Below are 72,089 nucleotides of genomic sequence, written 5' to 3'. Positions count from 1 at the left end.
AACCTAATATATTATGAACAATGGTTTGGAAATTACGTTGCTCTTGTCGAAGAGATGCGCTGCACAGAGTGCCCCACTAGTTGAAACATTATACAGTTCTCTCGGTCACGTTCCTTTGTCCATCTGTCTGTCTGTGTATGAATGCATGTGTGCTTGTAGGTACACCAGTCTATCAATCTGTCTATGGCATGGCTCTATATTTTGGTAGCCGAACACTGAGACGCAGTTAGTGTAGCAAAAGCTATTACCGTTTTAAAATACGAGCATATAACGAATGATACGAGTATTTACGCAGAAATATAATGATAAGGAGGAGATATCAATTCCTCAAGGTATTAACGTATCACATGCAAAATTATACCATATTCTTCACATTAATATGACTGACATTACATCTCTCCTTCATGACTCTTGTGCTGTACCAATATATCACCAGTAGAATATGATGCAAAATACAGAGTCCTGTGCTACTGTTCATCAGAATATGCTAAAATACGGCTTTAGGTTAACCTTTATTTCACCCGAATGACGCACTTATTCGGTTATTCTTTGCTATCCGGAAACGAATTAAGCTTAGGAGACACTTTCTCAGCGGGAGGGGTGGGATATAGCCTTCAGTACTACTTTCACTGCTGAACGTCATAGAAAAAAATAATCTGAAGGAAGAATAAATAAAATGTATAATACATCAGCGGCATGAAATAGTTAACGGCAGTTTTCATTAGTAGGGTACAGAAGAAAGTTTTATCAAGTTTCCCGTCAATCTCATTGTGCGACATAAAAAAACAATCCAAGTCATGCCATTCTTACACACTCGGAGGTCATCACTAATTTAAAACAAGCGGTGCCAAGCACAACAAACCTCGCCCGACCACTCAGGGTCAAAGATCACGGTGCCAAATGAAAGGCCATATGAGACATCCTATATCTTCATAATAGTAAATATCTCTCTCTTCAGCCAGTTTAGAGTTATAGTCCCCAGATTATCTGTGACCTCGAGTTTGACCTTTCAAGCTTACTTAAGGTCAAATGTAATGGTAGCAATTAAAAACCCATATGGGACTTCCTATATTTTGATGATATTAAATATCTATCTTCAACCAGTTTTGATTTACGGCCCTCTGCATATCCGTGACCTTGAGTTTGACCTTTCACGGTTACTTAAGGTCAAAGGTCTTGGTGCCAGATGAAAGCCCTTATGGGAGGTCATGTATGTTTGTATTAGTAAGTATCTCTATCTTCAACCAGTTTCAGGTTATAGTCCTCTGAAAATCTGTGACCTCGATTTTGAATTTTCAGGGTTACTCGATTACCTCCAAAATTTAATCACTTTCTTTTGAGACCAGTGCCCACATACCCTGAAAGTTTCATGTAACTTCATTCGTCCGTTTTTCCATAATGTTGCTAACAAAGAGAAAAAGAATGACACAAACAAACGAACAAAGAAACTCGACCAAAAACAATACCTTGCCGGACTCCGTTCCGGGCTGGGTAAAAACGGCGCCCCTTTGATTTGCCTACGGAAGAGAAAATATCCTGTCCCTTTTCATATAGTTAACTGGAATGGTAAATATGTGTGGGGTTGGGGGGTGGCGGCAGAGAAAACGTGGCAAAAATGATTACACCGTGCATGTGCCCAGTAATGACATATAAACATGACTACCCGTCATCTGGAATTTTGATTTATGTATCCATCCTAGATAACTTTCTAAAGCAGGTTGAGTGACATGTGAACTGGAGATGTGATTCTAAACAACTTTTATTAATAACATTTCCTTCAACAATCAATACTTTCTGAGATTCGACACAGACAGACACACACAGATACATTTCGTACAATAATAACGACTTCGTCTACCTGGCTCAAAAAAAGATAGGCGAAATGTAAGACGGTGCGAACGGGAGAGGGGCCGGGGCAATTTACTTTTCACAGCAACTGAGAGAAGCAGCTGCAAGAAGAAGGTTATCAGTCAACTTCAGTTGCGATAATAATATTTGTCTTGCAATACGAGATGGTGAAATATTCGTATAAAGATACTAGCAGGGGTACCCGGCGTTCCCCTTCCTCCTCCTTATTTATCTTCTCCTCCTGCCCCTTCCCCCATCTCTCTCTCTCTCTCTCTCTCTCTTTCTCTCTCTCTCTCTCTCTCTCTCTCTCTCTCTCTCTCTCTCTCCGTCCTTATTCATCTGACTCTTACTACTCTGCCCCCTCCCTCAAACCATCGGTCTTTTTGGTCTTAAAACCTTCCTTGAGTCATAAGACCAAAAAGACGGACACTCCAATCCTCTTTGTTCTAGTTCAGTCTTTCTTTCTGCTGCAGAAAAACCATGTACTTCTCATGCTTTTGAAGAGGGATTGTAAGGGGTCCAGGAACTTTCTATTTCAGCTTTCACAGACTAACGCACAGTATTTGTGCGTACTTGCTTACTATCACGGGTGACTTAAAATGACCTCCGACCGGTGACCTCAAATGACCTCGGAGTCAACCTCACATAGCCTGTGCCCGAACTGGAGGTCATGTGAGTCTCCATTCCAAAAATTGGGCTGCAGGGGTACCCAGCGTTGCCCGGGCCAAAAAGGCGAACACTCATCTGTTGACCTCAAATGAACCAGATCTGAAATTTTTTAACTCCCCTTAAACCTTCCTTGGGTCATAAGGATTCCAAATATGTAGGTTAAGGCCAGTTAAATGAAAATTGAGGGAGTAGTTCGTGTACAAACAGACAGAAAGTGCCGTTTATACAGTAGATTAGCATGTTGTAATAACTAAGGATATATGAACCATTAAGTTATATAACTTTTCATTTTAGTTTTTTATGTGTTTTTCTATTACTTGTTTAGTAATTGCGAAAGACTAGTCCCGTAGCTCGTCCAGAGTAAGCGTGATGAAAACCATAATCAAACGGCCCCTTCGTATTTCCTCGTTTTTTTGTAATACAAAGTATAACATGTACTGGGTACTTCAAAATGTGTTAATTCTTTCAAGAGAAAAAATTATGTCGTATTTTTGTTTGTAACTGATAGAAATAGCAGCAAGACTGACTGAAACACATAAAAGTGCAAACTGTTTGGCTCGGTGATATACACAAACATGTGTTGTCATCAGTGGTTGTCCTCTCAGTTCTGTTCCATTACCAGCGTTCCTTCCATGTATGTTAAAATTTTTCTGAGGTATCTGGCATAGATGTATGTGATTAATTAAACTGAACTCAAACGACTATATCCATAACCCATATTGCTTGCTAACTTGCTAGAAAGTAGCACTTCTCCATTACATCACTATCATATTTCAAATGCTAACTCCAATTCATCCCACATAAAACTCACGCTGTCCCTCCTAACTTGCTACACTCAGACAGACTACGAGTCACCCAACTCATTAATTGCCAATGACACCATTTCACTTAACTGATGATGATTCACATTTCACACCACGAACTATACTTAGCTTGAAATTACCATCAGTCCATCCTGAGTGCTGAGGTATGACAACAAATTAACATACGAATATATTATCACTGTCCATAATTTACTGGGGCGCTCCATGGAGGAAGTCCGAAGACATCAAAATGCAAAACCAAATAAACTGGAGACAAACTTTTGCAGTGTTATGGTTGTTGTAATGTGGCCAAATATTTCTCTAACAAAACATTTGGTGTCATTTTGAAGATGTTTGGTTGCAGATGATAGAGGATGTCCTAAACAAAGTTTACCTTGATCAAAATACAAACTCTGAATGCAACTTTCCCCCCTCCTCCTCCAGTTTACGACAGCATAAGGTGTCACTGACATATAAATTATACACATAGATCAGGTCACAACTGTACGAGTGTATATGTAAAAATAATGCAAGCAAAGATGAAAATGTTGTATATTTTATTAGAAATGAGTCAGAAATACATGATGAATGTAAAGAGAATTATTAATGGTTCCACAGTGTGTGTGTGTGTGTGTGTGTGTGTGTGTGTGTGTGTGTGTGTGTGTGTGTGTGTGTGTGTGTGTGTGTGTGTGTGTGTGTGTGTGTGTGTGTGTGTGTGTGTGTGTGTGTGTGTGTGTGTGTGTGTGTGTGTGTGTGTGTGTGTGTGTGAGGAAGAAGGAACCAAGGTCCGCGAGCCCGTAAAACTGCTCCTTCCAAGAGAAAAACAAAATACAAGAGAGAGCCAAATTCAAGATCTGATCATTTCGAGTTGCTTGGACACACTGCATTTGAAATATTGGAGATCATAGGAAGCAGGAAATACAGACAGGGGGAGACAGTTCCAGAGTAGACCTGTTGCATAAATGAAGGACTGGGAGTCACGGTTAACTCTTGCATTAGAGAGATGGACAGAAAAGGGATGAGAGTTTGCTGCTAGACGAGTGCTACGTGCCCGTCGTAGAGGTGGAGGAATGCATGCAGACAGTTCAGAGCAGCAGTGACCATTGATGTAGCAAAAGAAAGAGATAAAGATGCAAAAACTGTGCTTCTGTGCTTACACCCTGCCTAGGCAAACTATTTCGCCTTTGTCTGTCAACTTGTACCTTTCCTTCTGGCTGGAAGTTTGCTCTCATTCAGCCAGTCCCAAAGAAGGGTGACCACTCCCAACCCTCCAACTATCGTCCAATTGCTTTAACGTCCTGTATTTCAAAAGTTTTCGAGTCAATTCTTAATAAAAAAATTTTAAGGCCTCTTTCCTATCACAACCTTCTTTCCGATCGTCAGTATGGGTTCCGTCAGGGACGCTCCACTGGCGATCTTCTCACCTACCTTTCAGACTCCTGGTCATCCTCCTTTCGGGACTTTGGCGAAAGCTTTGCCATTGCACTTGACATCTCAAAGGCTTTCGATCGAGTCTGGCATAAATCTTTAATTTCCAAACTGCCCTCCTACGGTTTCTATCCTTCTATCTGTACCTTCATCGCTAGCTTCCTTTCTGGTCGTTCTATAGCTGCTGTCGTAGACGGCCATCGTTCTTCTCCTAGATCTATCAACAGTGGTGTTCCTCAGGGCTCTGTCCTATCACCAACTCTCTTCCTTTTATTCATCAATGATCTTCTAAGCTGTACATCTAACCCTATCCACTCATACGCTGATGACTCCACCCTTCACCTTTCCATTCGGTTCCCGCAACGCCCATCTCAACAGTTACTTCAAGAAACAAGGGATGAGGCTATGGCACACCTAATGTCTGACTTGGCTCATATCTCTGACTGGGGTAAAAATAATATGGTTGTCTTTAATGCTTCTAAGACTCAGTTCTTACACCTATCAACCCGACAAAATCTTCCACGGGTATACCCACTAATGTTTAATAATATTCAGATTAATCCTGCATCATCCTTGAACATGCTTGGGGCTTCATTTACTCGGGACTTATCTTGGAAAGATCATATTACATCTCTTGTAAAATCTGCTTCCAAGAGATTGGGTGTGCTAAGCCGACACCGCTCTTTCTTTACCCCTGCACAATTGTTGACTCTATACAGGGGTTTTATCCGCCCCTGTGTGGAGTACAACTCTCATGTATGGGGAGGCTCCCCACATACAGCTCTTATCAATAGGGTGGAGTCAAAGGCTTTTCGTCTCATTAACTCTCCTCCTCTTACTGACTCCCTTCAACCTCTGTCTCTTCGCCGCACTGTTGCATCTTTATCTCTTTTCTATCGCTACTTTAATGGTCACTGCTCCTCTGAACTGTCTGCTTGCATTCCTCCACCTCTACGACGGGCGCGTAGCACCCGTCTGGCAGCAAACTCTCATCCCTTTTCTGTCCAACTCTCTAATGCAAGAGTTAACCGTTACTCCCAGTCTTTCATTCATGCAACAGGTCAGCTCTGGAACTGTCTCCCTCTGTCTGTATTTCCTCCTGCCTATGATCTCCAGTCTTTCAAACGCAGTGTGTCCAGGCATCTCAAAATGATCGGATCTTGAATTTGGCTCTCTATTGTATTTTGTTTTTCTCTTGGATGGAACTGTTACTGCGGGCTCATGGCCTTTGGTTCCTTCTTCCTCGCATAAAAAAAAAAAAAAAAAAAAAAAAAAAAACAGCGTGGCGAAAGAGACAGAGGTTGAAGGGAGTCGGTAAGAGGAGGAGAGTTAATGAGACGAAAAGCCTTTGATTCCACCCTATTGAGAAGAGCTGTATGTGGGGAGCCTCCCCACACATAAGAGTTGTACTCCACATAGGGGCGGATAAAACCCCTGTATAGAGTCAACAATTGCGCAGGGGTAAAGAAGGAACGGAGTCGGCTTAGCACACCTGATCTCTTGGAAGCAGATTTTACAAGAGATGTAATATGATCTTTCCAAGATAAGTCCCGAGTAAATGAAACACCAAGCATGTTCAAGGATGATGCAGGATTAAGCTGAATATTATTAAACATTAGTGGGTATAACTGTGGAAGATTTTGTCGAGTTGATAGGTATAAAAACTGAGTCTTTGATTCATTAAAAACAACCAGATTATTGTCACCCCAGTCAGAGATACGATCCAAGTCAGACATTAGGTGTGCCATAGCCTCATCCCTTGTTTCTTGAAGTAACTGCTGAGATGGACGTTGCGGGAACCGAATGGAAAGGTGAAGGGTGGAGTCATCAGCGTATGAGTGGATAGGGTTAGATGTACAGCTTAGAAGGTCATTGATGAATAAAAGGAAGAGAGTTGGTGATAGGACAGAGCCCTGAGGAACACCACTGTCAACAGATCTAGAAGAACGATGGCCCTCTGCAACAGCAGCTATAGAACGAACAGAAAGGAAGCTAGAGATGAAGGCACAGATAGAAGGATAGCAACCGTAAGAGGGCAGTTTGGAAATGAAAGATTTATGCCAGACGCGATCGAAAGCCTTTGAGATGTCAAGTGCAATAGCAAAGCCTTCGCCAAAGTCCCGAAAGGAGGATGACCAGGAGTCTGAAAAGTAGGCGAGAAGATCGCCAGTGGAGCGTCCCTGACAGAACCAATCCTGACAATCAGAAAGAAGGTTATGATACGAAAGATGCTTTTAAATTTTCTATTAAGAGTTGACTCGAAAACTTTTGAGATACAGGATGTTAAAGCAATTGGACGATAGTTAGAGGGTTGGGAATGGTCACCCTTCTTTGGGACTGGCTGAATGACACCAAACTTCCAGCAAGAAGGAGAGGTACAAGTTGATAGATAAAGGCAAAAGAGTTTGCCTAGGCAGGGTGTAAGCACAGACGCACAGTTCTTGAGAACAACAGGAGGGACTCCATCAGGCCCACATGCCTTATTGGTACTGAGGCCTGTGATGGCAGAAAATACATCAGCTGAAGAAATTTTAATGTCATCCATGAGGATGTCAGAGGGGGGAAGTGATGGAGGAACAGCACCGGAATCGTCTAAGGTGGAATTGGAGGAGAAAGTCTGAGCGAAGAGATCTGCTTCATCGGTAGAAGAAATAGCTACAGAGCCATCAGAGTAGAAAAGAGAAGGGAAGGATGATGAGGTGAAGTTGTTAGAATGGTTTTTGGCAAGGTGCCAGAAGGAGCGGGAAGAATTCGAGTTAGAGAGTTGAGAGCATTTAGTACAGTTGAAATTAATTTTATCAGAGCGAAGAACAGACTTTTGCACAATTCCAGGCAGAAACGTATAAAAGATGTGATTCAGGGGTGGGTTGGCTCCGGTATCTTTTATAGGCCCTCTCCTTGTTGCGGACTGCATTAGAACAAGCGTGATTAAACCAAGGCTTTCTTGCATTAGTCAAATATATATATGAGAAAGGAATGTATGCTTCCATGCCCGAGAGAATAACCTCCGTAATGCGCAAGGCACACCCAGATGGCTCCCAGCCATGGAAGCAATAATCATTCCAGGGAAAATCAAAGAAGTACCGGTACTGCCTGAGGGCCTCCCAATCCGCAGCTCCAAAATGCCACAGACGACGTTTCTCTGGAGGGTCTGCAGGCTGTACCGGAGCGACAGGACAGTTTAAGGCGATAAGGTTGTGATCAGAGGAGTCCAAAGGAGAGAAAAGATTAACAGTGTAAGCAGAAGGATTAGTAGTAAGGAAGAGGTCAATTATGTTGGAGCTCTCCCCAAGGCAGTCAGGGATACAGGTAGGGTGTTGTACAAGCTGCTTTAGGTCATTAAGGATAGAAAAGGTGTAGGCTTGTTCACCAGGTGGATCAGTGAAAGGAGAGGAGAGCCAAAGGCGGTGGTGAACACTGAAATTTACTAAAATGGAGATTTCAGAGAAAGGAGAAGTGGATAGAATGCGTTCCATCGTAGAAGTATGATAGTCAAAGAATTTTTGATAGTCAGGAGAATTAGGAGATAAGTAAACAGTGCAGATATATTTAGTCAGAGAAAGACAGGATAGCTGAAGCCAGAATGTAGAGAATTCAGAAGAATCGAGTTCAGGAACACGAGAGCGAGATAAGTTGTTGCGTATATAATTATACACAACAGCCACCTTTGGCTTTGAAATGAGTATAGAGAAAGTAGGAGGATACAGAAAAGGGTCTGCTGTCAGTTGCCTCAGGCAGCTGAGTCTCAGTTAGAAAAAGGTGAGGTTTAGAGAAGGAGAGGTGGTGCTCAACAGAGTGAAAGGTAGAGGAAAGGCCGCGAATGCTGCGGAAATGACGAAGACGAGAGTCAGACAGTGGTTCCAGGTATCTCGAGTCGTCACCGGGAAAGGGGCAGAAGATGGGGGCAGTTACGGTTCCCCCCCCTCCTGGAGACTCCGAGGCCACGTGTTTTGCTGCCATGATTTTTTTTTAAATTTTGGAAAAGGAAGTGTGATGTGTACTGTGCATGTAGTTTGGTGTAAGAGAAACTTGTATTGGAGAGCATGTTGGCCTCCTCTCTGTGTTACTGAGACACTGAAAAAGATCAGCAAAGGGGGATGGTCGGGACCTAGTCCCGAGGGCTGATGATATGATAGCTCCAGCTCTCCCTGTCATCAGCTTTCCATCCATCTTGGGAGTACTGCCCTGCTCGACTGGTGCTACGGTCTACTCCTATAGCAAACTGCACACATGAATCCACTTCTGTTATTGCTGGTAAGTTGATTATAGTTACTTATGATCCAGCACTCCATTGAAATCTTTACCCTGATTAGGTACGACATCGATTTTTTTTTTTTACAAAAGTACTTAAAAGATGGGTCGGTGGTGAAGATAGATGTAGATTACAAAGTTTTTATGGTCTGCAAATTCTGCAGGATTTATTTGGGGAGGATCTGCATTTTGGTTCTGTTGGCTGCTCACGGCCAAGCTGAATAATTGTTAATTGTAGCTCTTGGATCATTCTTCCTAGAGGATAATATCCACTGGGGCAAAGGAGACGTATGACGGATTGATTTTGTTGCTTTGCTTGGACCTGTTGGTGGACATAAACAAGCCTTGAAGGTGGCACCAAGAATCTTGTGTTTAGAAATTACCTTCTGTATAATGTTAAAGTTCACAACCTTGAAGGGCTTAGATTTTCGTGTATTCACAATAGGGCCACGTAATTGGTGGTTACTGTTGACTGGCTGCCTAGATATGTCAGGAATTGTGCGTTTTCATTGAATGCCTGGAAATAACAATTAGACTACTTCCAGGAAGCCAGACTTGGAGCATATACACAAAACCGCGTGGTCATACCCTTGTAAAGAGAAGTGAAATTCAGCGGGATGACTTAAAAAAAAAAAGCCACTTTGGCAAGACTTTTCACTGCACATAATCTCCTATCGTAAACCACTCACAGAAAAAACAAAGGAGGGTGGAGGATTGTACTGACGGTGCCTTCGTCGTTCCTCCACACAGTGCTCAAATGGTATGAAAAGGATGTAGAACGGTAGCAATGTCCAAAAATTACCTTCGAGGTAGGTAAAATAAACAGGGATGGGATGAAAATTTGGGCCAAACTAAAGCTGAAAGAGTATTATATTTAACTAGCTACAAAGCACAGTCGCTTGTAACTCCAGTACCGCCAGCCACGTGACCAGCATATTTTCCTGACCTTGTTTCACCACTAACTGCAACTGACACCATCGCATTTAAACTTTACTCGTGGTGGTTCAAAGCGGTACAGTCAGCAAGAAAGAGTTGGCGGTATCTGTTCAGTCGACTGGCTTGACTTAGGCCAGCTAAGAGGGGAAGATTGTTGCTTGAGTTCCCATAGAGGAGTTAGGTTTACTGAAGTTTTGTGGCTCAGTTAAGTTTGTCGTGGTGTTTCAGGATCAGATTTAATTAACAGGAAAATCTTCAACTGACAGGCATGAAGTTGGCCTAGTTGAGTGGAATTGAGCTTCTTGAGTTCAGATAGACAGTAGTACAGTTGTGTGACGCATTGTTTTTAGGTGTTTGTTATAATGCTTCAGAATTTGGGTTAGTGATATAATGTTGAGCAGGGCTGTTCAACAAATTTAGGAATAGGGCCGGATTATGAAACCTAGATTGACAGTAGGACCATAAACTTATTCTACCTGCATTTGTCTAAACATTTATCCATAAGAAGAAACGAAAAACTAATATATTATTTGCTTTTACATTTTCGGTTAAGCTCACAAATAAAAGACGAAAGTAAAACTTTCTGTTTTATGTTTATTTTCATTCTCCTGAGTCTGTCAAAGGGCCAATGAAAAACGACTCAAGAGCCGGATGTGGCCCGCGGACCACTAGTTAAATAGCCTTGGGGTACAGGGAAGATAAATAGCCTTCGGTACAGTAAGACTGACTCGATAGATAGAAGTTACAGGTATGGATAAGTGGATAAATACAAACTTGGTGTATGGTTCAGTCGATTAGTAGAAACAATGGATATGGTTTTGTCGACAGGCAGGCAGAAGAAATGGGTATGGTTCAGTATACACGAATTTATATGTGTGATTCAGTCTACAGGCGCGAGTTATGAGTCGTGATTCATTAATTAGGTAAACGTTATGGTTAGGGATTATGTTAACAGGCAGGGGTTATATATGTACTGGGTTAGCCAACGAGCAAAAACTGGTCAGTTAGAGGGAATTAGGTTACCGATGTGTGACATTATGTCGATCGTAGATTAATTATTATGATCAGCAATGGTAGTAGGTGGTTAAGCAACAAGTTGGAGACAGGATTGTGTGTGTGTGTGTGTGTGTGTGTGTGTGTGTGTGTGTGTGTGTGTGTGTGTGTGTGTAAGGAAGGGGGGTTACATATTGAGCAAAACAAAGTGAGGAGACAACTCATGTCAACTTTTAAAGATTTATATGTTTGTGCACCCTTATCCTGAGCTTCAGATACACCTAACAAACTCTAAAACAGAACACGGGCAAGGCCTTCTAACCAAAGAACAAAGAGCATCATGATCTGTATATTTACGAGCATCATTCACGTCCACTGATCTAGGTCTGTTATGGGTATGTTATGCTATTTACAGGTAACACAATACACATCACACATGGATGTACCAGCAGGTATATAAATTATCTGTAGATGACATATAGTAATTACTAAGGCAGCTGTATAATATCACCGTGTATCATTAGAAAGTATCCAAACCTCCTCAACATAATAAAAATAAGCAAACAAGTACTGAGATCAGGCCAAATCATAACACCGAAATCTACTGAACGCAAACCCAAACCAATACAGTACTGGAATGAATAGACTCAGCAGAACTCCTTCTTATACCAACCATGAGAATGGAAGCATGGCCCGCTGTTACACCAGCCCAGTACCCATACTACAACACAGCAATCCAGTGGAGGTATTCACAAAAGTTACGGTCGATTCCTTGGCATAAGGTTGATTTGCCTCTGCAGATAAACAGAAGACATAAAGAGAAGTATCCTGCACTCTCCTTATTCTTGCAATAATGAAATATTACTTACAACAGGGAACTGATCGCAAGTTCGTTTCTGAATTTGTCGCCAGCCCACCTTCCCATCCACCAGAATTACCGGTCAATAGATAATATCGGAGATGTAGAAGACATAGGCGTCGGACTATCTCCCACTGGCATTTCAGGTCTCCGCATCTTGTATAATTTAGTCTTCAACCTTTCCCTGCCATATTGACAATGTCTCTACTGTGACGTTTTAATCTCTCTCTCTCTCTCTCTCTCTCTCTCTCTCTCTCTCTCTCTATATATATATATATATATATATATATATATATATGTACATCTGTGTGTGTGTGTGTGTGTGTGTGTGTGTGTTTTGTGCTGTCAGGCTATTGTATGTAGCATCAGAGGGAGTTAAATACGGTCTTATTTGCCATCTTCACTATTACAATGATTTATTGCTTAGAAAAAATAATGATAGTAGAAATATAAAGGAAAATAAAAGTTACTCTGCTGAAGTAAAAACAGCCTATCGCGGTGATGTGGATGAGGTAAATGGCGGACCCATCAGTTAACTCACTGGCATTTCAGTTCGCCGCATCCTACTTAATTTAGTCCTCCTACCCCAACACCCCAAAAGTTAATCTCAGGTTTCTGTGTTCGCACTCAGCTGAATAAAATCGTCTGATGGTAGCCTAGTTGCAACAGAATATTAGAGATGTACCGACCATGATACGGCTAATGGTAGCAGGACCTGGACTGTTTGGCTCCTATATCTTCCCTACTAAATAAAATCGTCTGGCCTTAGTTGGAACTCAATGCCAAAGTTGTTCCGACCGTAGGAGTGTCCACATGTTTACAACGAAGACAGCTTTTACATAGTACTGTGTCCTTGCTGCCGGAATACGATAATTTTCAGACTTAAGAGTTACATAAATCCACCATTAATCCCTTCAGTCTGGCGTCTTAATTTATTATGTTCTTGCTACATCATTTTTTTTTTATCACAGGATAGATATACCGCTCAAGAGTGGGTGAATAATTCTTTAATCCCATCACCTGTGGAGATCCTAATAGTAGTAGTAGTAGTTGTTGTTGTTGTTGTTGCTGCTGTTGTTGTTTTTGTAGTTTTTGTTGTAGTAATTGTTGTTGCAGTTGTTGTTGTTCTTGTTGTTGCTGTTGCTGTTATTGTACTCACAGGTTCATTTAAAGTGTGAACCCAGTGGACTACAGGATAAAGTTGTATTTCACCCGCAGTCAACAATCCTCCTTTAGAGGAGAGGGAGGGAGTTGAGGGAGCTTTACATACCCGGGGAGTAAACCTTCCCAGTCATATCAGTTCAGTTACATGAAAGCGTCCCTGTCCATCACCAGAGGTCATTCCTAAGTTGAACAAAACCGTCTGCTGGTAGCTTAACAAAGAAAGATGTCCTCTTCAAGGAGTTTACTCCTTCAGGGCTATGACTTGCAGTTATTCTTGGTGACATCTTTAACCGAGGCAACTTAGAATAATTTCACTAGGTTAGGTCTCGGTCTAAGCATGATTTTGGTCTGAGGATATCAACTGGTTTAAGTGGCGTGTGGCTTTGGCTATAGGCTTGCCGTCTCTCTCTCTCTCTCTCTCTCTCTCTCTCTCTCTCTCTCTCTCATACACACAAGCGCACTCATTTATAACTCCAAACTATACAAGCCTAAGCAATCAAGAAACCTGGGACCAGCTTAGTAAAGGGCATAAAGTATGAAATTGATTAAGGATTCAACTCAGCTTCAATAAACTCGCTAAAATGTCTTATGCTGCTAATGGAATAGCTAATAAAACTGCGAAGATTACACGACACCACGTGGGAGGAGAAAACTGAATAAAGCCGTCTGGCGGCACCACAGCGACGTCACACCTGAATTTTGACCTTGACTTATACCTGAACCAAAATCGAGCCATTCCATCCCATTCCCAAACATGATGAAAGTGAGTATTGGACATTTTTAAAAAATCAAAACTAGAATAAGTATTTATGAGATAATGATGCACCTGGATGAGCGACCTGTGACCTCTGGCAAATTTCCACCAAAATTAAAACACTTCTTCCCAAAGATGCACGTATTATGAATGTCAAGTTTATTTGCCATGATACCAAGCACTGAGTCTGTTAGTGCTGGTACATACATACCTTTATAGGTCCAAACGTAGAAACATAAGCCATCAAACTATCTGGGCTTGCGGCATTGCTAAAAATATTAACTACTAATTGATTTCTTTGAAGACGAGCTGGGTATTGGAGAAATGTTAACTCGTTACCTAAATAAAACAATCTGGCGTCACCCCTAAGATAAATATAATTGCCCGGCGTCAACAAGACTTTAATTATGTGTTCCTGGAAATGCTGACAACACTCTGATCAAACCAAGTCATTGACCTGAGCAAAGTTGTTTGTTGGCAGTATAAATAAACAAAAAGATCATACCCAAGGAGATCCTCCTCAAGGCTGTGTACAATCGCCTGACAGTAACCCCAATACAAGAAGCGGTGGCAAGGTGCAGCAAACCCGTTCCCGGCAATCATTTTTCTGCTGACGTATATACACAACAGGATATATAGTCAAAGATGTCACATCAATTTTGGAGTAAATTGGGTGAAAATAGACGATTTTATGCCCATCTGAAATTTTAGGCCCGAACCACCTGACATTGACTCCCCCACCGCTAACTGGAAAGTGACCCCCCGATCTAATGATTCATGTTATATGATGCCAATCTGAACGATGCATCTTTAGGTATTGGTTCCATGTCGATATGACGATTTGGAAAGAAGTTATGACGAAAGAACGATTTTTTTTACATTATTTTTATTATTATTATTATTATTATTATTATTATTATTATTTTTTGTCCTACAGTCAAGGCCTTGGCTCAGTTTGGTCCAAAATTTAATCAGGTAATGAGAAGGTCATAGTTCATCATCCCTGTTATTGTAGTCAGAATCGCACCAGTAGTGTTTGCGTAAAGTGGGTAACAGACAAACAAACAAATAAACAAACAAACAAACAGACAGACAGAGAGACAAACCGAGTGAAAACAATACCCGATCCCGAGTCCCTCCGGTGCGGGGACGGTTATTATACAAACATCGTTACAATGGCTGGCTTTTTATTCCTGCACTGCAAGGGGTCTCCACTAAACTAAACAAAACTGCTTGGCAGATGAAAGAAAATGGCATCCAATGAACGGGTGAAAATTATATTACGCTGGAGGAAAAGAAGTGTGTTGATGTTCGTGATTCCTACGCTCAGTATTAAACGTTGGCCTGGGGAAGAATAAATTTAGTTACTATTGGAGCTACCAATGACACACACACACACACACACACACACACCTCTGCTACAGCGACAGTCCTCTCTCTCTGTCTGTCTGTCTGTCTGTCTGTCTGTCTGTCTCTCTCTCTCTCTCTCTCTCTCTCTCTCACACACACACACACACACACACACACACACACACACACACACACACACACACGATTATCAATTATTTCAAGAATTAATGGAACCGTAATGAAAAAGAATCTTACTTGTCTAGACATTTGTGACTGAAAGGGGAATTGCCATAATATACTGGGGTTTGTGGCCAAATTGCAAGGTCAAAGGGAATATAATGTTGACAATTAGTCCAATATATACCACTCCAGTGCTAGTGAAAATATGGTAGCACAGAATAAGATGATGTAGTGTTTTGGTTCTGTGTCCAAAGCACCCTCGTTCATTTATAGCCGCAAATATTCCTTCTTTTACACTGTCTTGAGGTGATGCAGAAGGACTCCGACATGGAGCTACCGATATAACTGAGCTGCTTCGTTGCCCAGATATGCAAACGTCCCTCGACGCCTCCCGCCCCTCTTCCCAGCACAGAAAGGAGAATAATGGAGTGCAGAAGGAGAGCACTCTTAGCCTGTATTCCAGCTGTTTTACGTTCAGGTTAGCCTGGGGCAGCCATTGCCACAAATACTAAGTGCCAAATTAGAGGTCTTGCTAAACTGTTCATTTGTTCTAACCTGAGAAAAGCCGCTAAGCTGTATTAACTGAGTTTATTTTTAAGTGTAGTCAGACTGAAGGTTTAATTTTACTAGTAACCATGGAGATTCATTCATATTTAATACGTACGGCTCACCGAATTTCGTACAACGATGGGTCTCTGTTCAAGTTGTGGGAATAACCCAATTCTATCAGGTGAAAAAGTAAACAGACTACCTTAACGTCTTAACTGTGCCCAATGAGTTATAACCCTCATTCATGACTTCAGAACCCCAGATGTGACAAAGGGTTACTAATCGTAAATGCACTTCTCCAGTGCAGGTGGAAATAGAGTATAAGAAAAAGCAATACACCCCCCTCCCCCTTCGTTACAAATCCAATCTAGAACAGCAGGTGAAAAAAAAAATACTAACCGTCTTGCTGCAGATATATACAGAAACAATTTACTGTAACTGTACATGCAACAGTCCAAAACAAACTGGCATGAAATAGTCATTTACCCTTTTGCCAGCAAGATGTCTGACGGTGCATGGTAGTCTGCCGGTCTGCCCGACGAAAGTGGTCACGTTCAGCTCACTGGCCTGCTCTCCAAACTCCGGACGCACCACTGGACACACCGAGGAATAGAATTAATAACAATTTATGGCATGAACAAAGATAATAATAATAATAATAATAATAATAATAATAATAATAATAATAATAATAATAATAATTAAAAATAACGTGGAATGTAAAGGAAGCAAATGATGAGGTGAAAGAGAGAGAGATTGTCCAGGTGCTTGAGGATGCGAAAGTGGATGTATGTGGAATAACTGAAACAAAATGGACAGGAGAAAGTGTGAGAGAATGGGAGTATGGATGGGGTATATGTGCAGGAGTAGGTGAGAATGAGAGGGCAAAGGAAGGAGTATGTATAGTTGTGAGTAAAAGATGGAAGAGGAGCATAAGACAGTATGGATCAGTTGGATCAAGGATTGTGTGGGTAAAGTTGAAAGTTGGAATACAAATGTGGGCGATTGTGTGTGTATGCGCCAACGCAAGATCGTGCTAGAAGAGTGAGAGAAGAGTTCTGGACAAATGTAGAAGTGTGCATGGAAAAGTTTGGAAGGAATGATAGAGTGTTTTTGATTGGTGATATGAATGGTAAAGTTGGGAATGTGAAGGTGGATGGAATAGTTGGTGAGTGGGGTGTGCCTGCTGAGATAGATGAGAATGGGAGTGCGTTAGTGGACATTTGTGCTGGGAGGGTTGGTGATAGCCAATACCTTCTTCAGGCATAAAATGATCCACAGGTATACATGGCGAGTGATGAGAAGGGTGGGTGGTGAATTGAGTGAAAGGAAGGCAATGATTGATTATGTGTGTGTGGATGAAAGGATGCGAAGATGTATATTGGATGCAAGAGTTTATAGAGGTTGGGGAGTGGACTTTCTGACCACTACTTGGTGGTGGCCAGAGTTAAAGTTCAAGTATGATGGAGGAATAGAAGAAGGGAAAGACGAAAGAGGAAGGAGTAGTTGCAAGGAGAGTGAAAAGGTTACAAGAGGATGAGAACAAGGCAGAGTATAAGAGAAGTGGAGGAACGATTGGGCAAATATGAGTTGGAGCAGATGGGGGACGTGGAAGGTGTGTGTAGAATATTTACAGAAGAAATATGTGCAGCATGTGATGTGGTGTGTGGAAGGAAGAGAAGACGGAGGGGGTGCAAGGAACAGCGTGGTGGACTGAAGAAGGTGAAACGGGCTGTGGCACAAAAAGAAGAAGGCATACAATGAATGGATGAGAAATAGGGGCGTGGAAGAAGTTGAGAGGCAGAAGAAGAGAGTTATATGTAGAAAGAAAGAGAGGTGAAAAGATTAGTAAGAGAGAGTAAGAAGAGAGTGGATGATGAATTTGGAAGGAATTTGAGTGTAAAGTGGAGGGACTGTAAGAAAATGTTCTGGAAAGAGGTGAAAAGAGTAAGACAGGGTGGAAGTGTAGTTAGCAGGGGAGTGAAAGATAAAAATGGTAGATTACTAGTGGAGAAGGGAGAAAAGTGAGCAGACGGAGAGAACACTTTAAGGAATTGCTGAACGTGGAGGATGGAAGTAATGCGAGTATAAGTGGCTGGGGGAATGGCTGGAAGAAGGAGGGAGATGAGAAGACAGGAAGAAATCAGTAGGATAGAAGTTGTGGAAGCAATGAAGAAAGTTAAATCAGGGAAAGCCCCAGGAATTGATGGAGTGTGTGGTGAAATGCTGAAGCATGGGGGAGAGATAGTAGTAGAATGGATGTGGAAGATGTGCAGATTGGCCTGGGAGGAAGGTAGAGTCCCGGAGGATTGGAAGTCAGGTATAATTATTCCCTTGTACAAAGGAAAAGGGGAAAAAGAAGTGTGTGATAATCATAGGGGCATTTGTCTTCTTAGTATAATAGGAAAAGTATATGGTAGGATACTTACTGACAGAGTTAGAGAAAGAACAGAGAAATTAGTTGGAGAAGAACAGGGAGGCTTTAGGAAGGGAAGAGGTTGTGTAGATCAGATATTCATTCTCAGATCTTTAGTGGAAAAGTTTCTAGAGAAGGGAGAAGTTGTATGCGGCTTTCATGGATTTGGAGAAAGCATATGACAGGGTGGATAGACTAGGATTGTGGAAAGTGTTAAGAATATATGGAATAGATGGGAAGTTGTTGAATGCTGTGAAGAGTATGTACGATGGTGCGAAGGCTGCTGTGCGTGTGGATGGGGAACTAAGTGAATTTTTCTCTTTGAAAGTTGGGTTGAAACAGGGATGTGTCATGTCTCCATGGTTGTTCAATCTGTACATGGATGGGGTAATAAAAGAGGTACAAGGTAGGGTAGTGGATGTTGGAGTGGCCCTGGTGAGACAGGATAGTGTTTGGAAACTCCCTGTACTGTTGTTTGCAGATGATACCGTGTTGTTGAGTGAAGACGAAGGGGAGCTGCAAGGCTTGGTGGATGAGTTTGAGAGAGTGTGTAAGAAACGGAATCTAAAGGTGAATGTAGGGAAGAGTAAAGTGATGGTCTTTGAGAGAGGTGGAGTCAGTGAATGTACAGCGAGGCTGGATGGTGAGGAATTGGAAAATGTGAGTACGTTTAAGTACTTGGGTAGTGTGATGAGTAAGGATGGAGGTTTGGAGGGTGAAGTGCTTGAAAGGGTACAGCAGGGAAGAAAGATTGCTGGTTCTTTGAAAGCAGTGATAAGAAACAGGGAAGTGAGCATGGAAGTGAAAAAGTTACTACATGACAGTATTGTGATACCAACTCTAACGTACGGAAGTGAAGCTTGGACGTTGTTGGAAGGACACAAGTCAAGAGTGAGAGCCGTGGAAATGAGTTATTTAAGAGGAGCCTGTGGAGTCACATGGAGAGACAGGCTGACGAATGAGGATATAAAGGAGCGTTGTGGTGTTGATGTGGATGTGATAGGAAGCGTTATGAGGAACACACTGAGGTGGTTTGGCCATGTGGAGAGGATGGAGGGTCAAAGACTGACGAAGAGAGTGTATGTGAGTGAGGTGGAGGGGGAAAGAGGGAGGGGGAGGCCGAGGATGAGATGGAGAGATGGGGTGGAGAGGTATATGAGAGAGGGGGGTGTGAGTTGGGAGCAGGGGAGTGAAATGGCGGGGGACAGGGCGACTTGGAGGCGATTTGTTTGTGGCCACCCCAAACGGGATTGAGGCGTCTGGCAAATAGAAAAGAAAGAAGAGCAATGGCTTAGCCTAATCATACCTACTGAAAAAAAAAAAAAAAAATTCCTTATATATACGACATCGCCTATATTTTATTCCTGCACCACAAATTCCGACTGCATCACTAACCATACAGGAACAGAGCCACAAACACTCACGTATGGAGTGCCTGCTAAGTAAAAACTTCAGCTACCATCTATCTAGTTCTAGCTTCATGTGTGTAACAGAGGTAGAACAGTCTTGATCTACGGATACCGTAAAAATACTGGAATCTAAAAATTGCTGTCAAGATATCGGCAACGAAGCTTCTGCAGTGTAATTCCAATATCGTTTAAGTAAATTTGAGAAAAGTTAGAGAACCCATATTCGGTTTCATTGTTATAATATTTGCTCATGCAAAGCATTGAATAAGGCATAATGTGAAGAAACTCTCAGAAAAATTTGGCTTGAATTTTTTTTTAGGCATTCACTAATACAGTGCAAATAAGGAGCACAGGTTACAGCACGAAATCTTTATTTTCTGTAACGTTTCGGATTACACAGAACCCATCTTCAGAGAGTTTGAACAAAAAGTGACAGGGACGAAACATGTGTACCCCTGAAAATTCCATACTGCTCGTGTCGGAGCCTGATATCGGTCGTTCAATTTCACCCCTGATTGCGACATCAGTGTTATCCTCGCTGTATACCTAAATAGGACCGAAAATACTTCCCTATGGTTAGTTACCGGTACATTTTTCACACAAATGTGAGCTGTTTTAAACTTTTATTTTGTTTCATTAATTTTTTTTTCAGATCTTTCTCAATTACTGTAGTTTCTTCCCACTTGGGCAAATGATTGTGCTGATCTATGTGCAACACGAGAGAATTAAACACTCTATGACACTGTATATCTGCTTTCTGTTCTGGTATCCTTGTATTCATTCCACCTCCTGTTTCCCCCACGTATTATTTTCCCGCGTCCACTGCACGCTATGCTGTGCACTACATTGTTCTCATTTTTACTTCCATTCACTTTTGTTTTGACTATTTCTCCTATTATGCGTCCTGAGGGTGCTGCGATCCTGTGGCCTGCTTTCTGTAAGTACTTGTTGATAGCCAAAGCTTTGGGTGAGTTGGGAACAGATACATATACTGTACTCTCATCGTATGATTGAACATTAGCATTATCTCACTTCTTTCTGATGATATCAGTTTTCTTCCTTTTTAGTTTTAACGACATCCTGCATATAGGATAGCACAGCTTCTTAAAGGCTTCTATTATATATCTAAACTCATCTCCTATGAACTTATTAGTGTGAATTCTGTGTACTCTTAGGGAAAATTCTATAGCTACTAAAGACTTGGTCTTTTCACTGTGTGCAGAGAGAGAGAGAGAGAGAGAGAGAGAGAGAGAGAGAGAGAAGTTAAAGTCGTCTTTATTGGTTTGTTTATGGTACACAGAGTATTTCGCTTCACTGTCTCTTCTCCATATTATAGTATCCAGGTAAAGTTTCTCTCTCTCTCTCTCTCTCTCTCTCCTACTGTGAACTGAATGTTATCATTCACATTGTTAAATATATTCATTTTATTTAACATGTTGGTGTCTTTAGGCACGGTTTCTAAGACATCGTCCACATATCTGTAGGTTACCAGGTTACACCGCTACATATGATTCTCATAGTCAGTCTCTAATGCTTCTAAATCTGGGCAAGCCATGACGACAGAAAGAAACGAGCTCATGGCTAGACCCTTGTCTAGCCTATAATACTTGAAAGTATATGATCTGAATTTAACGCACAGTAATATCAATTTGATGTAGTCAGATCTTGATAATGGTAGCTTCTCATCTTCAGCGACTTCCACTGCTGTTTGCACTGTCTGCATGACCCCCCCCCCCCCCTCTATCGGTGCATTCTTGAAGAGTGATTTTGCGTTGAAGCTTTACACTTTCTAAATGCAGATGTCCACGTCTTTGAGCTTTTCGATTATCTCTGTCAAATTTCTTAGATGCGCACCACTTATGGTACCCAGAGAGTTAGAGTGGGGCTCAGCTAGCTGTCACGGGGGGATGTGAAATTATGAATTAAGAAAGCTAGATGTTACTTAAAAACAGAGACAAGGAACTGACTTGTGAAAATGAAGCAGTAAATTTTACTTTATGCCGGCTTACTTCGCCGATTCTCTAAAAACTAGAATTTTTGAACTTTCTCAACATTACACAGCAGAGACTAATTACTCACGAGTGCTGTTTGTAGTACTGTTAGCCTCTCGAGAAAGTGAATCCACCCCTGACAATCAATAACTAATGCTAATAATAATAAACAGGTTCTTGCCAGTGCTTAACTCCTGGCTGGCACTCCTGGCTGGCACCACGGATTTAAGTTTGATACAAAAGAGCTGGCCTAAGTACCATTTATGAATAATGTAAAGAGTTTGTGCAAACTAGGAGCGGCAACTAAAATAAGCTTAATGCGGAGAAATAAAACACGTGTCTAATTACATTAAGCTCAAAGAAAAGAACTGTAAATATATTGATTACAATGAAATAATTTTACGTTATATGAATCTCAAAAATGAATTCAAAATAACAAGGAGAATACAATCACTCGCTCATTCAAAAGCTAATTAAACTTAAACCTAGAAAAACGAACAGAAATACTGGTCAGTGGAGAGGAGCTGAACGAATACTCTGGGCACCTGTGATGAACATCAAAACGCTGCTATTTGCTGTAAGCCCGCTTCGCCGATTCACCGCCTAGGTGGATTTCAGGAACTTGCTGTACAATGGAGGCGCTGCTCTACGCTGGGCACAAACGGTCCTACCCTCGAGGCGACTCAAAGCTGACTAACTTCAAACTCGGAAGGGAGGTACGAGCTGGCCGTATTCGCAGGAAGTAGGCGTGGCCTAAGTTCAACGGTCAACGGAAAGAAGGTGAACGATAGAGGCTCACAATAAATCACTCAGTGAAAGCACTAATGTCGTGGATAAGAATGGTCACTTGTGAAACAGTGACAAATGTTCTGAAAACCATCCCGATCGAAGTGAATACGAGGACGGTTGAACTGAGTGATGCCAGTGGGAATTCCACTAGAGTTCGTGGTTTTCTCATCACAGTACAATGTCACGAATTTATTTAAATACGCTCACGCGAATTCGTGACACTAGCCTCTTAGCCAGCTTGTGGGGGGCGCTTCCAATCCCTCATTGGAATGCCCTCTTTGTGTACTTTGCGTAGACCTTCCATTCTTTGGGGATGAGGTTTTACTTCAACGAAGTTGAATATCCTTTTCCTCTTTTGCGATAGCTTAAGCATTTTTCTCGATCTTTAAATTGTGAAAATAATGTAACTAACCGCAGAGAGCGATTTTGGTGGGTCTATGTATGTACTGTATACGAGTACAGCAAGCATAGCACCAATATCGCAGTTAGGAATGGGGTATATAGACGGAATTTTCCAAGAGGCAGTCAACCAGGCTTCGACAAGAGGGGGAGAGAATTTTCAGGGGAATAAGTGTCTCGTTTCTGTCGTTTCTTGTTCAGACTCTCTGAAGATGGGTTCTGTGTAGCGTGAAAAGTTTGAGAAAATAGAGAATTCAAGCACTAACCTGTGTCTCTCTTCCATCCAACATTTCCACTTGCCACAGTGGGTCATCTCAGTGCAAGTAACCTGCAACTGTCATTCTACTCCATTACCCTCGTGTGTTGATCTGTTGTTAAAACTCACCATTCAAGATACATGAAAAGCAATGTTAGGCAAGATTTAAGTGACAATAGTATAATTAATAAAAAGTATACAACGGTGTCTAGTAAAACTGGGTTTTGGACTGTAATCCTACACAGTCCAATAATAAGGTACCGTATTCTGTTTTGTTTTTGCAACTTACATGATTTAACTTAACACACTGCTTTGGCTGAGATACAAATTTAAATCAGGAATACTGTATATATATATATATATATATATATATATATATATATATATATATATATATATATATATATATATATATCTATATCTATATATATATATATATATATATATATATATATATATATATATATATCTATATCCATATCTATATCTATCTATCTATCTCTATATATATATATATATATATATATATATATATATATATATATATATATATATATATATATATATATATATATGGATGAAATGGTACTATGACATAACTTCTAAGTGCGTAATACCAATTTGCAGTGAATGCCCCCATGTACCCCACCTTTCCTCCCTCCAACCCTTCTCTCTCTCTCTCTCTCTCTCTCTCACCAAACTGACTATATGAAACTTTTAACTCCCTAGGCATGCAGAAGTATAATGCCATGAGGTGCACTTCCGGTGGAATGTACGATGTTATGGTTTTTCACCATTACCTTTAGGGTTTTTGAAACTGATTTAGTTAATATTTTTCTACTTATCTGGCCAAGGGAGGTACAGTAAAACAATAATTTGCCACCTTAACCAACATGGGGCTAACTAAGAAAAGAACTCTCATATTAAAGGACAAAAATTTTCTGATCTTTTTGTTAGAGCTGTCTCTCCCAAACTTAGTAAAACTACAGGAGATAACAATACTTATCCCTATGAGGCATTATCATAATTGAATTATTTAACATGTACAGTCACGCGTACTAATTTCTGCTCAGGGGTTACCCCTTCCTTCCCCCCTCTACCCTGGACAGAGGGAAGGGGGGAATCGCGAACAAGTCTACCCCGCCTTCTGCCCCCAACTCCCCCACCCTCCACCTCCAGCTGCCAGTTACTGATTAGACGCAAATTTTCTCATGTCCTGTAAACATGACTAAACTGTCGTCGCACACGCTTTCAACGGCCAAGAGTTGGACTATATTTTTAGAATAAATTATTACCGTATTGAACTGCATTCTCAAATTGAAAATATTCACCATCATTGTAATCCAGTGTCGTCCGCTGCACAATTCTGGGTTCCAGTGCTTTCCTTTTCACTTCCCCCAGCTCTCTCTCTCTCTCTCTCTCTCTCTCTCTGAATTTACTTTTCCCACTCACTTTCTTTTTAAATTTATATAACTTTCTCTTTGCTTCTCTCCCCCTCTCCCCCTTCTCTCTCGTTCTTTGTCTTAAGTCTTCCCCGCCTCTCACCCCACCCCACCCCCCACCTTAGACCTGATCAGCAGTCAGTTATACCGTCACCGCTCCTTCGTATATCGTGTGCAGGCAACATTTATCACACACACTTAGGTCAGATGTATGGAAAGGTCACAGCCTTGCCCTTAGATCGGACTATATGAGCTCTCAGCTCCCTTCCGGGAGGGTAAAAGCTGACGATCACGACCATCAAGTGATCCTGACCGACCCGGTGAATTACACACACACACGACTTAAATTTTGCACTGACAGCGTGGCGACTACAAATATAGTCATTCTAACAACTGGATCTGTTGGCTCCAAACCTTCCCTGTCCCAGTCAAACTCCTCATTCAATAACCGGTTATTGAATGAGGAGTTTGACTGGGACTACAAATATAGTCATTCTAACAACTGGATCTGTTGGCTCCAAACCTTCCCTGTCCCAGTCAAACTCCTCATTCAATAACCGGTTATTGAATGAGGAGTTTGACTGGGACTACAAATATAGTCATTCTAACAACTGGATCTGTTGGCTCCAAACCTTCTCTGTCCCAGTCAAACTCCTCATTCAATAACCGGTTATTGAATGAGGAGTTTGACTGGGACTACAAATATAGTCATTCTAACAACTGGATCTGTTGGCTCCAAACCTTCTCTGTCCCAGTCAAACTCCTCATTCAATAACCGGTTATTGAATGAGGAGTTTGACTGGGACAGGGAAGGTTTGGAGCCAGCAGATCCAGTTGTTAGAATGACTATATTTGTAGTCGCCACGCTGTCAGTGCAAAATTTAAGTCGTGTGTGTGTGTGTAATTCACCGGGTCGGTCAGGATCACTTGATGGTCGTGATCGTCAGCTTTTTACCCTCCCGGAGGGGAGCTGAGAGCTCATATAGTCCGATCTAAGGGCAAGGCTGTGACCTTCACAAACGCACACACCCGTCCCCTTGCTCAAGGGGGACAGTAACCACCCACTTCGTCAGTGAAACTTTTCGCAAGCTGAGCGAGGCTCGAACTCCCGTCTACCAGATGGCAAGCGAGAACGTTACCACTGCGCCAGCGGTGTGTGTGTGTGTGTGTGTGAGTGTGTGTGTGTGTGTGTGTGTGTGTGTGTGTGCGCGCAGTTTATAAGCCCAGCTACCCAGCTATGTGAAGTGGAACGGTCACTCTAATAAAAATTACGAATATTGGTCTGGTGTTCTCTATTTGAACTTGGCACATAATGAGAAATACATATAAAAATTAGCTTTCCATACATCTAACCTAAGTGTGTGTGATAAATGTTGCCTGCACACGATATACGAAGGAGCGGTGACGGTATAACTGACTGCTGATCAGGTCTAAGGTGGGGGGAGGGGAGGGGTGAGAGGCGGGGAAGACTTAAGACAAAGAACGAGAGAGAAGGGGGAGAGGGGGAGAGAAGCAAAGAGAAAGTTATATAAATTTAAAAAGAAAGTGAGTGGGAAAAGTAAATTCAGAGAGAGAGAGAGAGAGAGAGAGAGAGCTGGGGGAAGTGAAAAGGAATGCACTGGAACCCAGAATTGTGCAACGGACGACACTGGATTACAATGATGGTGAATATTTTCAATTTGAGAATGCAGTTCAATACGGTAATAATTTATTCTAAAAATATAGTCCAACTCTTGGCCGTTGAAAGCGTGTGCGACGACAGTTTAGTCATGTTTACAGGACATGAGAAAATTTGCGTCTAATCAGTAACTGGCAGCTGGAGGTGGAGGGTGGGGGAGTTGGGGGCAGAAGGCGGGGTAGACTTGTTCGCGATTCCCCCCTTCCCTCTGTCCAGGGTAGAGGGGGGAAGGAAGGGGTAACCCCTGAGCAGAAATTAGTACGCGTGACTGTACCATATGCATGTCAGGGCACTAAAATATCATGACACACTACATAACAGCTAGCAACATATATATTGTTAACATGTAACACAGAGGTTAGAAGAAAGCTCGAGAGATCTAGAGGAAACAGCAGTGCACATTCTGCAGATAGAGAATTTCCTCTGTGAATTCGTTGTCATAGTGTATCCCTTCCATGTGTGGGAGCAATACGATATGCTCTTTCCTCATGGTTCTGAAATCCAATAACATATTAGCACTTATTGCTAAGTTCTTTGCTATTTAGAAATTACTAGGGATTGTTCTCGTAGTCTCTGTAAAATTGATGTCTAACTGTATCATGCCCTTTACGGTAAATTTGTTTGCCAACTACAGCATATAAGTCTAAATCAGATTGCTCCACAAAGGTTACTTTCTTTCTATTTCTAAAAATCCTCTCTAATTCCTCTTGTGTTATTATATTCACTGGAGACCCTGAATCCATGAACAATGAAATCTCTTGATCTTCACAGGAAGAGGACATCAAGATACAGTCATTTACGTGTATGCTTCCTATATGCACTCTAGGATTGTTTTGCTTTATTTACGGTCGTTTTTTGTCGTGGCATGCCCTTCCCCCTGCTTAAAAAGAGATACTAACCTTTCAACTGTTTTGCAATGTGATGTCCAGTGTCCTTCTGCAATATGGCTGCATCTCTTTCTCTTTATCTCTATCTTAACATTCAGATTGCATGTGACCAGATTTCACACAGTAATAACATAGAGTAGACCTATCTCCCGAATGTGACCCGCGAGATGACTCCATATTTTGGTTTGTCTGTGGCATGATTTCTGCTTGGACTACGTGCAGATTTTTGAGGCTGCCTGAGGCCTGGTGTTTGCGATCGCTTCCTTGAAGTCAGCTGTTGTTTTGTTTGTTCTCAGGTAGCGATTGTTTTTGTACTGTACTTGTGCAAAATGTATTCGTGGCTGCCATTGTGCCTAATTCTCATTCTTGTTGTATTGGATTGTTATATTTCACTCATCCCTGCTTTGCTGCTCTTCATCTCTACCTCGTTCATAAAAATCTAATAAATACACTCGTGGGATGTAAGCAACTATTTTCTGCTATCTTTAGCATCCTATCAGGTAATTTACACAATGCAGCTACATAACCAAGGATGTCTATGACATGCATTGGTGACATCGATTCCATTGCTGCCACCAAATAATAACATCGTAGCCGTCGCCCAGCGTTTCCAAAAATGTGTTAGATTGTAGGGAGTTTTAAGAAGGAATGTTTAAGTTCTTTTGTCGTGTATGGTAGGAGAAAGATAAAGATGAGTCTGGGGATTGCAGATTCATTCTCCAAAGGAAGTATCCCACAAGAGCAGTACAGAGGCGAAAGCAGTTTTATGCTTGCTAACTCCGTGTGCTCTGGTCCTGCCTTTCCCACTGTGCCTCGTCTCACTCCTAACCCCTTCTGCCCTGTCTCTCCCATTTCCCCTGAATATGAGTGGTTGTCATGCGCGCGCGCGCGTGCGTGTGTGTGTGTGTGTGTGTGTGTGTGTGTGTGTGTGTGTGTGTGTGTGTGTGGAACTTTCCATGACTGTGGAATTTTCCATCAGATGTCATGCTGTGCTGTGTGCAAAATTCTCTAGCTGCAGAATGTGCACCGCTGTTTCCTCTAGATCTCTCGAGCTCTCTTCCAACCTCTGTATTACATGTTTACAATTTATACATTACTAGCTATTATGTAGAGTGTTATGATATTTTAGTGTCCTGACATGCGTTAGAGAACTATTTTCATATAAGAAATTAACTGTTGTTTATCAACGTTGGCTCAGGGAGTAGCTTGTCGGTTTCCTATGGGTACTGACAGATAATTCTACCCACCTCAGAAAGATGTCTTATGATTGGATCATTACAAATTTATTATCTAAATAAAATACAACAACTGACACGTAAAGCTCACCAAAGTCGAAAGATGCGCTGACAACAGCCATGACGAAGGCAAGGCAGAATGAGATAGCAGCCAAGGGTGTTGGTGTACCCCGAGCTACACCTACCACCCACATCCTTCCTGCTGGACCTGCTTACTGCACACCGTAAGGTTTGAGTAGACCGTCGCACTGAATACCTGTATGGTAAGATGGTGGACTAGCGCTAAGGTCCTTGTTTTCTCCATTTTCTTCCCACTTCATACTGGATGACTTAATAAAATATTATTCTGGAATTTGAGATTACTTTGTAGAGTTTGTATGCGATGTGCAGATTTTATTTTTATTTTTTTAATTGTATTGCACTGTCGTGAGTTTTTGTTGAATGTTACAGGAATATCTCGGCATTGTTTTGTGGCATACTCTGCAATATCTCACGTTAATTTTGATGAGTATGGCAGCAGTATATAGATATCATCTGCGGTACTGTAGTTCTAAACTGTACATTGTACTCATAGTTATCAGTAGTCACAAATTAGTACACATCGTTTATTTTCTAAACAATAACTTTTGTATAACAGATTTTCTTGTCTTTCGTCATGATTGTGATCTCGACTTGTTCCTTTAGCTTCATTTTGAGTATTTTATGAGCTTTGTAACAGACTTTTTGTTTCTGAAGTTATTTCTGAATTTTCCTTTTCTTTACAGGAATCTTAGGCCTACGCTTCACGTTTCTTAACTGTCTACATTCACTTCTTCCAGTTCATCTGTCTACACTGTGGGTATTTCTGTATTTCTGTCAGTTTGTAACATTGTATCCATTTTTTACATATCACTTTAGAATATATAATTTCCTGTTACTGTCTGCAACTATATGTTCGATAAAATTTTTATAAAGGTTGCGAACCTGACAATTTCTATACTGAAGCAATTCAGTAAGCATAAATGTTGACACAGTATTATTATTTCAATTATACGGTACACGTATGCTAGTACAAAATATACAGTTGGTTACACTAGCCTTCCCGGGTCTGCCATGAAGCTATATGAACAGTTTCTTTTTTACTGCTGTCTGTCCACATTTCGAATTGAAGTAGGGACTCGGATCGTAAACTCGATGGTTGTGTACTATGTCTTGTTGCGTCTCTTGCCTGTCAGACACTATCCTCCAAACACGTCCAAATATTCACTGAATGTTAGTGCTCCGTGAGTAAATGCTATATAATGAATATCTCTTTGGAAAAATTCTTGTTCAGCGTAGATCCTTGTTTGTGTCTGAGACCGAATGTACATTTGAGTTAGTTCACTTCTTCATCTATTGTTTATATCATCAATCAACGATTTGTACTGTTCTTGCATATTTCTTCATCTAACAAATTCGGTCTGGGCAACTGGGAGTTACGAAAGTAATGCACCCATTCAGAGTTCTACTCTACATTGTGTTCATTTACAAACACCCAATGTTTCTGTCTCTCGTTTTGTTATTTACATTGAATTACAGAAAAAAAAAAAATACTTCCTGAAAAACAAAGAACATTTCCATATTATTAGTCTCAGATGCTCATGATTAGTCCGTGATATCAAATACGTGGTTCACTGAGTAGCCTATGATGTACATTGTATCGTTTTCCACAACGGCTTTACTCATTACTAGATGCTCAAGTGCTGGGTACTACTGTGCGTACTTAGGTTACCAGTCATAATGAAGTTTTTAGTTCTATCTAATCATTCTGTGAACAAAATTGTTTTGTGTACTGGTTTTGTTTTCTTTCCTATTTTCCTCGCTTCCTGTCTCTTAATTTTTCTATCAAGGATGCAGTTGCATTTCTATTACCAAGCTAGCGTCGGGTGCTGAAGTGGATGTTGGCAGTAGCTGGACGTTTAATATCAGTATCTGAAACAAAAAAAAGAATAAATTACCCTTATGCACAAAAATATCATCATCATCATCATTAAAACCCTTGTTGCCAATAATAAAAGACTGGAGGAGGCAAAATATAAAAAGGAAATCTATAACAAGTTGACCTACGCATTACTTAATGTTGCATAATACACGGTTATAGTTATTGATTCTCATCAAAACTGTTGCAATATGTGGTACCTTGAAGAGTAATAATGATAGCAGTATTATTTTGTTCACAATATTAAGCACCTTGCCATTATTCACATTCCTAGTCTTTACAATACAAAGGTATAAATCTTTCTTTGGTTTGCACAGAACCCCATAGGAGGCTTCGTGGCACATTTTCTTTTGCGACTTATTTGCAATTTACTCTTAAATTTCTCATCCATGTTATATATATATATATATATATATATATATATATATATATATATATATATATATATATATATATATATATATGAGATGGTATTGACATAGGCTGCATCTCAAATATACAAGAGGACGATGATGTGCAATACGAAGAGTAAATGCTAAGGAAGAGAGTTTATGAAATCGCAAAACTTACAGAACAGGACCTCAGCATATTCTTAGAGAATAATGAAGTGTGATATGCAAAATAAATCGCCGAGAGATGTTTGAAAATCTCCAAAGCCACTTAGAATACTCATACTGCCCTAAAATACTCTACACTAACGAGCCTCTTTACGACTACTGAAGATGATTATAAATAAGGAAAATGAAAATCGTGAAAGTTTCCTATATCCTTGGAAGGTACATCTATGGCTAAAACTGGTGTCTTGTAAAGTGTAGGTGCAGTGTTGAGTGGCACGATGAAAGACGGTAGGAATTTAAGGCATGGGCACACGCATCACAGAAAGGGTAGTGGTGTTCGTGGCTTTGGATTGTTCGTAGCACCTCTTCGTCTGTGATTTATTTTGCCTATTACTCTTCAGTATCTTTCTGCAAGTTATCAGTGGAAACTGGGTCACACTAAAGCGCCAGATATTAGATACAAAAAATATTGAGAGACATAGGCAAAACAAATCGCTAGAAGATGATGCTACGGAGCCGCCTGTGTGTGCCACCGAGAAAACAGCCATACTATCTTCAGTCCTTGCTACATTAGACGATTTTTCTCAGTTCGAGAGAGCTTCCTAACGGTATGTGATAAATGAAGGTATGCCTAATTCCTCCAACTCGTAAAATCTATCCCAGTATGTAGGAAGTTGTCTGAAAATCGCCAAATTTAAATAGAAAAAGACGTCATTGCATTCAAAGGGTTAACACACACACACACACACACAACACGAGATTCTTACCACTTAAAACATGCATACAAACATACTACACCCAGCATCATCACGTCCACCACATCAATACTACAGCAAAACATTCACACCATATGCAAACCACTATAATGCACACTGAAGTCACACCACTGATCCAGCAGCAGTACCATCACACAAACACACCACACCCATCCACAATATACCATACCACCACACGATCATCTTTATGCACCACCGCCATCTCTCCACGACCACATCCGCACCAGCATTGCACCCCCCCACCTCTCCCCCCCCCCACACACATCAGACTTACACTATCCTTCCACACACCACCATTCCATTACCCAAGCCTGCCCCCCCCCCCACCACACACACCCGTAGTTTACCACATCAATATACTACCACGGTACACCATTTCACTACCACACTTACGAGTATACTATAACCGTACTCTTGCATTAGCCAACCCCCTTGCCCCAGCACACACGCACACGCATCAAAGTAGTCGGGCAGTGTCACGCAACAAGTACTATGAAAAAAAAAAAAAAAAAAACGGCTCACCTTGATGAGTACACACAACTCCACAAACTCGGTGACTAAGGAGAGGTACTGCAACGGCGCACTATCAGGTAACCAAACAGCAACACAGTAAAAATGTATTCTCGTTGATATGGAGTCGTATTCTCGTTGTGAGACACGAAAGTAAAGTAATCTTTACGATGACTTAGGAGACTTTGAAGTAAATTTTCCTTAGCGATATATTCTTGCATAATACACCAAGTGTTGAGGGCACCCACCACTCGATGTAATGGTGCTTTCAGGTGACTACATTGGTTGCAAAGCCAAACGGATTCCGTAACGAAGGAAGCCATTTGCCATGCCCGGTAGTAACAGTACAACCATATAATTCATGGTGCTCTAGTTGGTTACGACGCTTCCAATGGATGGGGACCGATAGAGTTTATATTCAAGGATGTTTGGAGTTTTTGCTATAATAAGGCCACTCAGTGACGAGTGAGGCTGGTCAACATAGCCATAAATGTTGGAACTGTGTGACTTAGCCCTGGGCCCTCATACTTTTGGTGAGGCAAAAAAGGATAAGATACAGATAGATAGACAGAAAGACAGAAGGATAGGTAAATAAAGCATGAACCCTTACCTATATACTATGTATTTTTTATTTTATTTCTGTTATTAGAAAGGGGCATTTCTCCTCTTACTGTAATAAGAAAAGTATATGGTAGGATACTTATTGACAAAGTTAAGGAAATCAGAGGAATTAGTTGGAGAAGAACAGGTAGGTTTTACGAAGGGAAGAGGATTTGTAGATCAGATATTCAGTCTTAGATCTTTAGTGGAAAAGTTTCTAGAGAAGCGAAAGAAGTTGTATGCGGCCTTCAAGGACTTGGAGAAAGCATATGACAGGGTGGATACACAAGGATTGTGGAAAGTATTAAGAATATATGGAGTAGATGGGAAGTTGTTGAAGTCCGTGAAGGGTATGTATGAGGGTGCTAAAGCTGCAGTGCGTATGGATAGTGAACTGAGCAAATTGTTCTATTTGAAGGTCGAATTGAAACAAGGATGTGTCATGTCTCCGTGGTTATTTAATCTGTATATGGATGGGGTAATAAAAGAGATACAAGGTAGGGGAGTAGATGTAGGTGCGGCCCTAGTGAGAGAGGGCAGTGTTTGGAAACTCCCTGTACTGTTGTAGTAGTAGTAGTAGTTATTCCCTAGGCAGTCTGGCCGAACAGCCCCGAGTCCCTTAGGAAGGCCATGGCTGAGACCGGGCTTTCCCACAGAGCTCTCAAAGAGTGTATGCTGTGTTGTTGGCGTTATTGATTGTGTGCAATGCAGTCTTCCATAATGTGCTTAATAGTATGGGGTGCTGTGTTACAGCCTGGACAGGCATCAGCGACGGAGTCATCCAGTCTCTTCTGGTAGCTTAAGAGGGCTGGATGGTGCTCACATCTCAGCCTGGCCAGGTGGACCCTGTCCTCACGAGGAAGATATGATTCAGAAGGGTATCATGTCAGGAGGCCGTGCATGCAGCTGTGTGTTGTCTTTAAGTGACTGAATGGAGCAGCGAGTGATCTGAGTGTGGATATGCTTCTGGAAGCTGGTTTGAGGTGGGCGAGGGGGGAGAGATGACAGTATTTGTGTATTGTATCGTGTGCTGGTGTTGTTTTGATGTTCCTTGGTGTGGGTGAATTTGCTGCCATGTACTGTTGTGGATGTTGTGGGTTTGTGGAGGCTGCAGCAAGAAACTGGGTGCCTTTCATGTCTAGGTGATCCTTGACTTTGAGGACTTTGGTTTCTTGATGTAGGTGGTCTGTGGGTGAAGGAGCTGTGCACTGTGCAGCCTGTGATTATTTTTAGGGCCTTGTTCTGTATGGTCTATAGAGTGTTGTAGTGTGTTTTTGTGAGATTAGAAGCCCAGCCAGGGCTTGCATAATTCATCACTGAACGTATGCATTGTTTGTATACTTTGGTGGTGGTTTCTTTGTCGTGTCCGAATGTTGTATGGGCAAGTGACCTCAAAGGATTGAGTCTTGGTGTTATTTTATTTTTAATGTTTGTGTTGTGTTGTTTAAATGACACTGATGTATGTTATACCAAGGATTCTGTGTGTGTGTGGTAGGGGAGTGTTGTTTATGGTGAGGTGTGGGATGTGACTGTGTTCTGCTGTCCAGTTTGTGAGAAGGGTCACTGTAGATTTGGCTGGGGCTATTTTGAGCCTGTTTGTGGTGAACCATTCGTGTAGTGTGTTGAGGTAAGGTTGAATGATTTGTGCAGCTGTGTTTGCGTTTTGGTGCGTACATGTAAGTGTTATATCATCTGCATAGGAAGCTATGTGTATCTGTGGTGTGTGGGGTGTGGGTACGTCGTGCGTGTATAGGTTAAAGAGTGTAGGGGACAAAACAGATCCTTGGGGGACGACGTTTGTGAAGTTTCTGATGTTAGAAGACTGACAGACAAATGTTACGTGTGCACATCTGCCTGCTAAGTAGTTTGCCAGCCATCTTTTTGTGTTATTGTGCATGTTTGTGTTGAGTATTTTGTTTGTGAGGTTGTGACGGGGGATGGCATCAAAAGCTTTGCTAATGTCTAGTGTGATTAGTAGTGTTCTGTGTGGTGGCCTAGCTGAATTCATGCCATCGAAAACACTCTGTGTGAGGTCTGTAAGAAGGGTGTTTGTGGAGTGTAGTGGCCTAAAGCCATGTTGTGACTGGGCTAGGGGAATGTGAGGTGTGACTAGTTGTAGTACCAGTCGTTCAGTGACTTTAGAGGGGGTGCAGAGGAGAGCGATGGGGCGATGTGAGGAGGGTAACGTGGGGTCTTTGTTGGGTTTAGGGAGTGTGATGATACTGCCATGTTTCCAGATGTTGGGTATTATGTTGTTTGAGTAGCTGTAGTTTGATATGTTGGTGAGTGCTTGTATGCCTTGTGGTCGTAGGTGTTTAAGGTGAATGTTGCTTATGTTGACTGGTCCGCAGGCAGATGAGTGCTTAAGGTTGTTAATGATGTGCTTCGTCTGGTTGTAAGTGAAAGATGCGTAGTCTGAGTCTGTGGGGAACTGTCTCTTACGTTGGATGATACGTCGGTCTTCGGGATGAGGGTTTAGATGGCTGACTTGTGAAAAGTGATTGATGAGAGTGTTTGCTTGTTGTTTGTTTGGGGGTATGGTGTCTGTTGTTGTGATGGCAGTGTGTGATTGTGTGGTGTTGCTGTTGGAAAGTGTGATGCTGTTTAGTGTTTTGTAGAGTTTGCTGATGTTTGTTTTGTGGTCAAGTGTTTGGAGGTAATTTTTCCAGTTTAATGTTTGCTGTTCTGACATTTTATTGTTTATTTGAGCGTTCAGTTCTTGTATTTGTTGTACGGTGTCTTGTGTATGGGGTGTTGGGGAGTGTCGCAGTGTGTCCCGTTGTCTAATAAGGCCTTGAATTTCTGGTGTGAAGTTGGGGTTGTGACTCTTTTTGTTACCTCTAGGGATGTGTCTTTTGTCTGCATTTTGTATAATTGTACTGAAAGTATGCACAACAGTGTTGATGTTTGTGATGGGTGTACTGTTTAGTGTTTCGAAATGTTGTTCTGTTTCAGTTACAAAGGCCTCCCAGTGGGCTCTCTTATAATTAGTGTATGTGTGTTTGTGCCAGCTGGGGTGATTCTGGTTTTGGTAGTGATGATGATTGGGAGATGATCAGAACCTAGGGTTTTGACCACTCTCCATGATGTAGTGGGGGCGAGGTTTGGGGAGCAGAAGGTGATGTAATGTTGTTTGCAGATAATACTGTGTTGTTAAGTGAAGACGTAGGGGAGCTGCAAGGCATGGTGGATGAGTTTGGGAGAGAGTGTAAGAAACGGAATCTAAAGATGAATGTAGGGAAGAGTAAACTTATGGTCTTCAAGAAAAGTGATGTCAGTGAATGTACAGTGAGGTTGGATGAGGAGGAAATGGAAGATGTGAGTGCATTTAAGTACTTGGGTAGTGTCATGAGTAAGGAGGAAAGTTTAGAGGGTGAAGTGCTTGAAAGGGTACAACAAAGAGGAAAAGTTGCTGGTTCCTTGAAAGCAGTGATTAGAAACAGAGAAGTGAGCATAGAAGTGAAGAAAGCTACTACATGACAGTATTGTGATACCAACTCTAACGTATGGAAGTGAAGCTTGGACCTTGTTAGAGGGACAAAAGTAAAGAGCGAGAGCAGTGGAAATGAGTTATTTGACAGGAACATGTGGAGTCATATGGAGAGACAGACTGACATATGAGGAAGTGAAGAAGCATTGTGGTGTGGATGTGGATGTGATGGGAAGTGTTAGGAGTATTCCCGGGTTGTCCACCACATCAAAGGGGAAAGGAATGTTTTGGCGGACCATTTGTCTAGGATGGAATATTGTGAGACACACAGAAATCTCGCTTATGAATTTCTTTCTTCAGGAAGGGAGATGTTTCTGTCGTTGCCCACCACTAATCTTGGCATGGATTTCTGAAGCCTACTTCTGACTGTGCAAAGTCTATTTTGGGCAAATGCGACTGGCCGGACTACTAATCTGGGTTTACACCTGTGGACTGACAGTGCAATATCCTCTTATCTCGGCAACCCTAGGCTGGCATTTCCATCATTCTTGACTCCACTGGGACCCACTTTGAAACACGGCGTATTATCGGTGATGTGCATTAACGCACATCGAATCACAGGGAGAGAAAGGAGGTGGACCTGAACCCAAGTGATGAACACTGCCCCATGGACAGCTCCAACCAATCCCAGATGAATAATCTCGTGTGACCACTCTCTAAAACAGATTATTGGAGAACTAGAGGGACACTCAGTGGAGTGCATCTCTCCGACAAGGGCAACATAATTTCCAAAGGACTTTTCATAATGGGTTAGGTTTTCTCATCACTGATTACGGTTTTGCAAAAAGTGTATATCGGATCCAGAATCTGTAATACGGTCCCAATCGGTCCCCAAGGTTAACTGATTGTTCCTTTGGGGCATGGGCTATCTGCCCACCTAATTTGGTTCAAATCTCTCTTTTAGTTTTGGAGTAGTCCTATACTAACAATCAAACAACTAACAAACATAGGTCCATAAGTTAATCGATTTTTCCCTGGGATATGTGCTATTAACACTCCAAATTTCGTTCCGATCTCTCTTTTCATTTTTGAGTAATCCTGCTAACAGACAAACAAACTAACAAACAAACAGGGGTGAAAACATACTCTCCATGTTGGAGAGAAAGGTATTTTTCTGATGTTCGATAGGCCAGTGGGGGGAAAAAGAGGCGTGGCTGCTAGGATATAAGTAGAGTGGCTAGAGGTGGAGCACTTAATTTCTGTTTCATCTCCTGCATCCTCTAAGCCACTCTCTTAGTTTTCTGGTATAGTGTAGGAAGCTATTCCGTGCCATCGAATCGTAAACTAACAATTTGTATATAACTTGTACATAGCACCCTAGTAATGTACCTGTTCTCATTTAGTAACTCTGTTAGCTAAAGTGTCTGACTGATCATATCTGAGTAGGTTTGAAAGTGACTAATTAGGTTAGAAATGTCCCACTACACACCTGTTTGTTATATCAAAGAAGTTTTCCCTGTAGATAATTTGTAAGAAAAGCAAAGTTTATTTGTTTAACTGTCATTACTATCTATTTAACCTTCAGAGTCAGAAATCTCCCTGCACGGTTCGTATCAGTGTGCATCTAGTTGATTGCAGACAGGAATCGCCATGTTAATTCAGACTATAACATTGGTCAACAGACAAAATGGCTCTTATCTGTTTCTAATTTGTTACCCCCAATATTCTACACTGACCCAAAAATTTTGCTGTCATGTAACCTTGATGTAACTACATCATAAGTGAGGGAAAATGCCATGAAACATGCAGATTCGTCAAGTGTCAATAAGTCTATATATTGTTACAAAAATATATACTGTTTAGTTTATATCATATACTAAGCACAAACCGATATATGTACATACAAAACATTATTATACGACCTTTGCACATTAGAAATGCCTCTGCATTTTGTGTTTGTAGGAGCAATTCTCTGATGCTGTTAACTCCAAGAACAGTCGCTTATCATGCTTGGATTGAATAGGCCTTGATATCAGCTCTCCATTATGACAATTATCGTGGAGAAACCTTTCGCCAGGTTCATCACTGACATTGCCAAGAATAAACAGAAAGAAGCCCAGACGAGAATGGAAGAAATTTATCTTGAGCGTCATTCGAGCACCGAGTGCATAGTAAATCTTCAACATCTTGTCCACAAACTCCTCATAGTTCGATGCTCAAAAATTTCCTAGATTATTTTTGGTATGACTCATGAAGCTTTCCCAAGCAGCCTTTTTCAGATTATATAAGCTCTTTACAAAATCCTGATCGCTGGGTTTAAAATGAATTTGAGGGACTATTGAACAAAAACTGCCTTTACTTTGGCCTCAGATACACTGCCTTAGAACTTCGTTAGCAAGCGGTGGAAGCCAGCATCATCTTGATCCATGGCCTTTTTCTTCATCACAGTTTCATATGAAGTGGAGGCAGGAATACCTTCTCAGGGTCAACAAGAGGTTTGGTAAGACAGCTGAACCTTCCAGTCATATCTTTCAGTCACACTGGGCAATCCTTTTGTGTGTAATGCTTAGTGTCTGCTCTGCTGTCCCATGAACAGAGAAAACACATGTGCTTTGTGTAACCTTGCTAATGTCCTAGAAGCTAGCAGATCACTTTCAGGTCCCCACAGATGCTCCATTGATGTATTTTGTAGCCAGTAGCGGTCAACAGAGTACTCATACTCTCATTACTTTCATTCATTCCATGGGCATGCACAACTGGAACAGAAGGAAGCCCATTTCCAATATGGAGAAAGAGCGTCTTCAGTGCATTCTGCCGAGAATCTATGAACAATCGCCATTTTCCTTTTTGATAAGGACGAGACTTACAAAGGTGTTGCTTAAGTGATGCAACATCATAACAGTAAAAAGGCATGTCATCCATTTTGAAGTACATTGAGAGTTTTTCATGTCTATGATGGAAGATGGTGGTACAAACTCCACCTTGTAGAATTTCCCATTGCTTGAGTCGAGATCCAAGGAAATCATTTTTCTCCTTGGGGTTGTTAATGTCTCTTATTTGGTCATGCAGCACTACCTGACTTATGAGGTGTGGCTCCTTACTGTCTAAATCATCATGAAAGTCGGCATCCATGCAACACTCCTCCTCACTGATTCAGATTCACTTGTAGTATTTGATGGAAGATCTGGAACAGGAAGCTCAGAGCCATAGGGTGCTTGCCTAAGAGGAGAAGGTTCGTTAGGATCTCAGATTTTGGACCGAGTTTTCACTGAATTCCCTTTGGTGCTGGTGAGGCAAAAGTAGCAGTCAGGAGAGTGATCATTTGGTTCAGGCCAAACAATTGGTACAGCGAAAGGCATATCTGATGGCCGTTTCATGTGGTTTACACCGAGCTTGTATGCAATATGGGGTGCCCACCTCTTGTCTTCATTGCCATCAGAACATTTGAAATAATGTTTGTAAGTACTTTTAACATTCATTGTAAATGGTCTCTTCAGGCTTTCAGGTGTAAAGAACCCGCAGATGTACCAGAAAGTCTGTTGCGTTCATACAGTTGTGGTGCTTCATTGCTTGGTAACTGTTATGCGGGGCGTTTTTGGTTCGACTTCTTGGTCCAAAAACGCTCGCAACTGAGCGGGGTCCTCTTTCCGGACTGGAAATAAAACACTCACAAAGGAACAGGGCATAAAAACTAGGCAGTACACCTTAACACATCAATTGCTTATTTCAATACACTGTGACAATACAAACAAAGTTACAAGATATGATGGGGACAGGTCTACAGAGCTAGCTTCACAATAATATATAGCATACACAGTACAGGCAGAGAGTAGAGTTCTGTAATTGTATCTCGATGGTGGGTTATAAGTTCTAGATACTCGTATTGTGTCTATAGGCAAAATGAGTATTTTATAGTCTCAACCTGATGCACTATAGGTGGAGTGGGCCAGGGGTCGAGAAGGTAAGTATTACTATAAATGATTAGATCGCGAGTCGCGACACTCGAGGAAGTTACTTAGTCGCGGGGACACTGTTCACTGTCTTTTGGCTTTTCCTCGCACTCAGGTTCTATGTTCGGGTTCACTAGTCTTTTCTGTTCTGCCTGGTTATTTAATTCACAATGTGTTACTAATATTATTCCGGCTTCACTCTTTCACTGTCACTGTTCACTCCCGTCTCTGTGGTTTTCTCTGACACAGGAGATACACTTAAGTCACTACTGGCCCTTGTTTCCTGGGCTTAGCACAAGAGGCGCCCAGACGTGGGAGGGGGCTCTCCTGGGGAGCCCTCCTGCAGGAGACAGTGTACTACCCGTAGGGGTGTTGCTGGCCGGGGTTCCTTCATCGGGGGGGTGCAGGGAGGCTCTCCCATTTGGGGGCCTCGACTTGACAGGCCCTTGTGTTGAAGCCTTGTCGGTGGGTGCAGGGAGGCCCTCTGGACTGGGGGCCTTGACCTGAAGGGTGGCCCTCGGGACTGTGGCGGAACAGCTGCAGGAGGCGGGCCTGTCGCCTCTTCTTCCGGGCAGAGAATCGTGGGGGAGTAGAGCCCAAGTGGCTCAACTCTGTGGCCTGCCGGCCCTTTCTGGAAGCCTGGGTGCCCCCCGCATAACACTGGTGGCCAGCGGTGATTCTGGATCCGAATAAAGCATGGAGGAACACAAAAGGGAAACCTGCACAATGGCAGCCAAACCTCACATCCAATAGGAGTCTTCACGAATTCTAGTTCACGGCCTAGTCCGCCAGGCGTCCATAGTGTAGCTTCCGGACAGAAATTTGAAAATGTGGACAACTCGAAATATCCATATATACGTATATATTTCTACATATTTCTGACGAACGTATTTTTCTCATTTATTTTCTGTATAACATGTAATATACATGCAGTACTGTACGATAACTGCAAGTGCTTCTTTGTCCTTGTGTTCGTTATTGAGCGCGTTCGTCTTGGGATATATTCGGTACATACTTCACTCATTTTTCTTTAAATCCAGCAGCAGCATTCAGTGAATTCGTCCAAGTACTTCGTTGCAGTACATTCCATTACATTGTAGTCATTTCCTGATCATAGTAACACCGTATGTAGTATCTCGCACTTATACCAAAATATGTTTCCCGGCTTTGAACAATAACAAGGCCAGCCCAGCTGACTGACCCCGGGTGTCGTCTGCATGGAGAGAGAGGCTGGAAGTTACCATTCCGCTCATTGCGCACGCGCTGAGTGTTTTTTTTAGCTTTTATGCTTAAGGTATCCGCATGTTATCTCAAGTATTGTGCCATTTTCAACAACATTTTATGAACTACATGTGTCAGGAAGATGGTTGGATGTCTTACTGACATAGAGATAATTATAGGTCGATATATAGACATATATAGCTATGTATGTTACAGGCAGATTGTGAAATCGGTCATTTCGTGAATTAATTTTAGTTAAGTTAGTTAAGTTAAGAGGGGGAAAACAACTGAAGGGCGTACAGTGGCCAAACCCTCCCCGGTACATACTGAGGCCGTACTGAGGTGTTGCTTGGGACTGACTCTGGATCAGTCCCACCCCGAACCTGGTGAGTGCTGTCCCGCCCGCACGGTCGTGTCTTCCGCCGGCGTAGTTTCCGTCGGGGCGGTTGAGGAGTAGAGGGACTCAGGACAGGGGGGCACCGATGTCCTTCTTGCCCCGGGTTGACCTCTCAGTGAACCGGCCCTCCGTGGTGTCCTCCTGGGGTGGTGGTGAGGCGGTGGCTTGGTGGTAGGGTGGGGGGTGGTGGGGTGGCCGGTCAGGCGGCGGCAGGTATTTCAGCAACACAGATCAAGGTTCAGTAACAGAAAAAAAAAAAAGCTGAAATGGAATAATACCAAATATAAGATTACCATTGCATACATTGGTGTCAAGAAAAAAAAAAAGTCATGTGCTTGATGGTAGAAAATCTTACCCGACTTTCGGCTGTGGCTGATCGACTTTGATCTTGTTGTTCAGGTACTTAAATGAAAGTGATATAACCGCCACAATTACTGGCTGAATGCAACTTTACAAGGTATATCTGTCACTATGACTGGAGTCAAATCAGGCTGTCCAACACACGAGCAGATTTTCATATAGTATAATGGTTCTCGAAAACTGGACGTGCTAGTGAAAAGTGGATATCATATTCGAAATTTACAGCAATATGTTGCTTAGAATCAACTAAAAATATACCAGAACCATAACACTTTAAATTTTTTCGACCAGCGTAATCCACTATACAGGGAACAGTGGTGAGGAGGGAAGGGAAAGGTGACAGAAATTTACAGAACTGAGCAGTTGAGACGCCCTGTCGTACAGTTTCCACCACGTGAAGGCAACCATCTCCAAAACTTTTCCATAATGGAACAGATAAGCTTATCCTAACGTTCACGGCATACTATCGACTCATTCATGGTTCATATTAATTAGACAAAAACTCTCCTTCTCTCTCACTCCTGAAGCAGTAACAAAAGACTATGATTAGTTTATAGTGCTAGTCATAAAACTGTAGAATCGTTATATTCCATCATTAAGTTACAGCCGATATGCCGCAAAAAGATAATATTTCCGCCATATTGGAATTAAATAATTACAGTTTGCATCGACAACGCATAAAACGATATTTTGGGGATAATATATATATATATATATATATATATATATATATATATATATATATATATTAGCGATACTTTCGTGCTGTGGGAAGCGGAATCTAATGATGGCCAGCAAAACCAGAGTGATGATGTACATGATTTATTATTGGTGACGTTTCGGTTTCATAACACAAACCATCTTCAGACCTAAAACAAAAATAAAAACACATAAAAAATAGAAAATAAGCCAATACATAATTTTATCATCTTCCACAGAATAGAATAACAGGGAACAGAGCAGGTCATATGAAATAAATTACAATACAACAATTTACCAGCTAAAAACAGAGCAACTGTGTAGAGGAGTCGTGTGAGCCAAGGGATGGTCGTAGCTCTGCCGTTAGTAGAGACTCCGCTATAAGTCTAGTCAAGTCATCTCGTGCAGTGAACAAAATTCGAAAGTTCTGGTTATTTATAGGGTGACTTTCCGAATCTGAATGATTTCGAACTGCAGAAAATGATGGTTTCGAGATTAGGTGTCCTGTCCTATGAGACCTTCCCTGATGCTCGGCAATCCTGGTAGCTAGATGGCGCTTAGTTTGACCAATATAGGATGCATTACAGCAACCACACTGAAATCGATACACCACCGAGGACTGCAGGGCATCCGGGACACGGTCTTTGAACATAAAACACTGAGACAGGATTTGGGGAGATTTAAACACCACCCTCAACGATATCTGCGGATAAAAGTCGTGCATTAGTTTGATTATCATGTTACGTAAAAAATTTGATTTTGGACCTAAATACTGGACTGAAAAATAAACTTTAGCTTTCTCAACCGTGTGAATTTTTTTCAAAGTATTGGTTCTTAATTTAGTTAGCTGTATTCCAATATACTTATCTACAAATTTAGTTGGGAATCCATTGTGGTACAGGGTTTTCCTCAGAAACTGAAGCTCATTATGTAGAGAAAATTATGAGGAGCATAAATTATAGGCCCTAGTCACCAGAGTTAGGATTAAATTACGTTTATATTGGAGGGGAATGTTTGAGTTAAATTTACTAATTAATCCTGTATATGTAGGTTTCCTGTATACTGACGTTGTAAAAGTTCCTTCTGTTCTCTCTATGCAAATATCTAAAAAGGGGAGTTTATTATTTTGCTCCGTTTCACAGGTAAACTGTATATTTTTATGTTTAGAATTTAAATAATCCAAAAACAAGGGCACATGAGACGGGGACCTAAAAATGGCAAACGTGTCATCCACGTAGCGTTTGAAATTGAGTGGCTTAAAATGGGTGGGACAATCCTTTAACCATATAGATTCGTGATAAGCTAAAAAAGCATTAGCAAGGCTGGGTCCAAGAGGATTTCCCATTGCCACTCCGTCGACTTGTTTAAAGTAAGAACCATTAAAAGTAAAGTAACAGTCTTGCACTGACAATGAGAGCAGTCTATGAAATTGGTCTTTATTTAACCCTCCAATGTTATTAGTTTCATTAAACAAAGTATCACGGCAGATATCCACAGTTTCATCAAGGGGGATATTTGTGAATAGGGATTTTACATCAAATGAAGCCATGAAACAATCGTTAAATTTAAGTTCACAAATTTCTTTAGCAAAAGAAAAAGAATCTTTCACAGTGTAATCATTAAAAGTTATCGGAGACAGCAATGGAACAAGATACTTAGCAAGATTATAATTGACAGTGTTTAGGGCAGATAGTATAGGACGAAGTGGGCAGTCCTCCTTATGAACCTTAGGCAAACCATACAAGACACCTGGTTTTGAACCTGATACAAATAATTCCGAATAAGTAGTTTCCTCAATTGCATGTTTAGATTTCAAGTTTCTAAGAAAATTGTTAATTTTATCTTCACTCCTCAATATAAGCTGAAATATATCCCCAGTCACCCTACAAAATTTTGAAGAATCACTAAGTATATCAAGCATCTTAGAGTTATAGTCTGTCCTATTCAGTAACACTACTCCATTACCCTTGTCAGGTCTTAAAATGATTAAAGAGTTGTCAGATTTCAAATCCTTGAGGGCAGCATATTCTTCCTTTGTGAAAGAACTCCGAGCTTTATAATTATAAAAACTAGAAAAAGCCAGATGCTTTAAACTACTTTTAAAATAATCGAAGGTTCTACCCTTGTTGGGAAAAAAGGCATGGTTTGACAAGATTTTAAAAAGCTTCTCAAAAGGGAGAAAGTGGGATAAAAAACTACTCTTCCTGGGGGGGAAAGAAAACTTCAACCCCCTAGATAAAAGGGACTTTTCCACACTGCAGAGACTTCTCGACGAAAAATTATAAATTACTCTGTCGGGAGATATACCTTGGGGATCTACAAAACCAATTTTCTTTAATTTTTTTTTATGTATAAATTTAGTTCTAGCAAGGGAATTTACGTTAGTGCGTTCAATTAAGCTGGTCAAATGTACATAATCAATATATGAAACTGCAGATTTTAATTTAACCAAAGACTCATCCAAACGTAGTTTTAAGGAATTTACATGTTTACTTTTAGTTTTAATTTCACTGGTAAGAAGTTTACGTTGGCAATTTTTATACAGCCGAGTAGACTGAAGGTATCTACTATGAGTTTTAAAGTTCAAAAATGTCGGGGTTAGGTCATGATTCTGGCAGATATTGAGAAACTGAAGATCCTGGTGGGCTTTACGTAACTTGTGATCCAGGCGCTGACTATGCCTGTAGACTTGAAGCACTGGTTCTCCATAGCGATTTCTGATGACATTAGCGATACTTTCGTGCTGTGGGAAGCGGAATCCAATGATGGCCAGCAAAACCAGAGTGATGATGTACATGATTTATTATTGGTGACGTTTCGGTTTCATAACACAAACCATCTTCAGACCTAAAACAAAAATAAAAACACACAAAAAATAGAAAATAAGCCAATATATAATTTTGTCATCTTCCACAGAATAGAATAACAGGGAACAGAGCAGGTCATATGAAATAAATTACAATACAACAATTTACCAGCTAAAAACAGAGCAACTGTGTAGAGGAGTCGTGTGAGCCAAGGGATGGTCGTAGCTCTGCCGTTAGTAGAGACTCTGCTATAAGTCTAGTCATCTCGTGCAGTGAACAAAATTCGAAAGTTCTGGTTATTTATAGGGTGACTTTCCGAATCTGAATGATTTCGAACTGCAGAAAATGATGGTTTCGAGATTGGGAGTCCTGTCCTATGAGACCTTCCCTGATGCTCGGCAATCCTGGTAGCTAGATGGCGCTTAGTTTGACCAATATAGGATGCATTACAGCACCCACACTGAAATCGATACACCACCGAGGACTCTGGGCATAGGCTTCACAGCCTGCTCCCAAGGCCCAGTAGTCCTCCTACATACCACACACCTCTACATGTCACTACTTCGGCGTTAACACCCACTGTCCCTATTGAAAACATGCTAGGGCTGTCCCATACAGAACTGGCGTATTGATATTAGCTGGGGTATTTTTACAACATGTTGGCAGGTCTTCTGGTAGATCAATAAAGTCTGTCTTCAGTAAATTCAAATCCTTAAACTGTTCCCTGCCCCAGCGGGGATTTGAACCTGGGTCTGGCAGGACTGCAGGCTACCTCTCTACCGACTAAGCTACCACCTCCCCCTTTCGTCTATATATATGTGCCTTTCAGCCCTACCTGGTTGTTTGACACTTCTCCAAATGAGTACTGTTTCCCAACCGCACTTCACTTGGGGGCAAGTTCTTGTTAAATAACAGCTGCTTCTGAACAGTTACTACCACCACCACCACCATCATCATCACAGCTACCACCACCATCAGCAACATCATCGTTACAGCTACAACCATCAACACCATCATTATCACCGTTACTATCACCACCACCATCAGTCATAATCACTACAGCTATCATCATCACCTTCATTACATAATTATACCACCACGACTACAGGTACCATCACCACCATCATCAACACAGCCACTACCACCATCACTATCATCATAGCTATTACCATATTCTACTGAATAATTCGTCTGTTTGTAGCACCAATAAAGTAATAAACATTAAACTGTTGGTGTGCAAATCACCCCTCCTCTCTCTCTCTCTCTCTCTCTCTCTCTCTTTCTACAGAAATGCATGAGCCTCTAGGGAAATACCCCGCCACATCGTCTTCATATATAACACCAATGGGGATAAATAATATGGGTTTAGACATGCCTTAGAAAAATTTCAGTCAACATTAAATTGAAATTGGTGATCTGGGAGACGGTTCCAACCATCCTGCCAAGTTTCATGAAAATATTTTCCAGTTTTGGCTGCACACACACACACACACACACACACACACACACACACACACACACACAAGGTTTATATCATATATAAGCACCCTGTTACTCTTCTGGGCCATTCAGCACATGACTAAAAGAGAATAGCTTCTGAACCACACATCACTTTGAAGCAAGTGGAAGTACATTTCCAAACGAGAGCTGTTTCTGAACAGCTACCTCCACCTCCACCATCATCATCACAGCTTCTACCACCACCATCATCACAACAGCTCCAAATATCATCATAGTAACTGCCACCATTATCGTCACAACTACCACCACTATCACGATCATCATCAATCCCAGCTATCACCCCCACCACCACCACCACCACAAAAGCTACCCCACCACCATCACAGCTACCACCACTACCACTGCCAAACCTACCATGACTATTATTATCACAGCTACCACCATCACCTGCAACATAGCTATCACGATTTTCTGCTAAAAAAATCGTCTGTTTGTAGCATGAAAGAAGTAAGAGACATCGAGTTGTATATGTGCAATCCCCCCCTCCAGTCATTTTGCAAAGATGCAATAAACTCCACTGAAATAACACACCATGTTTTTCAGTGTACAATGAAAGACAAAAATCATGTCCTGGCTTTGTCCGAAGATTAATGTGAAACATTATGAGAGCTTTACCACTGCTACATTTTGTGGTCAGCTAGCCTGACTTTCCTCAAGTTTCATCTCTGCTGCTGATGTGTTGATGGTATGAGTGAATCCAGGCAGTTCTGAAGCCTGAACATCCATTTACGAGAATCGCTGTGTCCAAAAGACAAAATGTGAACCACAATTGCTCAGGCAATGACCTAGTAAATACTTGGTACATACCTTGGTATAAAGAGGCCAAATACCTTGATATAGAGAGGTCAAACAACATGCGTCCAAACAGTGAGAAGTTGAAGGGACATGATATACCATTATTTAACCCGTCCGTGCACAATGACATGTTTGTCATCATATGGGTGTGGCTGCAACTGTACTCGTTGATGCTTTTGGTGTCATTAAAGCATAAAAACTTTCGTCAGAGGAAAAGTTTTGGGCCAATCAGCGTCATTTTTGGAGGTATCATAGCTTCCCTGATCCTCATCAAAAGTAATGAGTTGGCAACTGTGGGTCCCGATACCAGCAAGAGAGTGGACAGGTTATTCAGCAGTAAATGAGCTGTGAGTGGGGAAGGCACTGAGCAGTTGTCCCTTTAAATTTCCATTCTTATCCTGGCCATGCAACATATTTCACTATACCGGTAGTGCTTGTGTGTAGTGTTTGGGCACTGTTGTGATTAGATTTGGTGTTTGCAATAGGAAATTTGGTGTTTGTGAAGCAATCCTGGTCGTTATCAGCCTTTGGCCCAACGAAGATTGTGCTTCTGTTTCTAATCAACTACACTACCTCTACCCTGCACCAAATGTGAGTATTCAGCTATAATAATAGTGACAGTGAATCATGTGAATATAGTGTGCATATCTAGTGCACAAAGAAGTGGTGAAATACGTGCAGTAGCTTAGAGGAAGGCAGGAAACTGCCCTACAGTCACGGCACAGCGTGGGTACACTAGTTTTTGCATTTCTCGAAAACTATGAGGCCTAGGATCACCGTTTTGGGCTCAAATGAAAGCCAAATAATTTCTGCATAGGATGATAAAATAAAAACATAACAGTGGTGAGAAAAATTTTTTGTTAGAGCTCCGCGAAAAAAAAAAAAAATTGTTGTCTGTTGGAAATGGGTTTTACTTTTTGCTTATTACTCGAACACCATACCTCGTATCAACCTGGGACCTCTGGCATTCGAAACCTAATAAAATTCTCTTTCCAATGATGGTATAACATGTAGAAATTGATCAGTAAACATTCATCTTATGATGTTGGGAAGTAAGATGTTTGTTCACAAATATTCATTCACACAGCCCTAATGTACAGTGAGCAACAGTAGTCATGTCGCGGTTTTGTCCGAAGATTAAATGTAACTCGTGAAACATTATGAACCGTCAGTATGACAGACGGCGGAATGTACCAGATGCTTAGCCCATTAGCTTATGTTTTCATCAAATTTCATGACACGATTAGTGTTGCTTACTGTACACTTAGTGTTTTTTTTTTTTTTTTTTTTTTTTTTGCTTATCGTGTAGAACGAACATCGACGTATAGGAATATGTTTTTTTTGTGGGAAAAAAAAAAATGTTTGGGTGGTGAAAATAAGACGAGAATACACATTTTTGGAGCACACAATGGGCAGGGGGGAGGGGAGAATCGCCGCCGCGCTATGTCCCACAAAACTTATTAACTTATCCGCACGCGAAAGGGTTAAGAAAAAAGGGTCCCAAACTGATAGTGTGAACATTTGCTGTAAACAGAACCTTAGAAAGGTGGGTTAGGCTATTTCGGGAGGAAGGCACAACGGAGAATGGTCATCATGCAGGGTCGTCCTATTATTACAACATCAGTTCAGGACCAGGAAATAATCACAGCGATAGAAGGTAACGCCTGCAAGCATTGCTTATTCCTTAAGAGATGAACTACACCTAAAATGAAGCACATGTGTAGTTGCGCATAGACTTCGGTCTTCTGAGTTATGTAATCAAACTCTAGCCTGTGAGATTAATTTTGCCACTCATAACAAAACATTCGATTATCATTATAGAATAATTATATCCTCATATGTAACAATGTTGTTTGATAGCTGGTAATGACAATGACAACTAATAATTACCAACTGAAGATAATGTGAACTTTCTTTAATAATCCGTTTCCACCAAGCGTCCTTAATATACAATGGAACTGGGCATTGTCCAAATTTACTAAAGATGGAAACCCCAGGGTAGGGACCTATGAGCTTTGCGACTATGTGCTGATAGGCAGAGGGCAGTACCCCTTAATGCCCTTCTAGCAAAATCCCTCGCATGGACTCTTGGACCTAATGGGTTAACCCGCCTTGCGCCGGTGATGTAGATGTACGTCGGCCCCTACATGCACAGACAGTGCCAGCGACGTACATGTACGTTGGGATTTGATATATTTGCCAAACTTCGATAATTATAAAATGCCCCTAAAAATCACCTGAGATAATCCCGTGCCTCTCTAGGCCTCACCCGCCAGGTATGAGTCAAATATACCCAACAAGAGTGATGTTCACTTGAACAGCATAGTTACCAATGAAGAAAATGCAGAGCTTCTGCCTCCACTCACTCTGTGGCAATAGCAGGCAATGAAGTCTATGTGCATTACTCCGAAGATTTCAGCCACCTGCTCGGGGAGAATCGACCTCAAAATCGACCTAAATGGCTTCTGTGAGTACTTTTATGGTTATTCTCCATTTTTTCTCATTCCTAACCTATCTAGCCAAAAAAAAAAAAAAAAGGTCGAAAACTGGCCGGCATCATGGCTCCATGAGGGTCCAAAGTCAGCCGGTATGTGGATGGTTAATGGCTTAAAACCAAAATCTGGACATACCTTCAGCTAAATGAATTACATTGTTAACATGGTATTAAAGAAGAGAACAGATGAGAAACGGTTAATATAAACAGTATATATATATATATATATATATATATATATATATATATATAGCAGCCGTGGCTCAATGGGTTAGAGCGCTTCACTCTGGCCGAAGGGTCGGAGGATTGAATCCACCCAAGGGTCATTGGTAGACATCAGGAAGGGCATCCGGTCATAAAATGCTACATGCTCCAGTCCAAAAGTCCTCTACCCAGAGGCAATGCCTTAGCCCTTCGGGGATACCTGGCGTAAAACCAAATTATTATTTTTTTTTTTTTTATAGATATATATATATATATATATATATATATATATATATGTGTGTGTGTGTGTGTGTGTGTGTGTGTTTGTGTGTGTGTATACTGTTTTTTCCAGCTTCTAATTATACTTGATATATAGATTTGTAGATAGATAGACAGATATCGCGTAGTTATCCATAATATGCTAGCATCCACAGGCTTTTCACCTTCAGCAAATGGCAACACATATCAGTGCTACCAACCGTCCATATGACGCAATGCATAATGAACCAATACTTGAGCCTTTCAGTAGAAAATTTCACCACATTTAAAGACATTATTTTTGTTTCTGATTGTACACCATATGTAACATCAGTGGCGACAACTATTACGGGCCAACACACCCCTCAGGGAAATTTTGATCAGCATGGAGTGGAAAATGGCCCAGCTGGGACTCATTTCCAACCACCCTGCATGTTCCACCATAATAATTTTTCTGTCTTGGCTGTAGTACACACAGACACACACACACACACACACACACACACCACACACACAGACACACACACACACAGGTTACACGTCCATGATTATAGTATATTAAATGGTATGATACATGTGTGTAATAATAATAATAATAATGATAATAATAATAATAATAATAATAATAATGATAATAATAATAAGCATTTTATTTATTTCAAAGATGGCGGCTTTCTGGGTGAAAATGTGCACGGTGAGGAAGGCTCATAGACAATATGAGGCTGAATATTATCTTAATAAATTCATTACTTTGAACAAAATACATAAAAGGGTTCTGTAGGATGTCACTGACCAATGCTGCCATGCTGTGGACATTATATACTATGACTCAGTAAAATGATGAATGGATGAGGTGGTTTGTGGTGTGAGGAGGAGATGCAGGGGTGTGCAAGGGACAGCATGGTGGAATGATGAGGTGAAACGAGCTGTGGAACAAAAGAAGAAGGCATATAGTGAATGGCTAGCGTGTAGAGGTAGGGAGGAAGAAGAGAGAGAGAAGAGAGAGGTATATGTGAGCAGGAGAAGGGAGGTGAAGAGATTGGTGAAGGAACGTAAGACGGAAGTGGATGAAGAGTTTGATAGGAATCTGACTTTGAAATGGAGGGGGAGTAAGAAATGGTATTGGAAGGAGGTAAAGAAAGTAAGGCAGTGTGAAACGGGAAATAGCAGGGGTGAACGATAGGAAAAATAGATTGTTGGAAGAGAAGAGAGAGCAATTGAGGAGATGGACGGAGCACTTTGAGGAATTTGTTGAATGTAAAGAGTGAGAGCAGTGCCAGTATAAGTAGTTGGGGAATGGCTGGGAGAAGAAGAGATGAGAGGAGCGAGGAAGAGATCAGTAGGGCATAAGTAGTGGAAGCAATGAAGATCAAGATGGGAAAGGCCCCAGGAATTGATGGAGTGTGTGGTGAAATGCTGAAGTATGGAGGTGAGATTGTAGTGGAGTGGATATGGAAGTTGTGTAGATTGGCTTGGGAAGAGGGAAGGGCTCCGGAGGACTGGAAATCAGGTATAATTGTTCCTTTATACAAAGGAAAAGGGGAGAGAGAAGTATCTGGTAACCATAGGGGTATTTGCCTTCTTAGTTTGACTGGAAAAATATATAGTAGAACACACTTTGATAGGGTTAGGCATATAACAGAGGAGCTAGTTGGAGAAGAACAAGGGGGATTTAGGAAGAGAAAAAGGTGTGTAGATCAGATATTTGTTCAAAAATGTTTAGTGGAGAAGTATCTAGAGAAGTGAAAGAAAGTGTATGCTGCCTTCATGGACTTGGAGAAAGCTTATGACAGAATAGATAGGCAAGGTATGTGGAAGGTATTAAGAATATATGGAGTGGAGGGGAAATTGTTGAGTGCTATGAAGAGTATGTACCGTACGAAGGAGCTAGGGCTACGGTGCGAGTGCATGGTGAGCTGAATGAGTTCTTTGATTTAAATATGGGACTGAAACAGGGTTGTGTGATGTCTCCATGGCTGTTTAATATATACATGGATGGGACTGTAAAGGAGATGCAAGGTAGGGCAGTGGATGTGGAGGTGGCTCTAATGAATAAGGGTGAGACGTGGAAGATTCCGATATTGCTGTTTGCTGATGATACAGTATTTTTGATTGAAGATGAATGGGAGTTGCAAGGTTTGGTGAGTGAATTAAGGGCAGTGTGTAGGAAGAGCAATCTGAAAGTTAATGTAAACAAGAGCAAAGTTATGGTGTGTCACGGGTTTTTTAAGAATATGGAATATTAAAAGATAATGTTCAGTAATATATATATTATTAAAGGATAATTATTAATAATGCTGATAGCAGGGACAATGAATTGTCTTGCTAAAAATCAAGCAATGATTACTTTATACTGGCTTGCTTCGCCGATTCTCTCAGGATGACAATTTATAAACTTTCTCAACAGTACACAGCAGAGACTAAATCCTCACAATTGCTGTTATTAGTACTGTTAGCCTCTGGAGAGAGTGACTTCACCCCTGGCAATCAATAACTGATGCTATTAATGATAACGGGTTCTTGCTGATGCATTAACTCCTAGATGGCACAACGGATTTTAAGCTTAATACAAAAGACTGGCCTAAGTACCAGTTATGAATAGCAAAGCGTTTATGCAAGCTAGGAGCTGCAACTAGAATAAGCGTAGTGGAGAAATGAAACACGAGTTTACATTACATTAAGCTCAAAGAAAAAGAACTGTTAAATTTATTGATTACAAAGGAATAAATTTACGTTACATTTCAAAGTGAATTCAAATAAGGAGATCGCACTCACTCGCTCACTCAAAAGCTTAACTCTTAAACCTAGGAAAACGAAAAGAAAATATTGGTCAGAAAAGTGGACACAGCGGATGACTGGGCGTCGTTACTGGAAGGACACTGCACTCGCTGTTTCTCGCCAATCACAGCTAAGTGGGAATACGGCGGCGGTGGGAACTAGGTGTCGTTGAGGAAGGACACTGCCACACACTACCTGCTTCTGCGGCGTACAAATCTTGACTGACTAAATCGTGGGAAACGGGAAAGTGTTGTGGCCACATTACCAACGGCTAGAATAAGCGAAACACGCCCACAACAAATCGCTAAGCGGAAGCGCTAATGTCTCACGTAAAGACGATCACTTACGACAGTGAAGAATTGTTTTGAAAACACTCCCGACCGGGTGAGCGGTTAACTGAACGATACCATTGGGATTCTACTAGAGTTCGCGGTTTCCCACTAAAGTTAATATCACGAGTTTATTCAAAACTTAATCGTGCCAACTCGTGACATGGTGTTTGAGAGGAATAAAGTCAGAATGCATAGTGAGGTTGGGTGGTGAGGATATGGAGAAAGTGAGTGTATTCAAGTACTTGGATAGTGTGATGAGTAAGGATGGAACTTTCGGGGATGAAGTGCTTGAAAGGGTACAGCAGGGCAGGAATGTTGTTGGTTCACTGAAAGCATTGGTGAGAAATAGGGAGTTGTGTATGGAAGTTAAGAAGTCACTGCATGATAATATTGTAATCCCTATCCTGACGTATGGAAGTCGAGGCATGGACCTCGCAGAGGGGAATAAGTCAAGAGTGGGAGCAGTGGAAATGAGTTACTTGACAGGAGCATGTGTAGTGACATGGAGGGACAGGTTGATGAAAGAAGAAGTGAAGGAACGTTGAGGGGTGAATGTGGATGTGGTTGAGAAGATTAGGAGAAATACACTGAGGTGGTTTGAACATGTGGAGGGAATGGAGAATGAAAGACTAAGAGGGTGTATGTAGGTGAGGTGGAGGGAAGGAGAGGGAGGAGAAGACCGAGGATGAGGTGGAGGGATGGATTTGAGAGGTATATGAGAAAAGGGGGAGTGAGTTGAGGGAAGGGTAGTCAAATGGTGGGTGACTGAGCGACTTGGTGGCGTTTTGTCTGCGGCCAACTTTGCGGCATTAGGGCGCTGGGCTATAGACAGTTGGATGGATGAACGAATGTGATGCGTGATGATTCTGCATGGAGCTTAGGATACATGTACTGTATATTTGCTGAATATGCATTATGTCATTGCATATTGTAGTATTAGGAAAATATAATTGCATATGACATGTTCATCGTTTAATCCTAAAAGTTCAGTAGTTTTACGAGTCTCGTGCTTAATCAATGTTTTTTTTTTTTTTAAATAGACTGTTAGCATACATAACTCTCTAACAACAGCACATTTAAAGACCAGAATTCTCAACAAATCTTCCTCTGTTCACTGCAAGTGTCTCCAGGTCTCTGGTTGGAGGTGTCGGGGAGGTAGGAGATGATGAATGCAGGCAATTCCCGGGGTCATGGAAGGCAGTGTTACGAGGAGGGCCAAGTCCATGGCTAGAGCACATAGCCCAAGCGCCTAAATAGGCCACACGGCAATCTCCCAATCGCACTCACTCACTCTTCCCCTTGCCCCACTTAACCCTGACATTCCTCTCCACTGTCCCTGTCAATCGCATGTATGAATCAACATCCCCTTTACTCATATGTGTGGCTAGCACGGTTTACTCATCCAATTTTCTGACCTATCCGGGATGACACTATGTACTGTGATCTATGGGATGGGAGAAAGAAAGATATTCCAAGGTGTATTGCACATTACTTGTGGCAAAGGCTTACTTTCACACTCCCTGTGAGCACATTTTCTGTGTTACATAATATCACTTCAGTTATCCTTGGGTTTAATTTCTTTTCTAACACCCGTAGTTTTCTTTCTTAAGCATTTACATGGCATTAGAGGAACTGTACAATTTAAATATAAGTTTCATACAAGCTGGTTGAAGGGTTTGCTCAGAAGAGTATAGTTTAAGGAGAGCAGACTTAAAACTGTCCCAGTTATCTTTGCCTCAGTGATGAATTTTTCAGTTCTGTCGTGAACACCTCCCAGTGTATACTACCAAGCTACATCAGACCTACCAAGCTAGTCCACCTAGATCCAGTGCTTTTGTTTTTTACTTTCTGTAGCCATGTACTAATACTTGATTCGAGAGTCAACCCTGGGTATTGAAGTACGAGTAATGTTGTATGTTTAATGGCTGTGAAGTATTTTAAACCTTTTATGCGAAATACAGCATTTTTGGCATTACTGGCAATCGCCTGTGATAGTTGAGCAGAAAGGATTGGAATATCAGCCGCAACGTTCGCTTTGGTCATTTCAAACAGTACTTCTGAATCTGAATTTGATGATAAATCTGCAAAAGGAAAAATGACTTCATCTGAGTTAATGTATGAGCTCGATTCACAGCTGCTAAATTCCATACAATAGGTTTTAGAAACTTAAGTGTGGAATTGCCTAATGATATATGGATAAGGCGAAATGTCCCGTAAAACTGCCACCATTCTCGTGCCCTCCATCCCCTCCGTAACCAGTGGTGTACTTAGCACTCAGTCACGCCGAGCACGATGAATGACTGGCAATAAATAAGAATTGGTAGTGTAACCATAGCAGTGGGGAGTGTGGAGACAAGCCCAGAATGAACCTGTAATATTAAAGTAAGAACAACAAGAGATTATGTATCTCTTTCTGTCCTGATTCGCTCTCGAAATACACCAAATAACTTCCACACACCAAGGTTGCAAAACACAGATACAACTTTCTACCCTAATATTAACGATAAAGTGCAGAAAATTTACATTGTTATAGCAAACAAGTTACTGCAGATATAACAAGTTACTTAATTCTTGGAGCTGCAGCTCGACAACAAGTAAATATCTAACCGTGTTAGTAACTCATGTATCATATGTATCATTTAAATACAACGCATTTGCCGAACTTAGGTACGTCGATTATGCTATGTTCATTTATATATTTAAAAAAATTATATGTCTGAGTTTTTTCTACTATTTACTTTCATCCCACGGTCAAAGACAAACGCTACAAAAGAAGTGCTGCTAGTTTCTGGGTAGAAATCTATTAGCGTTTTACGTTATGCATACGGTATTTGTATATCTTGCCTTATATTTTCACAAGTCCCCCACGACTTCAGCTACTTCTACCCACCAGATCCGCAGTGCCCATGATGTGTTTCTGCCTCCCTCAGCACCTAAAAACTAATATGTCCTGTCTGGACAAATTACAATTTCCTTCTGACTATGTCACCCTTACAAGCATTATTAAATACCCTTCATGGAGCACTGTCCTGCCCCTTTGCTTATGTCAGTTTACGTCATTGATACGGCATTGATGCTAAATTTTGCTAGCTAAATTTTGCTAACTTTAACTCTCACTTCTTTTTTCTGAGAACTCTCTGAGAACTGTCTGCTCTAATGGACCAATACTACTAAACCTTGTCTTTATATCCCACAGAAGATAACCTAGCGGTTGTTTATTCCGACCTAGTCAAATGCTCATTGCGTATCTCTACCCACTGAGTGCCTTCACCCATTGTCTATCTAACCTCCTGCTTCCGCCGTCTTCTCATGTTTTCACCTAACAAGACGTTTCACCCCCTTCCTCCTCAATTCTCCTCATTCCCCGTCATCCTCTAGCCCTGTCATTCATCTCCCATGTCTCCTGCGCTCTCGCCCTGATTCCTTCACTATGCCTACGTTGTAGGGTTTTATACGCTTCCCTCAGCAGCCTGCGATGCTCCCTTTCCACGGCCATCGCGTCCTCTTCTTCATTCCCATCTTCATCTTCACTTCCCTCTTCTTCTCCTATACTCCATCTCTGTCCAGGCCTCTGTCCGAAGGGACCAGGCTGAAAAGATGATAATGTGGATCGGACAGGTTTGGCCATTCTCTTAACGGCGTCGTAATTCGCAGCATGAAGGGTGTTGTTGTCGGAGAAGGCCACGACACCCAACAACTGACTGATGCCGTCCCGTCAGGAAGTCATTAAAATAATATCTTTATCAGCGAGTTACTCAAATCTTGATCCAAACTTACAGTAATCTCCAGTATAATACTCTGCTTATGTAAGCGTGTGAGATGTTCATAACCTACACTTTTTTTTAAAATCCCATTAACCGTGAGAGTGATTCAGGGGACTGCGGAGGACTTAATAATGGTTACTGTTCTCAGACACGATGCTCTAATAGAGACTTTGAGTCATCAGGGGCAGAGGGAGGAAGGAAATGAAGGGATAAATTATACTTATACGAGATAGATAGATACATAGATAGGCAAATAGACAGATAGATAGACTGACTGACTGATTGATTGATAGATACAGATATCAAATACAGAGAGAGAGAGAGAGAGAGAGAGAGAGATGGTGGTGGTGGTGGTGTAGTTGTAACATGTCGATCTCGCATCGCGAGTTCAACTCATACTCCATTCAGACTGGTGGACAAATCTGTTAACTGTATCACAACCTACATGCAACTTAATGGCTAGAGTTCGATTACTGACAGGTCAGACTGATAGACAAAATATACTTTCATCTGTTAGCCTACCTATTCACCCAGCACCACAACTTGAAACTAACCTTTTCGTATGCAACTCACCTACGACACAGGGCGGTCTGTAGTGAGACCAATGCATGTGAATATGGAAGTATTGTACTGGTTGTGTGTGTGTGTGTGTGTGTGTGTTAGGGACTGACAGGATGCAGGCATAGTCCAGTATAGTCTGCTACCAATCCAGCAGCAAGCACTTTCAGTTTCAACCATGGCCTGAATTGGGAAAGCAAAACCATTCATCATCCAATCCAACACGGCCCCTAAAATTAGGAGAGTATAGGTCTAAGGCCATAGTTCAGGTTCTTAGGCGTGGTACTGTGCTAACCTGTCTACAAATATGAAATCTGGCACAGATGTAGATTGTAGACCAGAACATACTAAATTCATTTTTGATGGGTGCCAAAGCAGGCGCTCATTGGATCGCCATATTAGCGAATCCAAGTGGCCGCCAGTCGCTTTTTAATTTTGTCATAAATTCATGTCCAATAGTCATAGGATCATGCGTGCAGGCTCGTTGCATAGGTTTTTCACCTCGAGGATTCCAAATCTGAACTCTATTTTGATATAGGAAACACCATTTGGCCAATTTAGTGCTTGAAAGCATGATTTATCCAAAATTATTATTATTTTTTTTTTCCCGGTCGTTTTAAATCATCAAAAAGCACGCAACAGAGAAGATAACAAAAGCAAGTAAACACAAGGCTTACAGACTTCTAGTCTAGGTTAAACATTTCTGTGGCAAGGTTTAATGAAATTGATCTAAGTACCGTCACTGTTCGCACATCCACCTGCACATTATCATAACCCAGTGCAGCGGACTACAGCCCTACTGCACTTAGCCTACAGTTTCCTGTGCAAGACCTTTCGCAGCCACAGTGCAAAAGGATGGAACAAGCCTTACTGCTATCTTCGACTGTTGTCAAATAAACCTTTTCCTGTGACGTCACAAAAATCACGTGGTTTTGTTTACGAGTCCATATTGGACAGCAAACTCCTCGCTGTAATGGCTGTTCAGACAGCACTGTCAGAGATGAAACTGTCAGATATATGTAGAAATCTGAATCAACGCCGCCAAGATCTGTGGTGGAACAATATAAAGTGTTTGGGGCTAGATCCTTACACCATATCTAGGGAGAAATTCACCAGTTTCAGGGATTGGGGACCGAAACCAGATCTCGGATATCGTGATCTCTATCACTATTTGGTAAACTCTCCATTAAAGTTCACTGGGGCATCCTTCAAGGTAAACAGACATGTCATATTGTATATGCGCAATGTAGATAGCTGGAACTGGCATATGGTACTTGTAAATCGTCTTGGTAATCAGTTAATTATTAACGTGGGGCCAAGGGGGAAGGGATTGTATACACTGACTGGGAATCAAGTAGTTAATGAATGGTATAGGTTTCCCAGTGATGTACACTACTTGCTGCCCCCTATTTAAAAAGTTTCAAACATAGGCTAAATAAGCGTATAACAAGTATAGGTTGCATACAAAATATGCCATTCTTGTAGTCACACTCCTGTGAGAGCTGCCTAGCATGGGCCTACATGGGCTATTGTAGGCAGGGTAAATTAGTCACACTCTTGTGGGAGTTGTCTAGTGTGAGCCTATTGGCCTACTGCAGTTTATCCTCTCTTCTTAATCTTCAAGTTAGGTCCAAGTTAGGTTAGGTTAGGTTAGGTTGGTTAGCTTGGTTTGAAATAGAAAAAAATAATAATTTCCGACAGAAATGAATATCAGATTCAAATTAATCACACTATAAAACATTAAAAAAAATGAAAATTTTAAGCTTCAGGGTGAGTTGAGTGTAATTTTAAAGCATTTTTCCTATCACAACCTTCTTTCTGATCGTCAGTATGGGTTCCGTCAAGGACACCACTGGAGATCTTCTCGCCTACCTTTCAGACTCCAGGTCATCCTCCTTTCGGGACTTTGGCAAATGCTTCGCCATCGCACTTGACATCTCAAAGGCTTTCGATCGAGTCTGGCATAAATCCTTAATTTCCAAACTGCCCTCCTACGGATTCTATCCTTCTATCTGTGCCTTCATCTACAGCTTCCTTTCAGGTCGTTCTATAGCCGAAGTTGTAGACTGCCATCATTCTTCTAGATCTATCAACAGTGGTGTTCCTCAGGGCTCTGTCCTATCACCAACTCTCTTCCTTTTATTCATCAATGATCTTTTAAGCTGTACATCTAACCCTATCCACTCGTACACTGATGATTCCACCCTTCACATTTCCATTCGGTTCCCGCGATGTCCATCTCAGCAGTTACTTCAACAAACAAGGGACGAGGCTATGGCACACCTAATGTCTGACTTGGTTTGTATCTCTGACTGGGGTAAAAATAATCTTGTTTTTAATCCATCAAAGAATCAGTTTTTACACCTATCAACTCGACAGTATCTTCCACAGGAGTACCCTCTAATGTTTAATAATATCCAGCTCAAGCCTGCATCATCCATGAACATGCTTGGAGTTTTATTCACTCGGGATTTATCTTGGAAAGATCATATTACATCTCTTGTAAATTCAGCTTCCAAAAGATTAGGTGTGCTAAGCCGACACCGTGCCTTCTTTACCCCTTCACAGTTGTTGACTTTATACATGGGTTTTATTCGCCCTTGTGTAGAGTACATCTCTCATGTGTGTGGGAGGCTCCCCACATACAGCTCTTCTCAATAAGGTGGAGTAAAATGCTTTTCGTCTCATTAACTCTCCTCCTCTTACTGGCTCCCTTCAACCTCTGTCTCTTCGCCACACTGTTGCCTCTTTATCTCTTTTCTATCGTTATTTCCATGGTCACTGCTCCTCTGAAGTGTCTGCTTGCATCCCTCCATCTCTACGACGGGGGCATAACACCCGTCTAGCAAGAAACTCTCATCTCTTTTCCGTCCAGTTCTCTAATGCAAGAGTTAACCGTTACTCCTAGTCCTTCATTTATGCAACAGGTCAGCTCTGGAACTGTCTCCCTCTGTCTGTATTTCCGACTTCCTATGATCTCCAATCTTTCAAACGCAGTGTGTCCAGGCATCTCGAAATGAACAGATCTTGAATTTGGCTCACTTTTGTATTGTCTTTTTTTTTTCTTGAAAGGAATTGTTTGTGGGCTCTTAGCCTTTGGTTCCTTCTTACTCGCATACAAATATCTGAAAATTTACCAAAAAATTAACTTATTTTGGAATTTCACTAATTATAAGCCTAGATACATAAACACAGCCTATATACTGTATGTTTAGTTTTCATAAAATGCATACTTGATAGTATATGCCAAAACTGTCAAAATTACTCTTGATGTTAACTTTTACATTATAACTGAAACATAGCATTGGCACAAATTTAAATGAAAGTCATTTTATTCATGCTGATGAGTACCGCAGCATAAAACTAAAACGATTCAGCAATATAGTTTTAATGGTTTTACATTTTATGTAAAAAAAAAAAAATCTTAGTAGGTACATACCTGGTAAAAGATAAATATATGGGGGTGTTGACATATGTACATTATTTATCCTCAATTTATCATTATTTTTGTACCAAGTGAAAAATGTATATTTAATTGAAGCATGTATTGACAGTTTTGCTTTCTGTGGAGCAACATTCTTTTCTAAATAAAACAGAAAATTATAATTAGTAGTATTAGTAATTACGCTTCAGCTGTAATTGAAACGTTGTTTAGCACACAGGCTCACAGTGGTATATAACAGTTTTATACTGAAATATTGAACAATGTTCTGTACTGCATTATTATTAAAATTATCCACCATTACACAAATATCAGTTTCAAATGAATCACACAGAACAACATTGAAAAAATAAAAATATAAGCTTTAACCTAACCTAACCCAACCTAACCTCCTTACTTAACCTAACCTAAATTTAATGACCTAACCTGTAATTTAATCGGTTTTACTTACGCATCTACCATTCTTGGCCATCACTGCTATGTCCGAATTGGTTTGGGTGAAACTCTGGCATAAGAACAAAACAAGGCCTGTGACATGGACCTTACCCCTCTTTTCCCACGCACACACATGGCTGTGTGGGTCTTGTGCTCTGTGACATTAACATAATTAGGATATCCCATGACACCTACAATTGCTAAGAATGGTAAATATGCCCGTATCTACTCACAAATCATCGCCTCACCTGATATGAAATGCTTGCTACAGAGGCGGAAGTGGGCTGTCGGCTGAAAATTCTCCCTCTTCACAGCAGCTATTCACTTCTGTCGTCTTTCCTCACTGGCTAGAAAGTGGTTGAAGTGTACCCCACTTCCAGTTTTCTGCCTTGTCTTACAACCGAAGACACAACAGTGGAATATCATTGCAGAATGTGCCAGATGAAGAAATATCATTGTATCTGCTTCAGAGTGGTTGCAGGGCTGGAGAGCTGATACATCACATACTTTGTTGGGAGAGAACACTCCAATTTGATACTGAGAAGGAGTGTCCCATCCAGATCTTTCTTGACAGTCTCCTCACTGATGAAAACGAATAACTCCTTTTTATTATTCTTGTTTTTTGAGGAATCCATTGTTCCAGTCATGCTTTGGTTTCATGTATTGGCCACCGCCAATTCTACACATGGACCTGTACCATGGCGCTGATGTGTAAGGGATTTGAGGATGTCTCCCAGGTAGTTATCACATATGGGATCAATCCATTCAACAGTTTGGGTTATCTGCAACTCCAGGAATGGCATCATATGTCGTGTAACATACTCAGAATCTTCGCTGACGTGGGTCCACACATAAACAACATCTGCCATATCTAGCACAAAAACTGTGGCTAATCTGGATGGAGCTGTTCGACCAGTTGGTACTTTGATGCATTCCAGACTGTCAGACTTGCTGCCTGATAGAAGTGAACCACGATCTGCCAAACTTGGTGGTTCACTTTGATTTTCACAGAAAAAAAAAAAAAAAACTCTCCCATATATGAATCTGGTCGTAATTGTATTGAAAGAAGAGCTTTGTTATTAGATTCATATTGCTCTTGTACACACCACTGGTTTTGTTTCCTTTCTGGGTCAGACCAGGATGATTTGCGAATGTCAGAATGTTATTGCGTCGGACAGCGTTTGTAACTGGCTCAGTCACATTGTTGAGTGTCTGTGAATCGTATTGTGCATGAAGGTCTTTGTCAACTTCATGGACCCGAGAGAGAGAGAGATGTGATGATGTTTTGTTCCATAACCTCTTGTGTGTCGAGTGCTACAAGCTCTTGACCACTAACAAAGATGGAAAATTATTAAATTCCAATCACATAATATATTCACCGGACACGTACCCACGCAGACCACCAGTGTGAGAGTAATGCACAGTTAGTCAAGACCATCTATATGAGCATTGCAAAGGCATATTTCTATGGCCTTTATATGTTCAAGATACCTTAAACCACCAAGCAGTATATAATCATTTGCAGGCCTAAAAAAAAAATATTGTTTTCTCATGTCCAAGTTAGACCTCTGAACCTCCAATTTTTTCCCCTTAAATGTGTCCCTGGGAATATTCTGACCACTAAACAGGCCAAATGACATTTTCTGTGTCAAAACTGAGCTCAAATTTGGAATCCTTGAGGTCAAAAATCTATAAAAAGAGCCTTCATTCATGATCCTAAGACTACTGGTTATGAAGTTATGACAAAAATAGCGACTTGTGGCCATTTTGGATTCGCCAATATGACGACTCCAATGAACACCTGCTTTGGCGCCCTCCAAAAATTACTTTACTATGTTCTAGTCTACATCTTTGCCAAATTTCATGCTTGTAGACGCATCTGCACAATACCCCCCTAATGGCTCCTTAAGGGCCTGGATTACCATGATAAGTATCCTAGTCACTTATGGCATCGGTGACCAAGTACATGCACCCTCGTGACATTATATGAGCCATAACTCCCAACTATCCCTTGGGCTCAAGTCCTTTGAGCCACGTCTGGGTGAGTGACAACCCACTAGACCAACAAATGCTGATATTGGTTGGTTTGCTGTATGTACAATAATTGCAGGGAGTACTGTAAGTTGATGGTCGATATGCTGATAAAGACAAAGGTAAAACAATGAATTAAACAGTTCTGAACGAGGTACACCATACACATACATACGTGTACAAGCACAATGATATCATTACAAAAGAACAATGAAACATGAATGGTAATGGCGATGATGATGATAAAATAAAATACGTAGAGTTAATAAAAATGAATTGATTAATCACGTCCAGTGATACGAATCTTATTATCAAACCAAAGAACGCTTTAATATGATCCGGAAGTCATCTGCCTAAAGTAATCATTTCCAATTTAATATCGGATGAACTCGGGATTGGAAATTAACACTCACTGACCCCCACACTTACTCTGATGAATAAAAATCGCCAAACATAGAGGAATGGTCCAAGTGGCTATCAATATTTAAAAACACTCTGTTCAAAGAGAAGTATTCTGCACAATTATATTAGTATCCACTTTTATGTTACTGATGTGCACAGTATCGACACTGAGTAAAATAGCGTACCAATGAGTGTTTGAACACAAAATGCAAAATAATTTGCTAATGAAGAGGTGCAACGGAGCCTCCAATGCAACTTAAAATATGAACGCTTAACTGAATTACAAAAATGAGCTCTTCCCAGCATGAAATGCTTCATCTACACTTAACCCGCGGCGTCCCGTCGACGTTCTTTAACGTCCACACGTTTTGCCACTGCCAATCCCGTCGATGTACATAAACGCGAATCAACTGCAAGGTCCCTAATTTGCATAATTTTCAATTTTCGCGAGTGATTTTTGGTACATATACACGTGACACCTTCCTCTACAAGATGCCAGGCAGGGACAATGCCTTACCCAGCATGACCTCCTTCCCCCCTGCATGCCATTGTCTCAGCAATTCACCTGTTATCAGTGACCTGGCCAGTAAAGCCATGCCACGGTACGAAATTCAGGGCCAGAGTGATTCCCCAATCAATGACAATGTGGAGGACAAACTCTACATAGCATTAGAGGAAGAAACAGTCAGAAATGATGATCAGGTAACGTGGCAAAAAAAGGTCACGTATGGTGATGAGTTAGTGAGTGAAACAATGCTTATAATGCCTATATTACTGCTTGAAAACCAATATACTCTCGTACTACATATAAATTCGTACCAAGTAAATAAATAAATACCGTTTATGAGTGGTGTGAAATAGTTATCCTCCAACAGAACTCGTTTTCTTTGGTGCCAGCCTGTCAGAAAACCCAGTAAGGTAAGGAGGGACTCCTACCTGTATCGAGTATTTTAAACCTCTCTATGAATTTTCGATGTTTCTCACCAAAAGCGGAGATTTGAGCCAAAAAAAAAATCCAAAAATGGTCGGGATTGGGGGGAGTCAGTGGTGGAAAAGTGGTCGGGATGGGGTGGGTTAAAGAAATAAAGAAAAAGATAATTATGATAAAAATACCTAGAGGGCCCCCCAAGGGGGGAATCACACCAGCCACGGGCAAATGTATATTTAGAGGGGCTCGGCATATGACCTTGCCCTTGACCTACTTCCATCAATTTCAAACTTGTAGATTTTCATCCCTACTCCTGTACACACCTGTAAAATTTTGTGATGATAACTTGAGCGGTTGCGAAGTTAGCATGGTAACAGACACACATACCTTGACCTACTTTCACCAATGTCGAAGTCATAGGAGATTTTCATCCTTCTACATACATGTAAAATTTTGTGAAGATATTTTGAATGGGTAAGAAGTTATCGTCCTAACAGACGCACAGACACGCAGGTACAGACAAGCTAGAAACAATACTCGTAGGAGACTTTCTTCCCTACTACATTATTGTAAAATTTTGTGATGATATCTTGAGCTGCTGTGAAGTTATCGTTGTAACAGACACAGACTTTGACTTACTGTCACCAATTTCGAACTCTTGATCGATTCTTTTACTTACTACACACTTGTAGAATTTTGAGATGATGATGTAGAATTTTGTGATGACACATTGAAAACAATACCAGCTATGCTATTGCAGATAGTAATTATGTATGACACACACACACACACACACACACACACACACACACACACACACATTGAAAACAATACCAGCTTTGCTATTACGGCTAGTAATTATGTATGACACACACACACACACACACACACACACACACACACACGACAAAAAAACAAACAATCAAACATTATATAAATTTACTTTCCATTGGCCGACTGGAGTTAATTGCTGCCCCTCTTATTATCGGAAACTCTGTTTATCTCTTTATGCATTTATCCAATTTTCTTGTCTGTGGCCAAACGCCTTAATCCCAAAAGGGGTGGCCGCAAATGAATCATATCCATGTCACCCTCTGCTCCACCATCAGGCAGCACTATCTACAACTCACACCTGTCATCCATATAAAATCTCTGCGCTTAATATTAACACACTCAGGTTTCTGTGACTTACTCTCAAATGAATAAAATTATCTGGTGTAAGCTAAAACAGAATTACAGAGGTGTCCAGACCACAGAGGGTTAATCCCTTAACTGCGCGGATGTCGGGAATGCACCATGTCCATCCCTCGGGGATTATCGTGCTCCAACTGACTTTTTAAAAATATTTGCCAAAAATCAGTTATTAGCCCTAGAATATTCCAATAACATAAGAATATGGCACATACCTTCAGCTTTCTCCTGGGATGTTTGTTGAGCCTTCATCGACTCCCGTAGGCCTTGTGGAGACTTCTGAAGTTGGATAACGAAGTCTCCACTTTTCACTTCCCGATACCCCATAATATGTTACCACTGTCTGATATTATCACCACAAACACTATTCTATGAATTTCAAGTAGTTTGGAATCCATATTCCAAAAGAAAAAAAACACCGTGAAAGCAATGTAAATTATGAGCATATACTGTATGAGCTTTCTACCCGTGCTCGTTCCCCGACGGTATTCTGAGGCGGAGCTGTCATTTATTATTCATAAACACACTCACTTTATATTCCTAGTACTTTATTACACTTATTTATATACACAGTATTTATCCATAAGTTTCTTTCAGTACTAGTAGTTTATTTTCACTCCTGGGATTCACTTCCTCGTTCATAAACTAGCGTAGAGAGCGAAGCTTTCACTTTCACTTTCATTACTTCAAGTATTTACACATGCTAGAGCGTAGTTTTCACTTTCACCCTCATTACTCCAAGTCTTTCTACTTATATTCTTATATTACTAATTATTTACATTTCTATTAACATTTTCTATTTTATTTACATTATTTACATTTCTATTTTATTTACACTATGTTATGCACTGTCACTTGCAGTAACTTATAAAACTATTTTCCACTGTACAATTATATTTACATTCATTACTTTCACTTGCTATTTACACACAATTTACACATTATTCACATTTCCACTTGCACTGGTTTAGCGTCACCAGAAAGATTGTAGTTCCATCATTATCACTGATAAATTAGCCAGTTCACGTTCCACAGCAGTCACTTCGTCTTTTACCTCTTCCCACACGAGGTTTAGTAGGGGTAGAGGTCACAGGGCCCATTGCAGTGGGCTAAGAAGCAACAGAATTGGACAGGTGCGAATTCGACATGGTTTCACCTTGAAAGACGACAGTAAACTGGATGATATGGCCTAGGGGCAGGGAAGGGTTGACAATGTCAGCTTGGTGACAGCTGCTAATTTATATGTTATGAAATGATTGGCAGGAAATCTAGACAATACATAATAAATTAGGTAGTTCCAGGTGAATGTAAATATCACTTAGGCTTCTCCCTTCCTTTCTTATATATATTTTTATTACGAGAATAGGTCATATGGCATATTTCAAGGGGAAATAAACGGGAAATTAGCAAACGAGTGCATGTGAAATGTTGCCAGGTGATAATTTGCCCATTCCAGATGTATGGGAGTATCAATTATCTTTTTCTCTTTCTTTTATATATTATTTTGTATAAGAATAGGGCATAGGGCATAATCCAATAGATAAAATGAGTGGAAAAATCCATCCAAGATTTGTGTAGTGCAGCGCGGCTGGGCAGGCGGGAGGAGAGGGTAATGGAGGGGAGGTAAGAAGGGGAGTCAAGGACAGGGGAAAAATGGTTAAATTGTCAACAGTGGATGGGAGTATAGATGACATTAGCAGAACTGACTATAGTTGGACACTGCTAGTCTGACAGATGATACAAGCCACCACTTGAAAGCCCAGGCGAATTCAAAATAACACAGAATCACAAAAAAGATGCCCCATGGTATGATCCCTTGTGCTCGAGCGTCACGAAAGTGACACCCCATGGTTAAGGGGTTATTGTAAGGGCTCGGCCACACGACACAGAAACATGTTTTGGTGCATGTTTGAAACATTGCTAGGGACATGTTCTGGTCATTTGAGCGACAACATCAAGGGAAAATGGCAGCCACGGTTAATGGTCAATTGCGATGATTCCACGTCCAGCGAGGCTATGGTTTTCTGACTCGTCAAGACATGGGGGATGATGTGTTCATCCACCATTCAGCCATCGTCTCCCCCAACCCTGCCCACTCTGTGCCTTCAGTTGCAGCTGGCGTGACAGTTGAATTCGTCATGGTGGAAAGTGACAAGGGTCCTGCAGCTGCCTCTGTCACCGTCCCAGCAGGCCAGGCAGTGCAGGGCTCTTTTCATGCCCTCCCCCATCATCAGCACCATCCTCACCTTCAATCTGTCTCTCCTACATCCTGTCTCCACCATCATCACCATGTGTGTGGAAGTCACTAAGGCTTTCTCGGCGGGGGATATGGCAGTCCTTGCCCGGCGCCTGCCTGCCATCTTCCGGGCCAACAGGCCCCCTGCCACACAAATCCTGTAGTCTTTTTCCTCCTCCCCCAGGTTGCAGAGGAGGCCTGGGAGGAGGGCCTCTTGCTGTTGTACTGGTCCCCCAGCAACCCCAGTGACCTCCACCACCTTGATCCCGAGGGTGCTGCAGTTGCAGCCCTCAACTCCCCCGACGAGGATTCGGTTGCCAGGGTGAGCTGTTTCCCGCCAGTCAGCCTCTCAGGCCCTTTCTGAGGTGCCAATGGAGGTTGAGGATGCTGTACCCTCATCACCTCCTGTGGATGAAGAATCTGTCGCCCCTGTGTCTCCTGTGGTGCCTGCTGCCATGGCTCCTTCTTCAGTGGGACAGGCATCAGAGGGTTCCCAGCCATCTGCCTCAGCCCGGCAACTTACCTGGGGCTATTTCTCATCACTACCCCAGTCTGGCCTCGAGCTTTTCGAAAGACAACTGCACCATTACCGAGACTGTGTGCGTTTAGGATCTGACACAAAGGGGTTCAGCAAGGGGGAATACCAGATGGCTATGCTCTCCTTCACTGAGCTGCACCGGGGATCTCTCTAGGCTATCAACGACCCTGATGATTATAGGATCCTGTCGTACACCCTTGGGGTTGTACAAGCTCACACATCCGTTCACAACTCGGATTCTGCCTCCAGCCCTGAATCACCAGTCCTGCAGACATTGTGATATTATGTTTTCTGTCCACCTGTTTTATCCATGGTGGACTCTATATATCTGTATGTGTACAGTATTGTGGACTTTGTATATATGTCTGTATCCAATAGACTAGTTGGCTTCATACCACATTATGGCCGATAGCCATTAATTAAAAGGGAAGAAGAAAAAGAACATGTTTGCATTCAAGTTCGACACGACTCGTTTGGACGGGCAAACCCCCGAACTTCCTCCCAGACACTGGTGTGGACGTTCCGTGGCAGGGAACATGTTTGTAGACAATCACTCGTTTGGACCTACTGTTACTGAGAGGACGTTGCCATGGAATGGACACGGGAGCTAGTGCTTCGGCTGATAGACATGTACCAGTCTCATCCGGTACTGTGGGATCCCACCAATTCCGACTACAAAAACAAGAAGAAGAAGTTTGATACATGGAAGACTATCAGTGACGAGCTGAATGTGGACCGACTTGAAGTGATGAAAAAGGTAGAGACACTGACAGGTCAGTTTAGAAGGGAAGTGAAGAAAATGAAGGCTAAATCGGGTATGGGAACTGATGAAGTCTACAGAGGTAATTGGTTTGCCTTTAAGAGCCTGAGCTTCCTACTGGACATAATGCAACCACGGACAACATTAGATGCTGGAATAGAGGTACGTAAAATGGCATACACACTCAATATTTATTACAACAATATTTGTTTACACCTCATAGACAGATTTATGCACTGCAGCCAGGTGGATTTCTATAAGTACATACAAACGAAATAAACATACACCAAACGTAATGAATTAAATTTGTATTAGAAATTAAGGTATCAGTAATGACATAATAATTCATAATACATATCCATATATATATATATATATATATATATATATATATATATATATATATATATATATATGTGTGTGTGTGTGTGTGTGTACTGTATATTGTTATGAAGGGGGATTTGCCAGTTAGGTAGTCTTGTACCTTCGAGACGTTTCTGGTACTGTAAGTTTCGGTACGAGTTGCCAGTTTCCCTGGTGTTTGTGAGCGTAGTTATTTCGCAAGTTAAACATTCATTTATTTTTGTGCTCTTTTTCTTTATAATGTTTTATTTAAGTAATTGCTTGTTAAATTATGTAATTCAAGTTTGTATGGTTAATGATTTAGAGTGTTATGTAATGTAGGAAAACTCTAACATGTTTTGGTGTCTCGTAGTTGGTAACTGTTGTTGCTAGGGGCTGATGCAAGACAGTATGTCCTAGAATGTTGGAGAAGTGGACGTTTCTAGAACAATGCAAGCTTATATAAGGATGGGGTAGAGATTATTACAAGTTTAGTGAGGTGTCAAGTCAGTTTGGGTTTCAGGTCAGTTTGTGTGAAGTGCAGTCGGTGTCAGTGAAGATTGTATATTTTTGGTACTTGTGAAAACAGTGGCAAACAGTGACGGGTTATTGAAGTTTGTATATCATTGGAAATTGAGAAGACAGTGAAGTGTATTAAGTGTAATTACTGTTAGTGAAGATTATTTTCAGTACTTGTGTAATAAGTGAAGTGTTAGCAAGTATTAAGTTTACTAACTGTGAAGTTTTGTTAAACATTAAGTGTAAGTGCAATCAGTAAAGTGTGTATAGCTTCAGTGCTTGTGAGAACAGTGAAGTGAAAAGCATTAAGTGGAATTATTTGGAAAATAAAGGCAGTGAACTTTAAGGAGCCAGTGTTTATTTTCGCCTCAGCTGATCTTGTGTACTGCACACCTAAAGGCTGACCATAAGAAGAACAACTCACTGGGCAACGTCCTTCCTATACTGTACTACTGCTGTTGGAGCCTGTGGCAGTGTGGGACTGGGACGTAACACTGGTGTCAGGAGTGAGGATTATTATTTCAGGGCTGCAGTGAGTCTAATCTTTGACATGGAGCAAGAAGGTGTCAAGACAAGAGGCCAAGCTAGGCAGGATGAGGCATCACTGGATGGAATTATGAAACTATTACAAACACTACAACCACATATAGAGGCACAGAGTGATAAACTACAGGCAGCACAGAATGAAGGACAGAAAAAGCTCGAAGAACAATTGCAGGCACAGAACGAAGAACAGAAAGAATGATATGAACAGCTTAAGGAGGCACTACAGGAGCAACAGAGGGAATTACAGCTGAGAATGAAAGGACAGCTAGATGCTTTCATGGGGGAAATGAAGGAAGAACAGGAACAATTGAAGGAGAAGGTATATGCTGAGCTACGGCAACAGAAGTATGAGGTAAGAAATAATGTGACAGAGTGTCAACAGCATGTAGACGAACAACTGAAGACAATTAGTGAGGAAATAGTGACAGAGTGCAAACAACATGTGGACAACCAGCTGAAGATTAG

Source organism: Coenobita brevimanus, chromosome 50 (genome assembly GCF_032717465.1).
Source record: "Coenobita brevimanus isolate Jiangsu-jjx chromosome 50, ASM3271746v2, whole genome shotgun sequence".
NCBI classification, from domain to species: Eukaryota; Metazoa; Arthropoda; class Malacostraca; order Decapoda; family Coenobitidae; genus Coenobita; species Coenobita brevimanus.
Note: the sequence above shows the minus strand (reverse complement) of the source record.